This window comes from Chenopodium quinoa, unplaced genomic scaffold, assembly GCF_001683475.1.
Source record: "Chenopodium quinoa cultivar QQ74 unplaced genomic scaffold, ASM168347v1, whole genome shotgun sequence".
NCBI lineage: Eukaryota > Viridiplantae > Streptophyta > Magnoliopsida > Caryophyllales > Amaranthaceae > Chenopodium > Chenopodium quinoa.
Genome location: NW_018742564.1, coordinates 669,103 through 741,191, shown reverse-complemented (window position 1 = coordinate 741,191; position 72,089 = coordinate 669,103). Strand labels below are relative to the sequence as shown.

Genomic DNA, 72,089 nt, shown 5'->3' with positions numbered 1-72,089 from the left:
TGAGCACGTACCCATCTTAGTATCCTTCTCAGCTGCAAGAAAGAATTGAAACCCAAATCAAATTATAATGATTAAACTTATGAGGAACTGAGAAGCTGATACGATATGAGCAGATAGTTCAGGATCCCACTCTTCTAGAGCTTTAAAAAATACATCTAAATTTTTTATAACCATAATAAATTGACCTCATTACAAATAGGATCAAGGACTAAGCTGGTTGGGTCTCCCACTAAAAACTGCAAACCATGCTAGGATCAGGAAAATGAGGCAAGACTTATAGCAGGTTTCATTATTGCAATGCTAATATATCTCTTAGTAATCAAGACTTCATATAACTGTAAGTGGGTGACAGAAAATAAATACTCTGTACAGCCCCATAATGCATGACCTAGTAGCTTCAGGCAAACATCTGCAACTGCGCTTAACTATTATCCTATGTGTCATCACACTAAAACTCTTTGTATGTCTAACATTTGTAATAAATTTTCTTCTAGAATGTAACTTCTAATTAATTGCACATTAAACTACAATTTAATCAGTAAGAAATAATCACATACTAATAGTTGTTGATTCCTTGAATGCTAAATTGCTAATTTCTAGATTCAATACCAGTTAAACAATTTTACAAGTAATATTTACAAGTTTACTACTACATCTCTTTTTCTATTCCCATATATTTTATTTTATTTTTTAAATTTTATTTTAAACTTAAGATAATGTTTTCAAAATATTATTTAAATTTAAGATAATTTTTTTATTTTATATTTAAACAAAATCCGGGGCATCGCCCAAACTACGAACTAGCTCTCTTAATTGATCAAAGATTTGAAACATATTATAATATGACCCAATAAATTTAACATACTGATTGAGTACTTCTGACAGGATTAGTTTTGGATCTCTAACTAACTTTAGAATTTTTATTTGAAACTTATTTAATGGGCCTTTCGGTATATGATTGAATTCTATTAGGTATGCTGGTAATCTATTTTTATGTGTGAAACACATGATCCATGTCACTTACTAAGTTATGATGACACGTAAAGAGATGGCACGTATGTATTGCTTTATTTAATTATATACTTCAATTTGTAGTTCGTATATATAAAATCTATATATATAGATATAGATATGACACGAATATATACTAGAATTTGTGAATTATGATTCCATCCCAAAGTAATTGTATTCTGTTACGTTGAATGACTAATTCAAAGTTAGTTGCTATTATTTAGCTAAGTTTAGTGTTAGCAGTAACTTAGGATGCTATTTTAGTGGTTGTTAGTGGGTTAGTAAGTTTATGAAGTAAAATTAGGAAGTGGGATTATGCTCCCTAATTTTTAGTTTGTTTTTGTTAGTATGCTACACTATTTAAATTGATGTACTGTGATTCTTTTAATTCAAGTTAATCAAATCATCTTTTGCTTTCTACTATATTATAATGCTTCAACATTGTGGTATTAGAGCATAATCAGGTTTCGATTCACTTCAATTAAAAAAAAAGGAAAGTTAAAGTGATAAAGCAAGAGTGAGAAAGTCCCCTGCTCCACCATGAGAAACCCAAAACCTCAAACACAAAACCCACAAAATTGAGTGAGCAAAAATGGCAAGAAAGGGCACAAATCCATCCTCTCAACCTTTAATTCCCATCTTCAAAGGGGAAAAATATTATTTATGGAGTCTTAAAATGAAGACCATGTTTAAATCCCAAGAGCTATGGGATTGAGTGCAGAATGGGTATGATGAACCAAACCCAGCACCGGCCATTCCTGATGCACAATTGAAGAAGAACCGCAAGAAGGATGCAAAGGCATTGTTCTTCATTCAATCAACACTAGATGATGACATCTTTCCCCGAATTACAGCAGCCACAAGTGCACATGAAGCATGGGAGACACTCAAACAAGAGTATTTGGGTGATCCGAGAGTAATTAAGGTACGATTGCAAACTCTTCGTAGTGATTTTGCCGAATTGGCCATGGGTGAGAAGGAGAATGTCCAAAAGTATCTGTCTAGAGTGACTGAAATTATCAGTCAAATGAGATCATATGGTGAAAAAATTAGCAATGAGACCATCGTGAGTAAGGTGTTGAGAAGTTTGAATGATGATTGGAATATCAAGCTTCCAAGGATTTATCAAGCTTTACCTTTGATGAATCGATGGGTTCTCTGTTAGCTCATGAGAGTAGAATAAAGAAAAGTGCTACCAAGGTGGAGGAAAAAGCATTTCAAGTGAAAGGAGAGTCTTCCTTTAAGTGGAAGAGTGAAAATTCGGGAAACCATGGCAGAGGTAGAGGAGGTTTCCGTGGAGGTTGAGGCCAAGGTCGAGGAGGCTATCATGGTAATGGTAGAGGCAGAGGTCATTTTAACGATTCTCGTCAACATAAGACTCAAATCCAATGCCACTATTGCAAGAAACAGGGTCACAAAGAGGTTGATTGTTGGACCAAACAGAAAAATGAGCAACCTCAAGCAAATTTCTCTGAGAAGGCATAAGATGAGAGCGTTGTTTATAGCCCATTCTCACATCTCTTCAAGCAACCATGATGTGTGGTTTCTGGACAGTGGATGCTCAAACCACATGTTCGGGGCAAGGTCGTTGTTTAAAGAACTCGATGAGTCAAAAACAAGAGACGTTCGTCTAGGAGACAACAAACAAATGCAAGTGGCAGGAAGAGGTATCATCGCCATCAAAATAGTGCAAGGTGATGTAAAACTCCTGTATGATGTGCAATTTGTGCCTAATTTAGCTCATAATCTATTGAGTATTGGTCAATTGATGAGTAGTGGCTATAAAATTGTGTTTGATGAAGGTGTTTGTGTTGTGATTGTTAAGAAGTCAGGCCATAGTATAGCAAATGTTCATATGACTTAGAATAGAATGGTTCCGCTTGATATTTCAAATGATGTTATGACCAATGTATTGATTGCTAAATTAACAAATGAATCTAAGTTATGGCATTTACATTATGGACATTTGAATGATCGTAGTCTGAAACTTTTGAGTGAGAAAGAAATGGTAGTAGGCTTACCAATAATAGGTGAGCTCAGTTTTTGTGAAGGTTGTGTTTATGGGAAGCATAGCCTCTTTTCCTACTGGGAAGGCATGGAGAGCATCCAAATGTCTTGAACTTGTGCATGCTGATTTGTGTGGGCCTATGAAATCTGAGTCACTAGGTGGAAGTCGGTATTCTTGTTGTTAACTGATGATTATTCTCGCATGAGTTGGGTTTATTTCTTAAAATTCAAATATGAGGCATTTGAGAATTTTAAGAAATTCAAGGCATTAGTGGAAAACCAAAGTGGCAGACACATAATTGCTCTCCGAACTAATAGAGGGGGTGAGTTTGTGTCTGATCAGTTTAATGCTTTCTGTGATGAGCATGGAATTCAAAGAGATCTTACAGCACCATACACACCTGAACAGAACGGGGTGACAGAGCGAAAGAACCGAACACCGGTAGAAATGGCCAGGAGCATGTTGAAGGCAAAAGGGCTTCTGAATAAATTTTAGGGAGAATCTGTGTCTACTGTAGTGTATCTCCTAAGTATATCACCAACAAGGGCGGTTTACAACCGAACACCATTTGAAGCATGGAGAGGTAAGAAACCCGGGGTAAGCCACTTGAGAATTTTTGGTTGTGTAAGCTATTCTTTGGTTAAAAACCGTTCTAAACTTGATGATAAATCTGATAAATGCATCTTTATTGGTTATTGTTCTCAATCCAAAGCATATGGCTTATATAACCTTGTAAGTGGCAAAGTGATAATAAGCAGGAATGTGGTGTTTAAAGAGGAAGCTCGATTCAAGTGGAATGTTGACAAGGATAGCATTGCTGATTATGTTCCGGTAGATGGTGAAGCTGAACAACCAGCTACAAATTCAACCACCTCCTCACCTGCTAGCACTCCACCATCAACTCCAAATAGCAGCACAAGCGAGTCACCTAGCTCTTCTGGCAGCAGTGACAGTCGTGACACTCTAATAAGAAGAAGTAGATCCCTGGCAGAGCTTTATAGTTCCTGTAATTATGCTCTACTGGTCACCAACCCTATTTTATTTGAAGAAGCTGAAGAACAACCTGAATGGAAGCTTGCTATGAGAGAAGAAATGGCAGCTATTGAGAGGAACAATACATGGGAGTTGGTTGATGCTCCGGAAGACAAGAATGTGATAGGGCTGAAGTGGGTGTTCTGAACAAAATATAATGCTGATGGGAGTATTCAAAAGCACAAGGCTAGGTTCGTGGCAAAAGGATACTCCCAACAGCAAGGTGTTGACTTTGACGAGACATTTTCTCCCGTTGCTCGATTTGAGACGATGAGAATAATGTTAGAATTGGCTGCCCAGCTCAAGTTACCTGTGTATCAACTCGATGTGAAGTCTGCGTTTTTGAACGGTTATCTACAAGAAGAGGTGTATGTGGCCCAACCAGAAGGCTTTGTCCTAAATGGCTTTGAAGACAAAGTATACAGATTGAGGAAAACTCTTTATGGATTGAAGCAGGCACCACGAGCATGGTACAGCAGAATTGATTTCTACTTTTGGAACAATGGATTCACAAGAAGTGAAAATGATCCCACTTTATACTTCAAACGTGAAGGTAATAGTGATTTTGCTACTAGTTTGCCTTTACGTAGATGATATGATTTTTATGGGTTCATCCGAGTCTTTAGCTGCAAACTTTAAGTCTAGTATGATGAAGACTTTTGAGATGAAAGATTTGGGGTTGTTGCAATATTTTTTGGGTCTTGAAGTAAAACAAGACTTGGATGGAATTCTTGTATGCCAAAAGAAGTACTCTGCAGATTTGTTACAGAGGTTCAATATGTCAGATTGTGAAATTGCAGTCACACCAATGAATGTCAATGAAAAGTTACAACGTGAAGATGGAACGGAAGTAGCAAATGCAACGCTATTTAGAAGTCTAGTGGGTGGTTTAAATTACTTAACACACACTAGACCCGACATTGCTTTTCCCGTCAGCTTGGTATCCAGATTTTTGCATGATCCTTCCCGACAACATCTTGGTGCAGCCAAAAGAACACTTCGATATGCTGCTGGAACTATAGACTTTGGCATTTGGTACTCAAAAACATCAAGTTTCAAACTTGTGGGCTTCACTGACAGTGATTGGGTAGGTAGTATTGATGATCGTAAGAGCACTTCAGTGAGTGTTTTCAGTCTTGGTTCAGGTGCAGTAACATGGAGTTCAATGAAGCAAGAAACAGTAGCTTTATCTTCTTCTGAAGCTGAATATGCAGCAGCTACTTTAGCAGCACGTCGGGATTTGTGGCTTAGAAAATTACTTTCTGATCTTGGTTATGTGCAAGCAGAAGCTACTGATGTTTTTTGTGACAACAGGTCAGCTATTTCAATGAGCAAAAATCCAGCATTTCAGATGTGCAGCATCACTTTGTTCGACAACTTGTAGCTGATGGGAAAATTATTCTGAAATTTTGTGGCACCAATGAGCAGGTGGCTGACATCTTTACTAAGGCACTTCCTCAAGCTAAGCATGATTTCTTCCGGATGCAACTAGGAGTATGTAACTTTGAATGAAGGGGAAGTGTTGAATGACTAATTCAAAGTTAGTTGCTATTATTTAGCTAAGTTTAGTGTTAGCAGTAACTTAGGATGCTATTTTAGTGGTTGTTAGTGGGTTAGTAAGTTTATGCAGTAAAATTAGGAAGTGGGATTATGCTCCCTATTTTTTAGTTTGTTTTTGTTAGTATGCTACACTATTTAAATTGATGTATTGTGTTTCTTTTAATTCAAGTTAATCAAATCATCTTTTGCTTTCTACTATATTATATTGCTTCAACATGTTTTGAGTTTAATTTATTTTAAAAGGCTCCATCTCAGACAAGTTGAAGTTAGACCTTCGCTGGGTAGCAATAGGAGCATCCTTAGTCGGTTTGATTCTACTTTCCGGTGGTTGTTTTTGCTGCGCTTGGCTGTCAAGAAGAAATAATGAACAACCACCTGTTACGAGTACTGATCACGCCGTCTCCCATGGATTATGAAGGATGAGCCGGTGAGCCCCTATACAACCCACTGCAAGTATATGATTCAGCCAACTCAATCTTATTAATTTTAGCTTAATTTTTATGCATTACTTATTTGTCATTCCTGTTGTAATATCGAACATTTTATCAGATTTCTTACTCAAGGACCAGTTTACGTTCTTTGTGATGAATTCCTTATATGCACTCAGGTATACATGTATGTACATTCTTGTGCTGAGTATGTGAGCAGGAAAATGTGAGACCATTTATGAACATTTTAAAGAAGATTTACCATCTTTATTTTTATTATTGAGGGTTAATTCTCCACTTTTTATTTTGGATTTTGTATGTAACTAGATGATCTAATCAATTAAAAAGTTGGCTAATAATAGTGCAATATACAGTAAAAAGATTTTATATATATTAGGAATTCTAATAAAGGTTATAATAACACAATTTATACAGACATATACATAGAAGAGGAATTCGAAAGTGGGGATCAAAAGTGAGAATTGGTGATTGGAAATTTATTAGATTATTGTGATTGTTTTGATTTGCGATCAGAATAAAGAAAAATGTTAAATGTAGCTCTTAAGCTTAGAATAATTTTTTTTTAATGCGGAGTATAAATTTAATCCTTAAGCAACATGACTATGATTTATGTCCACTTTATGTGAGGCTTTTGTCTTGATATTGTTCCATTAGATAGAGATTAAAGACCCAATGCAAGAAGATAATAGATTGACCTAAAAGGCCCAAAGTATAACAATAAAAACTGTACACTGGACTGTAGGCATATTCTGCTGAGATGAACAATGACAGAAATTTGGCCCATCCCTTTAATGGATTAGCAAAATTATGGCCCATTTCTTTGAGAGAAACAATTACAAAAATACCCAATAATAAAATATCCAATAATCGGATGAAAAACTATAAAATTATAAGAGCACTAGTAATGGTGATCATTTTTTTTGCTCATGGGCATTTTTGATGAGCAAAAAAAATGATCACCAACCACAATGGTGAGAAAATGGTGAAATCCAAAAAAAAGCCCATGAGCAAAACCAAAAAAGCTTAAAACTTGAGCATTTTTATTGATGAATAGTAATCGGTGTGGGCCCCACAACTGGCAGACCCACTTAAAAAAATTTCGGTGATCAATAATCAAAACCACGCGTTTTGATGAAGCAGCCTCAAAGGCGCGCCTCAAAACGCATCGTTTTGAGGTTGCAGATTTAAAAAAAAAATAAAATCAATGCATCTGACGTGTGACAGTCCGCTGGCGAATGAGTCGACGACACATGGCATGCGCAGGATCCCAGCCAATCAGAAAATTATAGCCGTTTGCAACGGTTATATATTTGTAATCTATTTTCTGAAAAATATATTTTGTAAAAAAAAAAAAACAAAAATTACCAATGGTCATAAAATTAAATTCTCTATAAATAAACATGCATTTTGATATATTTTCATATAATTTCATAAACACTTTAAATCCTCCACATTTTAATTTTCTTAAAAGTATTTTAAATTTGTAGAAGAATATTATTGTTGCAATTCACCCATATTCAGGTAAATTTTTTTTTTTTTAATTTTTAAAATCAGTTATATAATATAATTAGTATATATGTGATTTTTTGAAAAAAAATAAAATTGTAGGCCATGTAATTATATTGCAATATGTAATTAAACAAAGTTGTGTATATTTTCTCCATAAATTTCTAAATTTGTAGTTATTAAAGTGTTGCAATTATTGGTTAATTTTTTTTGCTATATATAAATGTAGTTACGTAATAAAATTAGTATATATGTGATTTTATGAAAAAAAAAATTATAGGCCACGAAATTATATTGCATTATGTAATTAAACAAAGTTGTGTATATTTTCTCCATAAATTACTAAATTTGTAGTTATTAAAGTGTTGCAATTATTGGTTAATTTTTTTTATATATATAAATGTAGTTATGTAATAAAATTAGTATATATGTGATTTTTTGAAAAAAAATCAATATTATAGGTCACGAAAGTATATTGCATTATGTAATTAAACAAAGTTGTGTATATTTTCTCAATAAATTACTAAATTTATAGTTATTAAAGTGTTGCAATTATTGGCTAATTATTATTTTTAATATGTACGTGTAGTTATGTATTAAAATAAGTATATATGTAATTATTTTTTTTTCAATTATTTCATATAACGTACTTAATTTAACGACAAATTTTAACGATTAAAAGGATACCAATAAAAAAAACAAATTAACCAAATTTAAACTAGTTTTTTTTTTTGGAGTAATATTGTTAAAATATAAATGAAATAAATAAATAAAGAAGTGTTGTGTAGGAGAGAGAAAGCAATGGTGGGGTATTGAAAAAGTAAGAGAGAGAGAGTGGTGGGTGAGCATTTTTTTTTGCTCACCATTGGGAGAGAAATTATGAAAAAAATTTGCCCATGAGCAAAACAGATTTGTTGAGAGAGAAAGTGGGTAGAGAGAGAGTGGGTGAGCATTTTTTTTGCTCACCATTGAGAGTGGTCTAAATACTACCTTGTTGCAAATAATAAGAACCGAGGTAATACATGGGTTTAGATAGGGGTTCCATAGTTGATTTAGCCTTCACTGAATTGGGTTAAGGCCTAATTTTTTTTATAAAATCACTTAAGTTGATGTCTTAATCTGATCATTATTGCTCTGTATAAATGTTGTTAAATTATTAATGACATTCTTTACATTCTCAACATTTTTTTTTAAAAAAAAACTTTACAGTTATGAATGGTCAAAATTCTATGATATGTTTTTTTCTTCTTTAAAGTCAAAATGATATATGTATCAAAAGATATGGAAAGAAATTAAATGACTCTATCTGTGTTTAGGCCGGATAGAGCTTTGAGATGAAACTCGTGTAGTTGCTAAGAACATCTGATTTATTATGAATTTTTCTAGTCTAATAATTGTCAAAATAATAAGAAATAAGTTTCATAAATAACGTGAGTAAAACATTTTGTTATTCCTGGCATTGGCCACCTCGAGCTACACATAGTATGAGTATGTACTAATGCTAATTTTTGGCAGTGATCCCAATCAATAAAGACAAAAGACACAAAGGAAACAAACTAAGATACATAATTGAACTTTAGACTTGTTGGAGTATACAGTTGGAGTATCACCTTAATTGAGTTTGTTAGTCTTAATACGTAGCAGAATTAGTTAAGGGCTAAAGTAGTTTGGCAAGATTAGTATAAATACATCCTTGTAATTAGAAGTACTGTAGCATTACTTTCATTTTTGGTAATAACATCAAATATCTCTCTCTCTCTCTCTCTTCTCCCATCTCATATAATTTCTTCTTCTCCACCTTCAAGCTAAGCCATTTTCATGGCTTAGTACCACTTCTTCCCACCATAAACGCCCAATTTAACAAGACTAAACAAGGAAGACATAGACATACACTGTGAAAGATATGGAACTATGAATATATGCACTCTTAGATTGAGTCTTAATAGACATCCCAACCTCATTCGATTTTAATACAATGATATGACAACCACACACTATTTTTCCTATAATTTTCATGACTATGTTATATGCATGCTGCTTTATTTGTGTCCCATTTCTTTTATGCATACCTTAGTCTTACGTTAGCTCCTATATTACCTAATAAAACAACAAAATAAACCTACACGGTAGGAAAAACAAATATTATTCCGTCCACCTCTTTAAAGCTGTCCCATTTCTTATTTTGAATCGTCCTTAAAAGATTGTCTCATTTTTGTTTCAACTAATATAATCCTCATTCCTCACAAATAAATTCACTCAGCTCTACCAACTCAATACTCTCTTAATAAAGTAAGATAAAAGGGACTAAAGACAATCTTATAAGAACGGAGAAATTATATTATACTTCTATATCCTTACATATATGACCAAGCTAAGATTACGTACCGTGTATGTATATATTTTATCGGATTATCGTTATGATCACCTTGAAGTAGTATAAAGGGACAAGTACATATCCTGTTGAAAGAATCCTTAATTTTAAGGATGATGTCCTACAAATTTTAACCAAGGAATCTTTCGCAATTACTCAAATGAGCTAGAATAAAAGCATTTTTGGTAGTTTCCAAGTTGATGCAATGTCTCTAAATTTAAGGACAAGTCAAGTTTCACCGCAATTCTTGCTGACTCTTTGGTTTATTAGTTTGGCTTTTGAATTCTACAAAGATTTTCTGCTTTTAATTTGTTTCCTAGGGATTGCCTAATAAAAATTTTATTCTATGATTTTCTTATCATAAAATTGAATTCTATGCATGTGCTTCTTGTCAATCATCATCGACAACGTTATGGGTTAAATAATATTCTGATTCAAATGGATTAACATTTTCTATAAAATTAAATGGTGTCAATATTTTTATTAACTTATCTATACTTAATTATTATAAAATGGGTTAGTTTGTTCAATGAGAATTCATATATGCACTTAGTCTGCGCTTTTCTTTGTAATGGGAGTGTTAAAGAATATTTAATACGTAGTATATAGGTAACAAATTAAAGATACGTATAATGAACATCATATCATTTAATTTTATTTTTACTACAACTTACGTATGTAATAGGATGTCACTGTACATAGCCATGTAAAGTTTAATCAAGCGTCACGTTGGAAATTATTCGGATTATTGTTCATAAACGGACAAAGTTTGGTGCATTCAACAATATAAGATCAAGTTTAGTTGTATTAATAATTAATATAATGCTACAATTCGATAAAATCACATTCTTTTAAATAATTATAAATTTACAAGACATTAAGATTACACATAAGTTTCATAATCGTACGTAGGATCAGATAATAAGATTCTAATTGGAATTTAAACAACCCATGATTCATACGTGTATAGTCACGCGTGCATGTTCATCTACATGGAACAATGTTGTTCAAGTGATGAGTGAATATGTCATGGAAACATCAAACATAGTACTTATACTTCTAATTTTGTTGTCGCAACCTTCAAAAGTAGAGACGAAAATTAGCTCATAACTTGAAGATCACTGAAAGAAAGTCCAAATAATAGACAATACGTAGACCGTGTATGGGATTTAAACCAGAGTGATTGAAAATTTAGAGCATCAAAGTATACCCATGATCAATTGCATGGGATCCTATATTAACCCATAAAGGACACACTTCTTCTTCCCATGAACTGAGATAAGAACTACAAACAACATGTTGAATATTCATTTTCAAGTACATACGAATTAGTTTTCTCATCAATCCTGTCACTATGTGGCTTTGTTGTGTAGTACTCCTGCCGTCCTATTAGGTTTGCCCTATTTTTCAGTTTTTCTTGTACCAATGAAATTGTCCCATACTCTTTTCTGAATAGCGAGATACTGAATAAAGTTAGGAGAATGACAAATTCACAACCCTATAGTTGTTTCTCTTGAACAAACTCTTTACAAAATGATAAAACACATTTAGGGCAATTTTAGTGGAATTAAGGGAGTACCTGCTATGTAGCAAGATTGTTTCCAACTCTACCTTCAATAAATTGTTACCGCCCGGATAAAATATTTTAATACAAGTACATTGATAGGAATGGGAAATAACAATTTAGAGTGGTACGATCTTAATACAATCACTTTTTGCAACATAGCATGCATTTACAAAGTTAAATCAAATGGTTTTATTAATATATCTTGTACCACTCCTCCCAACATTTATAATTGTACTTGTATTTTTTTTTTTCTCTTTATTCCATAAAATATATGATTTTAATTAATACATAAGAGTAAGAACTAACAAGGAAACATGCATTGATATGATCATTATTGAAAATATTGATTGCATACTAGTATTTCGTGCCCAATTCTAATTTCGCAAACGTAAATGCAACAACTTGATATCGATTACACATACCTAAGTATCAATAATCATAATCAATTAAGCAAACATTTTAACAACATTATTGAAGCAAATTTAAATTAAAAAAAAATGCAAAAATATGACAATAAGAGTACTTTATAAGATCCTTTTTAGGAAAAACCTGTCTTGTACCATACTTCATGATACATAAGACTATTCATAAAGGACAATGCTAGTACATGTAATACTCACTTAATGTAAGTAGTAGAAAATTCAGTGTACTAAGGTGCATATAGTTTGTTAATAATTGAATGGACCTTTATTGTATTGAATGATTGGTCTATTCAATCTTGTTGTACTCGGTTAAATTACCCATCTTTAGATGATTATAGGAATGAAATTTGAAGTGGGGGCCGATATTTAGACTGTAGTTTAGGTTGAATGTTCAAACCTTTGTCCTTTATCAGTTTTTTTTGTAAGGATCGGCCATTGAAAATGAGCAAATTCACATTAATTAGCTAGCATTGAACTAATGTCTCAAACACGAAGAATTATTGCTACGTCAACACTCCTCCCAATTACGCCGACTTCCCCTCTACAGACTTCCGTTCACCCAGCAACGTCCTCCTCTGATATATTGTTGGGTTTTGTCTCGTCTCCTCGTCCTAGGTTTAGAAGGAAATATGCCACTCTGCAAAATAGGTCTCCTGAGTTTTTTTTTCTAACTCTTTGTTTTGCAGGTTAAGCGGCTTTAAAAGAATAGTATCATGTCTCACCGGGTATACTTGGTTTCCTAATCGTAAGAAGTTGTATGGTCAGACCCCCAATGTTCTATCGTGTAAGCTTGCTTTCTTTACTTAGTTTAGGTTGTAATCATGCTTTTCATTTATAGAACTCTTTGTCAAAAAAAAAATAAAAAAAAAAAATAAATTGGTGTTGAACTTGTTAGAAATTGCAAACTAGGTTAGCAAACTTCTTAATGAGCGTACATAACTCATATAGTAGTGTGAGAAGTTCAACCTCTTATATAGTTATATGTACAATTTATCACAGTTATATAATCAAACCCAAAATTAAGCTCAAACAAGACGACATATAACTAACCTAATCATACTTAATGTTTTAAACAAACCAAAATACACACACATTCAAATATAAAATCGAACACCTTAATATAACTGAAGAGAACAATCCTTTGGTATAGAATTTTGCCTTAGTAACTTAGACTTACATAGTAGATCCATATACTGTATTTACCTCAATGGCTTGGTGTATAAAAATAAGTATATCATAATTAGTTTATTGATTGCATAACATTCTCATGATTTTTTCATAATTTGCATAACATATAGTACAATAATTTTTCCTATAAAATAAAGGGAAAACAAGACCAAATCCTACGGAATTTGAAAAAAAAACAAAAATCCATCATATGACAAACTCAATCTCCAAACACCACAATGTTATAAAATAAACAAGTAGCTAGAGTTATTATGTAAAGATTCTTGCATCCTCATGTCTCAACATTTACCGAGTAAAAGTTAATTAATTAATTATAACAATTAATTAACAATAAATCAATGTATATAGTATGTAATTAATATCTCTCTCTACGACCATTAGCCGACAGTGGGGTCCAATTTATGCCATTAGTAGAGCCGACAACACTTGCCGCTCTTTCTCTCTTTTCTCTAATTTTTCACTTAAACTCACATAAAATTTTATCTCTTTCTATTTTTAGAAACCTTAACCTTTCTTCTCTCCCTTTTCTTCTTCTATATATTACATCTCCACTCATATTCTTCTCCCTAACTTATAACCACTTTTATTTTCTTCATCTTTATTTCATTCTAACTATTCATTAATTATTAACTCTCTCTTAATTATATTCTTATTCATCATATTTACTTGCTAATCTTATTTATTTATAGCATATATATGGATTTTGAGCTCAAAACTTCACTTCACCAAAACACTTGTACTTCATCATCTAATGATCTTCCTCACTTGATCAACCTCAACCTCGTCCTTGACCAATCGATATCATCGTCTATGTCATCATCTTTACCCACGAGCCCGGCTAGTGAGGCTAGGGTGTTCTCTTGTACTTATTGTAAGAGAAAGTTTTATAGCTCCCAAGCTTTAGGGGGTCATCAAAATGCTCATAAGCTTGAGCGTACTTTAGCCAAGAAGAGTAAGCTACTTAACTCTCAACTTGTTAATGATCATAAGGCTAATAACTTCGATTCAAGTCGTATGGCGGCTATGGATACACATCAACTCCATGCTTATGCTCATAGGCAATATAGGGAGCAAAGGTTTGAGTACAATTTTGGAAGTGCTCAAATGGTTGAATATGGGAGAAGGGACATTAACTATGGTTCTACCAAAGAGGATATTGATTTGTCCTTGAGGCTTTAATTAAGTACTTATAATTGATGTTATTGTTGTATATAATAATGATTATTATTTTTTAATCATAATTATTAAGGTGTATTTTGATTTGTACTATTATAGAGATGTAATGTTTTAGCATTATGATCATCAAGATCATTGTTTTCCATTAATTTAAAGAACAAATAGAAGAAGATTTGTCACTGCACCCTTGTTTAACTTTTTATATACAATATTAAATGTGCACGTTTTGGTTTAGTGGTAAGGTTTAGTTCTAGTGACATAGTTACATGCATTATTATCAAGTATCGCTGAGGTCGCTCCTAGCTGACTTAGGAGTTAGGAGATCATTGATCTAAATTCCCTTTTTTTTTTTTTTCTTTTTTTTCTTTTTCTTTATTTTTATTTTTTTTTTAAATAATCATATATTGGTGTTTGTTAGAATATAAGAAAAGGAAATTTTAATCTAAGCTAGTTCTCTTATTAAGAATGCTAATATAAAAGATTTGACAACACTTGACAAACAAAATATATATCAAATATATACAATAATAGTCTAATACAAAAGTAAAGTAACACGATTTACTAATCGAAGATGATACACATAATTTCATGATTTTCTTACCCAAATTAAATTTAAAATTGGTCTAGGCCATTTCCTTCAATTCAATTCAAATAAAAAAGTTTATATAGGCCAGACTCAATACAAAAGTAATACAATATACTCCGTAGTTTAATTTGATGGTGTTGGTTGAATGTGTAAATCTTCCTTCCTTGGAGTGATGTCCATTAATGATTGTACACAAAGTTACAATAATAATTGAACTAATTAACTATGTTAGAAAACAATACATATTATGAATAATATCTATACGAAATAAATATATTGCGACAATATTCGGTGTATATTTTCTATCAGACAGGATAGTGATAGGTTCTAACCTCAACCACATTTATTATTGTTAAGTGGTGATAGATAAGTTATGGAGTACATATAATATATATGACTAGCTTAGTTTATTTATCGTAAAAGATGACAAATTAAATCAAGGAAAACTACTCATTGAATCATTAGGGTCTTGTATTGGTTATTAATGGAAATTTAAGTGGGGCCAACTTGAATGTTTTACAATTCGATCATAAGCTATTGGGAATAATAATGTCCTCATTAAAAAGTTGTTTTGAGGTCTTGAGGGTTGGGCACTACTTAGTAACCCTAAATTATTTGTCACTTCAAAAGAACTAGAAAGTTACATGTTAATGAATAGGCTACATGTAACTTGACTATTCTATAAAAGTTTTTTATGTCAACAATGGTGTACGTGTACTTTTGTTATTTGTAATTGGTGAAGTACATGAAAGTTTACACCCTGAGACATAGTATTCATGCAATAACTTTTATATTACCTCTCAATTCACTTTAATAGTTATCATCAAACTTCAAAAGAATTCACCTGACCTATTCTCTTGTTTTGTGATTTTCAATTATATATCCCATATTTTTATAGAATCAAATTTTTATTGATTTGAAATATTGATAATTTGAGATTTTAGTTATTGAAATAATGCATTGACATGTATGAAATGAGAAGTATTGCAAGTAAAAATATAAGAAAGAAAATTTATTTACTGAAGCAAGACCTATCTTTCAAAAATAACCAAGTGTTTAATATGCGCTAATATTTTGAAAGGTGTCATAGCTTTCCAGTAAACATTAAAGTGCATATTCACTCTTGTCCCTTCGTAATACTAAGAATATCCCATCATGTACAAAACTTGAAGCTTAAAAGTGCTTAATTAGACATAATTAGTAGTTTAAAAAGGAACAAAAAGAAGAGACAATCACATATCAATTCAATTGTCATATTAACAATGAAATAAATGGTTTATATATATAATTATTAACATAGAGTGAATAAAATCAAATCCTTAAAATGTTGAATTTTAATGAATACATGAAAAAATAAGGTGAGACAAGAGCTATTGAACAACCTATCCAGGACTTTGTGTATTCATCATTGCATAAAAAAAGGGGTTAGATAGGCTAATTTAGGTTTATAGAATTTATAGAATAAAGCATTGCCAATATTATAGCCTTTAAAGATTATGGTCCAAAATATTATGAAAACGCCAAATTTTCTGTTACTAAATCTATGTATATCAAGGAGGCAAGCCCAAAGTCGATCAATAAGTTGGATCGGAAGTAGTAAACTCGCATGATTTATAGAGTTATAGGTTTGTGGTAAAGTAAAGCATATAAGGTTGAACCGTTAAGGAAGCAAACATGAACTTTCAAAGGCACTAAAACAAGAGCCTATAAACCTTTAATGCAAATCTATCATCTCAAAAAGGGAAAGTGAGATTTCAATTAGACATGCTCACATAGTCACATGCATTGTTATAGGGAATTTAATTGAGCAGTAGATTGGTTAGCAAACTATGGAATTAATTCGGATTAAAAAAATTTGAGGTTGTCGATCCCGGTGGCATGTCAAAGAATGGCACCACGAAATAATATGTATATTGGTTCATCTTTGTTAGGTTTTTTTTTCTAGCTAGTTTAGTTTTCCTGTTTCATTTCTTTTCTTGTGGTTGTTTTTAAATCTTTTGGGCTTACGGCTTACCTCTCTTGCACCAAAAATTAAATAGAAAACTCTTTATAATAAATGCTTAGTGGTTCATAATATTAAAAGGGTAAATGTGTCATTTAATTTCATATTAATTTAATTTCATGAGACTGCACGACATGAAATTAGCTTGACGCGACATGCCAGTGGGTCATGGGCATTGGATGGACATCATTTTAAATTTGGGACAAACAAACATGTTAAGCTGCTACGTAGCCAATTCTTATTTTACTCCTTATGTTATAGAATAACTAATGCATTATTTAAAATTGAAACACATGACAATATATAACTAAACATTAGTAAAAACTATTAAAAAAAGTTAAAATTATAACATTTACAACGCTAATCTGTGTGGCTGGTCAAATCGTGTGATCGGCTGACACACACCAAACACTGACTGGGTAATCCTTTGATCAAGTAACCCCTGACTAAGTAACCCCTGACCGAGTAACCTCTGACAGATCGAGTAACCCTAACCAAGTAACTCCTGATTAAGTAACTCATGACCAACCGAGTAACCCCCAAACATATAACCCCGACCACATGGTGTGGCCAGCCACGTATGAAACTTTGTGTAAAATTTAACATTAAATAAATGAAATATAGTAAAAATTGATACATAAATAGTGAAAATAGTCAAAGAGTGTTAATTACTAAAACAAATAGAGTAGTAGTTGACAAAAAATCTAAAAATTACTAACATATTTGCTTACGTCATGACACATGGATTGTGTATGGGCTTAGAAAATCTTCAAGACTCCACTTTTCCTTGGCCAATCCAGGCACAAGTGCACAACTTGCTGGCTCAACATGTGCTATTGCCCGGCCTGGCCTGGCCTGGCCCGGTGCATTCCTAGCTCTATACTTTGGTCTATAAACAATTAGCTTCTCATGATAAATCATTTAAGTTTGATCGTTTTAAACTTATAAATATCAAACGTGTAAATTTAAACAATTAAGTCAATTTTATCAGGATATACCACTAGTATTCGTAAAAAAAAAAAATAAAAAAAAAAAAAAAATAAAAAAAATTTGATGTTAGTTAGCTTTTACAATTAATTGCTTACATGTTTAAGTTGAGATGATGTATAAACGCTTTGAGATAAGGGAATATCGTGATCTGATGTATAATGGCCCAAGCGAAGATAACTTGGGCCAAACTTGTTAAATTAATATTGCTAATTATATCACTAATAAATAAAGTCGGTTTTGCAGTCAGGCCACGAGATAGCGACACTTGACATTTTACTTTTTCGTCAAGTGTTGCGCCATGTATGAGATAAATATGTATTATTCTGACACGTGTGATGGTAAGTAAGCAATTATTGGATAGATTTTTTAAGATAAAATTATTGTATAGAGTTTTATTATCGACAAAATTCTATATTTTATATATACAAAATTAATCATAACTTTTAATAAATGTTCAGTAACTCAATTCTATTTCCATAATCAAATTCGTTTTAAAAAGTTCTTTAAAATAAGATTCATTTATAATATATTTAATCACAAACTTTTATACGTAGCTGGCCAAAGCGCGTCACCAACTATTACAAGAGTTACTTCGTTAGTGCCATAAGGGTTACTTGGTCAGTGTTAGAGTGGTTACTCAATCAGTTTTATAGTGGTTACTCAATCAGTGTTATAGATAGGGGTTACTTAGTTAGTGTTAGAGGTTACTCAATTAGTATTACAAGAGTTACTTGGTCAATTTTATAGGGGTTACTTTGTCCGGCCAGATGGTGTGGCTAGCCGCATACAAAATACATTGTTATTTAATTTGTTTTTTAAAAAAATATTAGAGAATTAGTAAAAATAAGTTTTAATCAGAAAAAATAAATTTAGTTTGGTAAAAATACTTTCAGTTCAGTAAAAATAATTTAAGTTCAATAAAAATAATTTCAAGTCATAGATATTTACTTACAAACAAAACTACAAAAAGTACACTATCATATAAATATAAGCCATATGATATTGTATGTCTAAATATCCTACATTATCAGAACGAATTATTGATCGTATTTAACATTCAAGTAAAAATATTATCTTAACATTTTATCAACCACCTAGGCATCGCCCGAGCATAAAACTAGCCTTCAAAGAGTTCAGCTGTGCAACACACCTAGCTTTCAAATAGTTCCAACACATCACATCATATCATATCACTAATAAATAAAGTCGGTCTCGCAGCCAAGTCTCGAGACAGCGACACTTGGCATTCCAGTTTTTCGCCACGTGTCGAGCCACGTACGTGACAAATAGATATTATTGTGATTAGATTATATGTCACATTAAATTAGATTAGATATATTTGTTTAGAAAAAAAATGTATACGTAAAATAATTTATAATTCTTTTGAAAAATTTTATATTTTTTATTGACAATAGAATTTTACTTATAGCAACACACCATATATTATAATAAATATGAACATCCAATTAACAATAAAGTTTTAATCCTATACGAATAACCACGTAAATTTAATTATAAACATGGGCATATATCATTAATTTTTTTTTAGTCTGCCATTGATTTACCATTAAAACTTTTGAATAAGGCATTCTTCATATTCGGTTGTAATATTTTTGTGTATGTTTGTGATTTTGTTAATGAAATTAAAGAAGTAAAAAACTACTACAATAGGACACAACAGAAACTATACAATACAAGAGAATCTTGAAGTGAATTCGGATCAATGTTAGCAAGGTCTTAACACTTTACGAGTTTTACAAACCCATTTACCAGCCATACATTATTACAAATGGTCCAATTAGGCCGGTAATATAATCGGTTGATTTTACGTGTTAAAAAAATAATTACTTTTAACTTTTTTATTTTATTAATTTTTTACCCACGCACTCTTCTTTTCACGAAATTATACTCCCTCTATTATTTTAGCGCCCCATTGAAATTTAGCATATATGTCGACATAGAACTTTGATAACAATATCTTAATTATATATTTTTTTGTGTGTATAATTTACAAACATTGGTCGTAGTAGACCAAGTGAATAAAGTGCAACTTACAAAAACAGAAAATAATAACAAACATGAAAAAAAGAATAATAGGTAGTGTTTCTACTCTCTTTTTGTATCTAACATTAAAAAATTATAAATACAAATAATAATAATTATTATTGTTATTATTATAATTATAATTATAATAATAGAAAACATGCCCACAAATAAGTACACTCTTTAAAATGGGTATTCGAGGTAACGCCCGCGACAAGTACTAGTTTATATTAAAGGAAGAACAACATTACTAGAAATTAGCTAATATATCTTAATATTGATCAATATATGACCTATGTATGTTTATCAACAACTATTGTTGATGATATATGGACCTTTAACAACATCACATAAATTTGAAATTAAACGACTTGACAATTTTCATTGTTTTACACTGGCTTCACATTTCTCACACACACAAAACTTCACATTATTTCAACCTTAAGTGAGGTAGTAAATGCATGTTCGTATGATAATGTAAAAAAAAAAAAAAAAGAGTGATTGCAATGCTTGTTTTTATATCAAGACGTTTTAATTAGTAGATGAGGACATATCATAACGTAAAATTGTACCATCTTTCATTAAAAAAGAAGTATTCATATTTCATATCAATATTATCATGTGAGAGAGTATAATGCGTTATGTCTAAATTTATGATGGACATTACTTGATATGACTTAAACCATGACTTTAAATTGAAAGCAACATGCATATTTGGTTTGGTGCCTAAATTTCATAGATCAAGCAAGTCTACTTGTCTGATTGTCACTATGTCACTTTAATTAGGTTTCCGAATGAGTTAAAATGCTTAATTATTACAACTTGTACGATGACTAGCTACGAAAAGATTAATAATTGGGACCTCTTTAGCTCATGTCGTTGTACTTACCATTATGTCTTCTATACTTGACTTTTTTGATTTGAAATTTTATGTAATGTAATTGTGCAATTCTACTGGTTTAATTTATTGATTATTCTTGAAACATCAAAGGTTATATTAGGAGGAGAGTTGTTTGTGTAATGGGAGCAACCCTATCATAGATTCCAAGGTTTAATTTTGGTGTCCATTGAAAGGAGTAACTATATCCCACTACCTAGTATGGATAGTTTGGAGCCCATACCACAGTAAAAAAAAATAAAAAAAAAATTGTAAAATTTTAATTGATGAAGATGGTCGAAGGACGGCGAAGGACTTTCAAGGTCTTCCAACATATACGAGTTCTCTACCGGAGACCAGACTTACGAATTCAGTCATAAAAAGCGATGAGTTTTATGCTTGGAATTGTCAGAGTTCGAAATTTTTTAGATATGAGGGGATTGTAGTTGACGACGTTAATTTTTTGTCGGTGCTCAGCTATTATGGACTTGTATGATGTTATTATTGTTTGTATACGTTAATCTTGATTTGTATATTGTTTTTGGTGGATTATATACTAATACCTCAATTTTTTCTAGTTGACACGTTTTGACTTTAACACTATTCATTCACTCCTCTTTGACCGTGTTTTGTGCTTTATACGTAATGAAAATATAGTCATGTGGGATCTTGTTAGATTCGTCCTGATATATATTTTCAAAATATCAACTTTTTATAATTTTTGTCTATCTGTAATTAAAGATATTAATGGTTGTGCATTGGCAAACGTGACTAAAGAAACGTGTCAACAAAAAAGAAACGCAGGAAGTATTATCCAATAAATTATTTCTGGTGAATTTTAAATATTTGTCGTCATTGATTTGTGTACTGTTATAATTGATTTGTATACTGTTATTATTGAGTTAAACATTGTAACTGTAGAGTTATATATTATTATTAAAAAACCGATAGTGGTGGTGGTATGGACGGTGCGGTAATTCCACCGACACAATGTACTTGATGAAGACGAAGGTGAAGACGAAGATTATGACGGTGTCGCATTTCATAAGCTTACCTTTCGAAAAAAATATACGTAGTATATAGAAAGGGTTTTTGAGAAGTTTTTTGATGACTCGATAAGAACTCAGGTGGAGAAAGAGGAAAAGAAGAAAGACTATTTTTTTTACAACATAGTAACTTCTAAATAAAGCAATGCACGAAATTACATTTTTACCCTCGGTATGGGTCCAACGAGCCCATACCTGGTAGTTTCCTGGTACTCCCTCTGTCCCGTGAATTTTGCCCCATCCAACTTTTCTGCTTTATTAAAAAATGTCAAGGGAATGGAATTGGATGTGGTCTCTAAGAAATTTAGTGGAATTAATTAAGGAAATGTAGAGAGATAAAGTACACGTGGGGGGATTAATAAAAAGTGAAAGTTGGATCCCACCAACTCATGTTACTGTACAAATTTCCAAATATTTCAAATTTTTGCATAGTACATTTTTCAATTACTCCAAAATTTTGGAGGGAATATTTTCCCTCTTTTACCAAAAGCATGGCAGTATATATATCACCCTTATTTCTTTTGCTCCTTCTATTTTTCACCAATTGAGAACACATTAAAGAAGAGAGTATAATAAAATTTAAAGGAAAAAAAAGGATCATTAAATAGGGGAGGGGGAAGGAGAGGGGAATTACTCTCAGTTCGAGTAATCAAGGCTACCTTTTATTGATGCCAAATTTCGACATGGAAACGACTGATTTTCTTAGCTTCATTGGCAACAACTCAAGTGACAACTATATTCAGGCAAACATCTCGGGCAACAACTCAGGCAACATCTCAGGAAATAACTCAGACAACATCTCAGGCAACAAATGAACAACATGAACTCAGGAAAGACATGAAAGATGTCGAAAGGAAGGTGTGCATAGAGAGCCTCCTACATGCAGCAACAAACCTCAAGCTACCATCAGGGACAATTACTAAACTTTCCCACATTCATGGTGTTTGTAGGTGGACATTACAAAGGATATGGAAGCATGTGAAGCTGAGTGTACGGTTGAAACAAAGCATCAAAATCAGCAAGAACCAAAAAGGTAAGGCTGGCAGAAAACCAATTCAATTGAATGTTGAACAATTGATGGCAGTCCCTTTGAAAAAAAGGGGGAACATTAGGTCAGTAGCTTCAGCAATGAAAATAAATAAGTCAATAATTGGGAGGTTTGTAAAAAAAGGCAAAATCTTGAGGCATAGTAATGCAATTAAACCGACACTCACAGCTGTGAATAAGATACAAAGGTTACAATGGTGCATGCAACAAGTAATTTCAAGCACAATTAATACCATCCCTCGATTTGGAGATATGTATAACATGGTACACATTGATGAGAAATGGTTTTTTATGTCAAAAAACTCACAAACATTTTATTTGGCACCAAATGAAGTACATCCTTACCGGAATTGTAAGTCCAAAAGGTAAGATACCAAAGTCATGTTTGAGGTAACATTGTCAAGAGCAGTTCATGGACCAGATGGTGAATGTATGTTTGATGGAAAGTTAGGATTTTTCCCACTGACAGAAGTTATTCCAGCAAAGCGATCTAGCATACATAGAGTGGCCGACACTTTGGAGACAAAACCAATCAAGAATATTACACAATCAGTTATAAGAAAGTTATTTATTGAGCAATTGCTTCCCTCAATCAAGGAAAATTGGCCAATTGATGCGTGTGGAACCATTTGGGTTCAGTAAGATAATGCTACACCACATTTGCAACTACATGACATTGAATTCAGAAACGCAGCAAACACAGATGGTTTCAACATACATCTTATAGCACAACCCCCAAACAGTCCGGACTTAAATGTTCTTGACTTAGGGTTCTTTAATGCTATTCAAGCAATTCAACATCAACAAGCCCCTAGAAACGTAGACGAGCTAGTAAGTGTTGTCAAGTATGCTTATGAAATTTTTGAGCCTCGTAAAGTAAATCATGTGTTTCTAAGCCTACAATATTGCATGCTTAAGATAATGATGGTGCATGGTTCAAATAATTTTATACAACCAAATCATGCAAAGGAAAGGATGGAAAGTGCAGGCAATTTGCCAACTTACATAGAAGTGCCAATTCAGTTGCTAAAAGAAAGTATGACATCTTTGCTGCAACAACACATGATTTTACATGGATTAACAACAACTATTCAGCACACACAGATGAAAGGGCAGAGGCGGAAACAGATCATATTCCAAGGGAAAGTTATATCTCAATCGTGGAGGAAACGTCTATGCAAGGTGATGAATTGGAAGGTATGATGCAGGACATGCGCATTTCCAGCACGTGATACATATCATATAGCTCAGGTAGTGGCATGTTATTTCATAAGATAAAGAATACAAATTATGAAAACATATCAAGAATTTTTTGTTGTACAAATTAGTAGTAAAGTGTCAGATTAGTCAACGGTTGGTAGATGGTTAAAATATGTAGCATACAATGCTTATGATCATTACTACTTGATCATTAGAATTTTGCCCCATTTTGTCTAGTGTGGATAGGGGTTGGATGTACTTTTGTGAATTTAAAAAAGTTGCAATTATGCAATTTATTAATTAGCCTTAGTTGACAAGGAGCATTATAAATGTATTTTGTAATTATAAATGAACCCACTAATCAAAGTTGACTACTTTTAATATTAGTTCAATGTATGTATGTTCACAACAGTGGAAGAAGAACTCACAATACAAAACTCAGATATGTTTTTATTCATAGTAGTGTAATCATCATGGGGGGTGGCAACAACATTGCAACACATTGCCTCATCAAACATCTATAGGATGGAGTGGCACAAAGGAAATACGTTTAACTTCTAGCATCCCATTGCCTCAGCAAACATCCTATAAGATGGAGTGGCAAAAAAAACGTGTTTTAGTCATTGCTTTAAATCCCTCATATTATAGCTTAATCATGCCTCGTCAAACATCAAAACAGATGAAGTGGCATCACATAAGCTGCACCCCCCTCCCCTCATAGTAGATTCTGCACATACTCATCATAGTTTTTTTTTTTCAAATTATTAATTATACTTAATGAACAATATAGAAAAATAAAATTGTAGCATCTGGAACCTTCTCATTGTCAAATGTAGTGTCTCTAAATTATACAACATCGATTTATACGACAAAATGAACCACCTCAATTTAATTATATAATAAAACTAGGATCATTACTCCTTTTAAATTAGAAATAACATACACATTACATATAATAGTCCACCTTACAATAACCATACACTAACAAATAAACACATATACCAAGTTCACAGCATTAAAACAAACAGAGTACAACCACATAAATACATACTACTCCACCGTGATAAGTAACTTAATAGCCAAAAAATTCATAAAATCTTAGGATAATTAAAAGATTTAGACTAAGAAGACACAAATAATAGCTTATTAGGATTTTTTCGGGTGAGAAATATAGAGGACATAGAATTCAAAGCATTTCACCTCCAATTTCAGGTTTTTGGCCGGTCAAGTTATTCTCTGGCCCTTGGGTCTCAACACCATCACCATTGACCTCTACAGCAGAAGTATCAAAGTCGATAGCCCTTTCTAAACCCCTAGATCTATTCACCCCCAGCCTTCTAGAAGGGATAGAATTTCTACCCCCTTTGGTAAAGCTTGGTGGTTGGGCAGACTGCATGCACAATGGTGTCTCCGGCACCTGAAGCAGGGCTGGAGGTGGCGACCTAGTCACAGTGGCTGCAGGGGTGTTGGGGATAAACTCCTCTTCGTCATCAATGGAGTTGTTTAAGGTAGGGGTATGATTTAAAAAAAGATTTTGCATCAAGAATTCATAATCCTCGTCATTTAATTCCGAATCAAAGCCACCCTTACCATTGAAGCTCATTTCTAATTAGATCTAGAACTTAAACACCACAAAATAATCGAAGTTTGTGTTGAAATTAATTATAGTAAAAGAATTGCCCCAAAAATCTTCGTAAGAATTGTTGATGGAAAAATCAAAATGAAAATTCAAACCTTTGCTAAAAATGAAAAACAAAATAAAAACCCAGAAGAAGTACCAAGCCGGATCTCAGTGTTCCTAAATCGTAGATTTAGGTTTTGAGGGATTTCAATTTTATAAAAAGATTGACTACAACAAGATATCTCAGGAGATGGGAGTGAAATTAATAGGAGAGGAAGTATCCAGAAAACAAAATAAATGGAGAGGAGAGAGAAGAAGGCTGGGTTGTACTGTATGAAGAAGAGAGATGATGATGGAAGAGAGAGAAGCCATGCGCAATTAAGGAGAGAGAATGGGTGTTAGTGGGTAAAAGGAGATTAGGGAAGTAAAATAAAGGCTGATGTAGTGGGCTTAACAAGTATTAGGACCAGTTAAGAAGATGGGACCATGGCCCAAAATAGATTGGTGCAAAAAATAAGGGACTACCACTTTTGGCAAATGGGGCAAAAATAAAGGGACGGAGGGAGTAGTTGTCTATCACAACTTGACTCAATACTCAACTCATCGCTCTTCGATAATGGCGCTCGCTTCTCACATCCTCTCCAAATCTAAGCAGGTCTATTTTCTCTCTCTTTTTAATCAAATTCCAAAATCTATGCTACATTTTGATCTGCATTTCTAATTTGTTCCTTACGATTTGCTCATGATCTTTTGATCATTGACTTATAAAAATGTTTTTTCGATTTAGGCTTTAGCATTTTTTCGAACTTTACATTTCTTAAATTTGTATCGGTATTCCAAGAAATAGGTTGTAATTGAACAAATTCTGGTTTTTTTATGAAACAGTTGGTAGAATAAGATGTTGCTGATTTTTTTTTATCTTAGGGTTTTGGTTTTGAATTAGTAAATAAATTAGATTGGTGGCAATGTGTTGTCGGATTTTGATTTTTTGTAATTGTGGAGAAACGTACAAGTATATGATTTTGATTTTGTTGGAGCTCTTAATTATTGAACATTTTAATGTTCTCATTGGTAATATGTTTCAGAAAGAACTTGAAAACAATGCTATAAAATCATTTGTTAGTCGTAAAGTGTTGGTTCTAGTTGCAGCGATGTTTTTCTAATTGCTTATAGTTTTTAGGGTACGGGAGTTGTAGACATATTTCGTTGCTTGGTTTGGGACTATGTTACTCGAACTCTTCATTTCACCTCACGTACCCGTGTCGAATCCTCGACACTCTAACATGGATATGACACCCAGATACTTCATTTTTAGTTCAAAATCATGGAGTTTTTTCACAAAATAGCCGAGTCGGACGCTTGGACACGTACCCGTATGGACATGGGTACTCGAATCCAAGTAACATAGGTCTGGGATTTATACGTAAGTTTGGCTGCATTTTGGGGCTATGATTTACTTGTCGAGTATTAGCTTGAATAGGGCTATTGTGCTTTGAATCTTGTAGTTTATTTGTAGTACTGCAGGCTTTCCAATAAAAATCCCTAATTCCCTAGTATTTCTGTTCACTTAACTTATGGTATGTTGATGTGATTTCTATAGTTGTATACTATTCAGACTATTTTACCAAAGCACAATGTGATTCTTGCTCGTTACTATGCCAAAGAAGTTGCTCCCGCTCCCAAGGCTCTAAAAGCTTCTAGAACTGTCTGGAATCTTCTGGAACCATCACTTCCATCTTCTTCTTCCTCTTTACCGCGTTCTTTCTACACTGCTTCTCTTTGCAATCCTAGAACTTTTTCTACCAATTTTGTCGACGAATCTCAAGTTCCTGCTCCCATCAATTATAGGTACTTACTCTCAATTTTTTCTCAATATGTTGTAGTTTTTAGAATTTAGGGATTTTAGGACCAATTTAGTTAATTAGTTAGGGTTTTTTTGGGGCCAAATTTAGTTAATTAGTTTGGAACTGTGGAGAATTGAATTGGGGATTGTTTTTGGATTTTAAGTGGATTAGGAAGTTGCTGATTTAGAATTTTGATTTGGTTTGGTTTGAATTTGAAACCCTTTTTTATTGTTGGGATTGAAAGTATGCATCTTTTTGTTTGTATAATTGTTGTGTTGCTGTTTGAAGGTTTGTTTTTTAGAGATTATATACTTGCTTTTATTGTCGAAGAATATTTGTTTAATTTGATTATGAATAAGCAGCTTAAGAACAATGCAAATTCCTTATTGCTAGTCACTGATGTTGTTTGTGGTACTAGTGTATATCGATGCGATCGTGATAGTAATTGATTTGAAAGTAGTTTTGTGCTTCAGGAAGACGATTTTCATCGGCTAGCAGATTCCACCATACATCATCTACTCGAGAAACTCGAGGTAATTATATGTCAATTGGTATTAGCTGAAGTCTTCCTACTATGCCAATTGTCATTTAAGATATTAAGTGCATTGCAATGGTTGTATGACAAGTGGGAGTGTAAGTTGAATAGGGAGTAGAATGTGAGGGGCGGTCTTTATTATGTTGTTGACATCATTGCTTTATTATTGTCTAGAGTAAGATGAGCAATAGGGGTAAAAATTAAAAAATAATTACTTTTTTAGTATGCAGTGCTCAAGAGTGTATGAGTTTGCCGAATCTTTGACACTTATCACACTTCTTCACCATTTCCATGGCGTCTGCCTTAAGAGTGGGCCACAAGTAGCCTTGCCGCCTGGCCCTTTCTGCTAGAGCTCTGCCGCCTATGTGTGAGGCACAAAAGCCCGAATGTAGATCTTCCAGAATTTCCTACCCCTTCTCTAGGGTGATGCATTTCAAGAGAGGCTGAAAAAGCCCTTCTTGAAAAGTTCTCCTTTACGGATCTCAAAGTTGGTCGCACGCTTTTTCATTGCAGCCATTTCGAGATATATATCCGGCAGTGTGCCGTCTAGCAGATATGCCTGGATGCCGTCCATCCAGGTCGAACTCCGGTCAAGAACTCTAATAGGATCTTCCTCAATACTCTGCTTTTCCATTACCTTCCAAAAGACTGACCGAGGCGTATCACAGGAGGCGGATAAGGCCAGCTTAGAAAGAGCATCCGCCTGATTGTTCTCTGACCTGGGAACTTAACTTAAATGGAATTTGTCGAGTGTCCCAGCTTCTGTCCTGACTGCCTGCAAGTATTTGATCATAGCCGGATGGGTGGCCTCATAGTCACCATGGTATTGGCTAACAACCAATTGAGAATCAGAGTAGGCGTCAATTTTTCTTGCCCCTGCCGCCTTGCACATGCGGATGCCGGCTAATAGGGCTTCATATTCTGCCTTAATATTTGAGGCCTGAAACTTGAACCGTAGTGCATATTCATATTTGTCCCCCTCAGGAGATTTACGTATTATCCCTGCACCACAGCCGTTCATAGTAGAACTCCTGTCTACATACACCTTCCAAACCTGATCAAGATTCTCCAGTTCAACCGGCCTTGTCATTTCAACGATGAAGTCGGCAAACGCCTGACCCTTCACTGCCTTCCTTGGTCCGAAAGAGATTTCAAGACTTTGCATTTCAATAGCCCATTTGAGCATTCGGCCGAATGACTCTAAAGTTGTCATTGGCCGCTTGAGGGGTTGGTCTGTATAGACTACCACCGGATGTGCCAAGAAGTAAGGTTTCAATTTCTTGAATGCCATGAACAAGGCGAGACCGATTTTTTCAATCATAGAGTACTGGAGCTCTAAATTTCAAAGAATATGATTGATGAAATAGACCGGGAGCTAATTGTCATTTCTCTCAGTAAGGAGAACAGCACTGAGAGAATGATCTGAGACGGCTAGTACATGTAAAGCGTCTCCTTGGGCAAAGGGCTGACAAAGCCTTGGCAAGGAATGCAAATGCTCTTTCAATTTTTGGAAGGCCGCCTCAGCATCATCCCCCCATTCAAACATAGTCTTCTTCCTGATTGCTTGGAAGAAATAGAGGCACTTGTCGCCTCACCGGCTGAGGAATCTCCCCAATGCCGCCAGAAAATCGGTTAATTTATGAACTTCCTTTATAGTGCGAGGTGACTTCATGTTAATAACCGTCTGCATCTTCTCTGGGTTGGCCTCTATCCCCCTTTGATCAATTAAAAATCCAAACTTCCCAGACTCAACACCAAAGACACACTTCTTGGGATTAAGCATGACCTTGTGCCGCCTGAGTGTGATGAAGGTTTCTCAGAGATCAGTAAGGTGATCCATCTGTAGCTTGGATTTGACTATCATGTCATCAATGTATGCCTCTACATTCCTTCCAATCTGATTAATGAAGACCGAGTTAATCATATGTTGGAAGGTAGTAGGCACATTCTTCAAGCCAAACGGCATCACAGTATAGCAGAATAACCCCCGATTAGTGACGAATGTCGTCTTCTCTTGATCTTTCTTCCACAGGGGTATCTGATGAAAGTCGGAATAGGCATCCATAAAACTCATCAAAGCATGTCCGGCTGTAGAATCAGCCAGACTGTCGATCTTTGGAAACGGGTAACTGTCCTTCGGACATGCCTTGTTTAGATCAGTGTAATCAACACACATGCGCTAGGTACCATTCGGCTTCTTTACAAGCACAACATTCGCAACCCAATCTGGGAAGTGACATTGCCAAATGAACCCGACGTCTAATAGCTTCTGATCTTGACCTCGACGGCTGCTGCCTGAGATCTCTCCTTGCGATGATTTCTTTTCTTTTGCCTAACAGGATTTTTTTTTGGATCCACTGCAAGTTTGTGGACAGCGAGATCTAGGCTGATGTATGGCATCTCTTCCACTTCAAAGGCAAAAATTTCCTTGAATTATTTCAGCAGATGGTGCAAGTCTGCACCGAGTTTTGCAAAAGCAACCGTCCCAACCTTTACAGTACGCTCTGGGCGTGTGTCATCCAAAATGATGTCCATATGTTCTCCAGCCGGTTGGGGACGGAGGTCATCTAACCGTTCCCCGGTCAGTGATTGCTATTGCTTCTCTTTTTTGATAGCCGCCAGTTGGTCGGCTTTTCTTTTCTTACCGACTGCTGGTAGGGTAGGCTCTTGCTCCTTAACATCGTCAAGGTCTATTGGCTCCTCACCCTAGCCGGTTGCTGCCGTCGTGGGCTTGACGTCTGAGAAGTAGCACTCTCTAGCCGTCTTCTGGTCCCCCCTCAGGGAGCCAACAAAACCGTCATCTCTCTCAAATTTCAGCAGCATGAGGGATGGAATGATAACGGCCTTAGATTCGTTCAGAGTCGGACGATCCTGTTCCTTGTTGTCTTTAGAACGGATGCACCTTGTAATGAGGGATCCATCTGCGACCGTATATGTTTCGACCTCTGGTTCCGTATCATGGTCTAAATAGACCTCAGCCGTAGGCTGCTTATTCTCAAGAGGCGGTACAGTCTCTTGAGAAACCATCTTAGAGGTACTCTCCCCACAGACGACGCCAAATGTTTCGGGGTTTTTTTGTCCCTCGGGAGAGTTACGTCATCAAGACTAATTTCCCGCCGGTTGTACCTGCAAAACAACGGAGACTCCGGTTGGGTGGAGTTCTGCCTCCGACGATCAAGTTAGAACGTGTACGAAGAAAGTAAAAAGGTGCGGAAAAGTAAAAGTAGATCTTCTCGAATTTCGAGATCAGGTGATTTCTCTGATAAGAGAGAATTGATTGTGTAATAAATGGACGTGTCCCCAAAATGGGGGTAATCTCCCTATTTATAGGGTTGTTGGTAAATGTGCCCCATACCTAGGTCATTCTAACCTAGATTTGGGGGGCTGCACCGTTTTGCTGCTTTTCTCGGGAATTGGGCCCTGAAGGCCGTCTTTTTCCCCCGCTGATTGGGAGAGCCACATGTCAGCTAAGGATTGGTTCATTTTGAACCTCTCCTAAGGTGACACGTGTCACCCTCTGATTGGGCCACGTGGCCTGGGTATTTTTACCCAAAACATGGCTAGCCACACGGTGTGGTCACATTAGTTTATAAGAGTAATCTTCATTTATATGTATGAGTAACCTCATTTTTTCATAAGAGTAACCACATGTTATTGTCATAAAAGTAACCTAAATTCATTATATGAGTAAAATCAAGTAATTTAGAAATAAGTAACTCCATTTGTTCATTCGAGTAACTCCTGTTCTTTTGTTTTAAAAAATAAAAAATAATTCCACTTATTTAATAGAGTAACCCTTTTTTCTCATTTAAGTAACCTATATATACATTAAGATAACTCCATTTGCTCATCACCGTGACCCCTATTACTTAATTAATTACCTTATATGTGATTATGTGAAGTGGCCACACCATGTAGCTAGCCACATATAAGAATTTGTATACTTGTTTTAAGCAAGTTATTATATATCCTTTTTTTTCTTTGTAAAATTAAATAATTAATATATATGACGAAAACTATATTCGAGTATTAAACGTTCGTTTGAAACATTATTGTCGATCTAGAGTGAAATCCTATTGAGGTGTAACTCAATCAAATGTTCGTTTAAGCTAATAATTAGAGTCTCATTCAACATTATTGGTTTTATACTCTATTACGTCCCTTTACATATATAAAAGGCTCTTGATACATATTAGGGAAAATACTTAATAAAAAGTTTAAGATGAGGATTAGAGCCCCGTACATAAAAGGCTCTTAACACATATTAGGGAACCTATTTAATAAAATTCCCTATATATAATTGATTTAATACTTATGGGCATTATATGTAGATCATAAGTTAGTTTATGACCTCCTCTAATTCGATTTCTACTTCGATCCATGATATGATCGAGTGTGATGACCTTTTTTTTTTTTTTTTTTGGGGTACTACTACGAGGAGTTCCCACTGCCTTTGGCGAGTGGACTAATTTCCAGCGGGAGTTTGCATGGGTACCTCAAAGGGCAGCATCCCTCCTAGCTGGGGTTTTTTTCTACCCTAGGCTCGATCTCGAGACCTTGGTTAAGGATGTGATGACCTTTGGAGGTTAAATGACTAACATGAATAAGAAATGTGCTCGACTCAATCTCAAGCAAATTCATGATCTTCTCAACTTCAAATTTGGTAAATATAGCTACATCCTTTGGTACATGTACCTATATTTTAGGTGAAAATAAAGAAACACATGTTCTCGCTAAATCATTGTAATTAAATTTGAATATTTATTATCTTTATTTTCAATTTATTATGCAAAATGATTTACACATGGAGCTTTCCGAATAAAGAGGGAATAAGAAAAAAAAAAATAAAACATGAACACAGTACATTAGTACATTACACATGTTACTCATTAATCAATTTATTTTCTTCTTGGATTACTATCATTAGGTATAACTATAAGATATGTTTGACAAGTGAGACCAAAGAACACCCCCATTGTCAATGAAATCACATCTAGATCAAGAAATTAATTACCAACTAATAACTATTTAGTTAGTGACTGATTCATACAATTTGTAATTAGAATTTAGACCATCCAGATGAGCAGCCACAAAATCAAATTATCCTTAAATTCCGAGCTATGGTCAATTTGTACTAAATTACCAAATATAATGGTGACAATATAATAAATAAGGATGGAAAATTTCAATTTTAAGTCCTTTTTTTTAAATCAATTTTAAGGTTAACGACTTAACCCTTGTGAAACAAAATAAAGAAGAGTCATTCTCAAAAAAAAAAAAAAATTTAAAAAATAAAGAAGATTCAAATATCATTTACAAAGGAAGCGAAAATGATATACGAAGCATCAAATTTAAGGGCTAAAATTTTAAAGTATTAAATATTAATCACTAATAATTGATTTAATCATTAATCCTTAATCCTTAAATTAATATTATTCTAGAAATTATATTTTATGTTTAAAGTTAGCCCCAAAATTGCATATTATAGTGAATTAAACACAGCAGCTCACTAGTTATAAACTACCATCATCAACGCAAAACCCATAAATATTTATCACAAAATTGGGCTATATTATTGGGTGTAAAAAAAAAATAAGTACATTGAAAAAAACGTGTGCACTATGTAAAGTGGCATGAATTCTTGTTCACTCACTTCCATTTTACTAGGTACATCATTTCCTCAAATTAATTACACCCTTAATCGATATTAAGGTTTTGTGCTACAATTACATTTATCATCTACCCTGATCAATACTTTCTCCAATTTCTCAAACTAGTTTAACTTTGACTTTATACTATATTACTATTTATATACCTCTTTTTGGTTCAAATAGAAAAATACAACCCAATATAAACAGATACTATCAATTTCACCCCGTAACAGGACTGCAGGACATGCACTTGGGCAGCTAGACCCTCCAGCTAGGTTGACGAAGCGAAGCGAGTATTTTTTTTAAATTTTTTTATTTTATTTTATTGTAAAGAGGATGGCTTTGACTAAATCTCAACCCTCACGGTTTATTTAATTTAGTATTTTCAAGCTAAACACTTAGGAGTAAGAGGGATGGTAAGGGAATCCTTACCTCCAAACACTCTTACTTGACAAGATTCGAACCTCTAGATTTAAGGTAAGAAGTACACCAAGTAAGTCAAGTCATGCTTTCATTATGAGGCGTAGCAACTACTTGTAGCTAGCAAATTTAGTTCAATAGTGTCAAGGTGAATAAACCAAAAATGAGGAAACATGGAAAGGGAAATCCAAATGAAAAAGATTAATGAGTAGGAAATTAAAGATGAAAAATAATTCAATTCATTTATCATTATACATAAGACAAATTTGATTTAACGAGCATTAATAGAGATAACATCACATTTCTCCATCATAGTAATGCTATCAATACTAGACCTAAAAACCAAACTCTTAACTCTAAATCACATAGATTAGTGCTACATTAAACATATTTGGTATGTTCTCATACCTTAGGAAACTTCAAATAATATCAACTTGGACCGATTGTAGGAGCTCCATAATAGGGCTATATGGGGAGTTTCCCCATGTAACAAATATGCTCAAGCACACAACATGACGATGTGTGGTTTCATTCTTCGTGTTCCTATGTGCATGACAACACGTCTTGCCACTTTCTGTACTCCTAGGTGCATGGTATAATCGATCTTCCAACTAAGTAGACAAAAAAAGATGAATTTGGTGAGCGTTTCTAATTATGGCTTGGCTTAGCTTGAAACTTAATTTAAGCCTTGATCTTATCTCATGCATATATACCATTAGCGTAGATTTTGTCAGGCCAAGCGAATCAGTAGAGTACGTAAAGGTTACGGAAATTTAGCTGTCGTAGTTCATAATAATATATGGGGCCTTTAAGATATAAATTTCTTGGGTTTTCTGAATCAAATTGACAAGTTAGTAAAGTAGCAAAACTTCTATTTGGTTTTTCATTATTTTTTTGGTTGTATTAAATTCTTAACATGCATAACGTATATAGCCAACATGTCTACAAATCCTATAATGTACAGAGTATCTATTATCGTGTGTCCGAACCTAACAAGAGATAAATCGAGGGCGGACAAAACAAATTTTTTTAAAAGCAAGTAGTGTCAAAATTCTATACTAGTACGGAGTATTCGACAATCCAATCCACATGATAGAACTACAAGCACGTTTTTGAAGTGTTAGAAGTGATTGGGTTTTGTACGGGTCTTATTGCTTGCTTCTATTGATTGGATTTGATTAAATCTCCTACTTTCGGCTGCATTTGTTTGGTATACAGTTATTGTACGTTTGTGCAAAGTTTCCGTACTTTTACTTTGCTTAAAAAGTTTAAACTTTTAAATATACTGTATTAAATATAGGAAAATTCCATTATAGTGTAAAATTTGAATTGAGTTGTTAATAATTTTGTAGATGTATCGTGAACTTTTAAAGATAGTTTGCATAAGGAACCAACTCGAACGCAACAGTTCCACTTTTGATACATCGTCTCTAATTAGTCACGACTTTTTTTTTACCAGATTTCAACTCTCACGGATAAGATAAGGGATCCTCACCCTCAAAATGTTTTTAGTGGCAATTGAACCCCAAGATACAATCTTTCCCGCTAGACCAAGCTTAGCTTGGTGAAAAATTCCGCATCAAGAGACATCTTTCCATATAGCCATGGCCCTATACACCTAATAAGTTGCCTCAATGTAAGGCCAAATTCATATCAATTAGGATAACTTCTCAACGCTGTATCATAGTTCAGGATGATTACATATACTTTGTACTATAATTCAACACAAATTTGCTTCGGAGAAAAGAAAATGCAAGACTACGTAGAGAATTAGTCCTTCATTAGAATTTTCTCCCTATAGTACAAGTACATCATAGATGGAAACAGTACCATCAGCACTTCTGCATTACCTATAAAATCCCAAACTCGCGATAGACAAAAGTTACGACGAAGGAGGTTCAAGTTAAAATACAAGGTTACAAGAATTACAAATCACTGTACAGGAGGAAACTGTACAAAAGACGTATCTGTCTGCTAGATCTCAATAATAAACAGCAAAGTCAGGCCTGATTTAGCAGCTACTTGCGATAAATGCTATAATACTATTATACCTAGCAGAATATGCACCAAGGGAACTAGTTGACGGTACCTTTCCTGTTGCAACTTTAGCCAACAAACACACTTGATCATGAGCTCAGTCATCCAACTCCACAAGCTGAGCACGCCTCTCAGCTGCTTTCTTCCGGATAAAGAAGCCCCACCTCATAGCCGCCTTGATCTTCAACCAACCAACAACAGCTTTGCCTGAACGACTACGATCCTCCTCAAAACTATTGTAGGTAGATGGTGTAGGCATGAAAGACGGGTAAGATGAAAAGGCTTCATCAGGCATATTTACATGGCCTCCCAAGCTGAACAGTCTCAGCAGCTGTTGCATATCATCGCTCTCAAGTAATTCGTGACTTCTGTTACGAATGTCATCCTCTGAAATTTGGTTTTGTGACCAATCATCATATGGGTTGATATTGGACGGTTGAGATGGTTGTACAACTTGAAATTCAGATGCAGAAGGTTGGGAAGGACCCAAGGCCAATCCTGCCCTGCTATCATTCCCAGTAATATGGGTTTGTTCTGAAATGCCACCGATCAGACCATGCTGAGAGAATGAGTTGTTCTCGAACTGATTATGTGAATTGGAATTTATCAGCTGTGACTGATTAGGAAATCTGTTTACCATATTATCATTATATCCTGCAACTACACGCAGAATCCAATAAGTATTAGGTTGTTAAGGCCATATGACAAAAAATGGATAAACAATCACATAATCCGTATGAGCATGAAGAAACAATGAAATCATGTCAAAAAAAAATCAGCTTTTTAAATAACAGCCCCCCTCTCCTCCTCCTCCTCTCTTTCCCTTTAAGAACCCAAAGTGCAAAACAATGAATTGATTAATGGGGTGTTTTAAAACCTTGCAATATAATGTTCTTTTCTCTATTTTGCTTTGGAAGGCCATTCATGGTTATGACTTATGAGCTTATGAATGGTTTTCTTTAATTTACTGTCCCAATTTTTTTCTTCCGCTGGGGAAAAGGAAGCCCCCAAATCATTTATGGACTAAGGCTTTGTTGTTGTTGTTGTGGGGAAAAGGAGGCGGGGGGTAGAAAGAGGGTTAATGAGTTGTCAGCCTCTACCATATCCATGTGTATTTAGGATAGTTGCAGCCTCAGCCTTGGCCACCAGCCACAAATGTTGCCAATCTATCCTCCAAATAACAGTTTATCAGCCAAACTGATGTCCAAAGCCAAGCAAGAATGAAGGTCTTAGATAGATTATGGTCATCATCGTTTAAGGCAAAGATACTGGGACATTTTTTACTAGTTACTCCACTTGTTCCTACAGTGCTATATGACTTAACTCGCTTAGAAAACAAAGGCCTTATTTGGAGGCCAAAAAGAAAAACTCTTGCCAGTTTGGTATTTTACTTTGTTGAAAAAAGGCAAGCGACGACATCTTGGCCTATTTTCTCACCAGGATGCATTTTATCAAGCACATGTTCACAATCAGGGAGTTTTGTTGGTTTATTAAGAGTGGATTGGAAGGGCAGGAAAAGACTCAAGATCTATGAGCCAAGTTTCCTCTTAAGCTATCCCAAAGTTTCAAAAGTACAGGTCCTTTGGGCCCAATAATCACCAATTAAAAAAAAAAATTTAAAAAAAGATAAAAATACCATCCTGCATTTTAGGAGGTAACTTAGAGATTTTTTTTTCTTTTTCTTTTTTAAGTTAAGAGAGGATGGGGAAGAGAAATTCAACAAAGCAACAGGGATAGGCACATAGCCTAAAAGACAAATCTATCAAGCAACCAACATAACCAAAAAAAAAATTCTTTGCAACTTTTCTTCTTGGTTTAGATTCCAAAAGTTAAATCTAACTGAAAGCTTACCTGGAGCCACTACATTATTCTCCAACATTGCCTGCTCAGAAGAAATAGCAACAGGCAACCGAGGTAGAGCCAACTGACTATCGACAGGATTTGAATAACTGATTGTATTCATCGATAGTTCATTTTGAGATGAGCGAGTCCTCCTAGTTTGTTTGGAATTCAAAAGTGCCTTTCCATCGTACTCTATGACTTGATGCCAATTGTCATATGCTTTCTTCACTAGGGCATCAACATATACCTGAAAAAGGTATCAAAAGTCATATTTACGAATTGCATCCAAAGTGATCACAATTAAATTTTTAAGGTTTTCCCTTAGGCCAAAGTCAATTAAGGGGTAGGGGGCATCGTAGGTAAATCATCCTGCAAAGTTACAACCTATTCTTACTAAGGAACAACAACAGACAACTTTATACCGAAAAAGGGGACACAAATTCACAGCACATCAATACTTTAAATCAAAAGTCTAAGAATGAAATTCAATTCCTTCTATGCTTGCTTTTTTTCCTCTGGTTTAAGCGATCACAGTTCGCAGCAGAATACAAGACAAGAGTAGCCCCTAAGCGAGTCTCAAACAAAAGTTAGAGAGCCCATGGAGGAGGTAGCCTAAGGGCCCACATTACAAATCACTGTTTCAACCCCTACTTGAGGTTGAAATCCTCATCCTCAAGGTTTTAAGGGAGCAGGAATTCTACCACACAAGCTCACATCCTCTCACTTTTGATTTAAAGCAGGTAAATGAACTGTTAGGTATGGACAAATGTGGTTAGGACAAAGCAGCAGAAAGAAAACAGCAGTACACAAGTCAGGCATGCCAAAATAAACATTGAGAGTTTTCAACAGGAAAGCCAATTTCAATCATTTTTCAAGAAATACATGAAGCTGAGGTTATTTCATGACACGAAGAACAAAAGGGACTTAGTATCTCCACCAAAAACAAGAACAAAACTGAAAGCAGCATGACTAACCTTTTGACTGTCTGAGAGAGTATCAGCAGAACAAAATTGGTCTCCAGCAATTAGACCACTCAGCTCATATATATTATTGAATGCCACACCGACATTTCTTGCATCATCAGAATAATAAACATACAACTTTCCGCTCAGAACACAAGTCTTTGCATGCTCCATTAGAGCATCCCACATCCTATTAGACATGCCACTTCCAAGGGTCTACAAGAAGAACAATGATGTATCAGTAAATATATTAGCAACACATAAAGAAGACTCGGGACTAAAATCCCAATTGATAAAAAGTCTAGTCATACTGAAGGTTAGGTTAAATAGACTTGGCTCACTAAGAAATTCAAACAAGGTCCAGCTCAGGTCAAGCTTGAAGATTCACTAGTTCAATAACATGGAAGAAGAACAAATGGGAAATTCACGAATAGCAAGAAATATCACAAGGATGCACTAACAGTTCTCAATTTTTGAGGATCTCTGACTGCAAGGCGGAGAAAATCCTCCACAAAATAAATCCCAGCAGAATTCAGCCTCTTGTGGAAAGATCCATCTTTCCCAATCTTCTCCAATCTCCAAACCTCATCATTAAGGGCTGGAGGATAGTGCTTCTTATATACTGGACCCAAAGAAAAAGGAGAGAGTAAATTGTAAGACTCAATCAGCAATAGTCAAAAGCAACCAAAAGGAAGCCACAACCAATGCACTTACATTCCCCTCTGTGATCCTTGACAGTAAAGGCTTCTGTTTTTGCCTCACGTATACGCATGCCCTCACAATGTCCTGTGGAAACCTTGAGGCCCAGCCTGAACTTCCTGCTCCTTATCCAGCTTGAATTATCTGTGAATGTAAGTTCTCCAAGTGTTCCTACACCTTCTTTGAGATTGACATGCAACTCCCCATGTAAAAGTGGTCTCTTTCCATCACGTTCCTTTACAACATGGCTTTCAAACTCTTCTTGAGACCAATCTTCATCATCTTCATTATTAAAATCACCTTCAAGCACAACTACTTCAAGCTTTGTGGACGATTCAGGCCCAGAGGTCACCACATGACCTGTGTTGGCATCAATTAATACAACATGGATTGCAGCACCCTGCTCTCCTTCAACTTTGCCTCCTGTGAACAGAGGAAGTGATAGTTTGGATCGGAAATGCAGCTGCAAGTTCCTGCCATCTGACCCTCCAATTCGTTTTGGCGACGCCCTACATTGAGTACAAGAAAAAAACTTACTCCATGCAAACACCAATATAGCACCATATGTTAAAGATATAATCAATTTAGTGTCATAATTCATATCCTTTTCCGTGCCAAAATTTATTACAGAAAAGGAGACAAAATAGAAGACATGGACAAGCTTCATCCAACTATCCAAGATAAAGTTAGTAGTTTTTATAAGCAAACTGAAGATAGCAAAACTCTTGAATATGATGTCGCAAAGCTTCTCTTAGATGTAACAACTGAATCTATTATGACTACTTGAATCTTTGTCAGATGAATGAGGCAGGTTAAAATTATGAACATGAAATGGTTCAAAATGAAGATTCTCATTCAACAAAATATTACTAATATCAGATATGGCTTACCTCCCAGAGATTTTGGCAGGAGCTATCCTAGCCAGGGCACGCTCAACTTCTTCACTGACCTGATTAATCCAAATATGAGAAGCCACTCAGCTAATGAGAAAGAGTATCTTGCAAAAGAGCTATAGGAAATCTGATAGAAAAAAATAATGCAAACAAGAACAACCCTTAAAGGCAAACATTGAAGGATTAACCCTTTCTTCAATTTTTTATGGGCCAGGAGTAAGCACAGAATTTATCCTTAATTTTTTTTTTTCTTTTTTCTAAATCCCAAAACAAGTACCAATGATCAGCATTTGAAAAAAAACAAATTTGAGCATGCTAAGCAGCCACTTAAAGGTCTGAAAGACGTATGTCAGTGCGTGTGTGAGAGGAGCGAGTGACTAACTGCAATAATCAACATCATTCAGAATATCCATGTATAACTCCCTTACTATATATTACCTGGGACGTTTATCAATTTTTCATCTAAAGGAAACTCATGACCAAAACACAGAGAAATGTAGGACAGGTAACACACCACCCAAGTTGAAAAGGATAAGTTTAAAGTCAAAGTTCAGGAACATAAATGTCAGCTGAGAAGTCATTTATCTTACAACTCTACGAAGTATAGGTTCCAATGACGAGCAAAGCCTCTGCAAGCTGTCCACCTTCAAAGCTTCAACAATCACACTGCAAGAAATGCATACGATTCAAGAAGTGGACCCAAGCCAAATTTGAGACAATAATCAAAATTCAGAAAATGGCTCCACCACCACAAGATGACTCAAACATTTGAAGGAGAATTTAATTTGAGAAAGTGGTTGCAGTAGCTGAATATTTGTCAGATATTACAATTTATAAATTTGGTATAATTAGATCAGTAAAATTCACATTTATTGTGAATTCATAATGAGTTATTGTTGAACTGAATGCTAAGAACCTAATTAGACATGTAAGTGTCTCGTCCAATTTTTTTTTTAAAAATATAGCTTTAGAGACTCATTCCTCTTCTCTAGATCGCCATAGGCTTCACAACATACTTCCTCTGTTCATTTTTAGTTGCAGCAGTTTGACCAAAAAGCTCTCACTTTTAGTCAAACTATAGCATCTAAAAGTGAACAAAGGAAGTAGTAGTTTGAAATAAGTACAACGCACAATAGTTCACATCTCCTAAAGAGTCATGTACAATTTTATAAAAAGGAAGGGGGGGGGCGTTGGGAAAATAATGCTCAACTAGTGCCTTCAACATAGACTCCTGCGAGATTATTTAAATGCTTACAATTTTCAAAAACCAAAAATTGAGGGAAGTGACAAATCAGCAAGTTTACAATCAAACTCAAAAGAAAAGAAAGAATTCAATAGTCAAATTGGCCTTATAACATACCAATTTTGATTACACAAAAACAATATAGCATACACACTAGTACATTTAATGGATTCTTTTTTAATACCGAAGAGAAACTTTGGCTTTGCTTTTTAAAGTTTATAACACAAGTAGACTTATAGTAAGGAGATATTAGCTTACATTCTGCTACCAGTAAGAAATTTCTATATCGCCGTTTACTGGGGCTTCCATTCAAAGCTTATAACACTTATCCTTCCTCCCCGCCTTAGACGGGTAGAAATAGAAAGAGGGGGTACAATTGGTAATACTTTGATTATGTCGAAGTGAAAGCCCCGGGGATTAATGAACATAAATCTGTGCACGAGCCTATGCAAACCGGGAACATATCTTCAGGTTTCGGCAACCAGGCTACAGTCATAAAACTCTTAACAGATAATGTTCCAAATACAATACATGTATCCACTTAAGATTACTTTTTTTTACTTAATTAATGTAAGAACGCCCTAATGTATAATTTATACAGCTCTACAAGCCTACAATCAATTCTCTAGCATGTCGAAATATTTCGTACTAACCGGATATAAACAGTTTTAAACACAACTTCCATCAGAAGCCATACAAATTATGAGAAAGGGAGCTTCCCAAGAACCTTCTGTGTATACATAGGAAACAGATAATCCAAACACACCACTTTATTCCAAAAAACTTTATACTTCTATAAATATCTCACATCAAACAAAAATTGAACAACTCCCCACATTTGCATCCTCTTTCTACTTAACTCCCCATCATCAATAACCAACACAATACTTCTTATTATGAAGCAAAAACAACAACCAATTTTGTCCAAAATACAAACTTTTTTAGCACAAAAGTATAATTACTGATTCATACCAAAATCAGATGCTCAACCACCACTTCAAACAGGCAATTACCACACCCCACCCTTCAATTGCAAACATTAAATATCAATCCATTATCACATCAGAACAGAAAATCATCAATCATACATGCCTAAAGACCTACCTAGCTAAAGCCGGCCGCTTTCGCTCCGGTTGATCATCATCACCGCCACCAGCGCCGCCGCCGCCGCTAGTCTCCAAACTCCGCTTTCCCCTCATACTATTGGATCTCTCCATAGACCTCGTCTGTCTCTGCATTTGACCCAACCAATTTGTCACAGCACCTTAGATTCACAGATCTGTACTACCAAATCAGACAAAAATTTCAGTTCAATTTTGCTTAAATTAACAATAACCCATATAATTTCCACTCAAAATCACAAACCCATATGCAAGAAGACACCAAATTCACAATAAAAACCTACCCAATTCACATTTCACCCAGAAAAATTACCTAGATGCAAAAACCCACCAAATTCTTAACAAAAAAACAAGCCAAAAAGTACCCAAAAACAAGAAATTTATAAATTTTTAATAATTAAATTAAAAAATTAACATTTTACCAGAAAATTGATTACTTCAGAAGTAACCAACAGGTGAGATTAAAGAGACAAACACTGATGATTATGCTGCTGAAGCACACCAAAAATAAGAAGGAGAGAGAAAGAGAGAGAAAATAGAGTTAATGGATTTTGTTTAGAGATGACTTTGACTGTAGAGGTGAGCTGAATCAGTTCTTTTTTTTTGTAGATTTTTTTTTTTTCCGGCTGCTGAATGCTTGTAACAGTACAAATTGAGCTGAGTATAATATTAATATCTGATCATAGAAAAATAATATAAATGACAATAATTCAATAAATAAAATAAATATCTGCTTTTTCTTTATTGGTCACTGGAGAGTATTGTCGTTGAATCTTTGCCGTTGATGTTTAACGATCTTGTCATCTTTTCTTTTCCCACTTTTGGATTGAATTAGGTAAGCCTTAGTCTAGTAACTAAAAACCTACGACAATATGATTAGGAAATTTGAACCACGTACAACATTAAGATCACTAACTATCTATGCTTTTGATATTGGTTAGAAAAACCGTTTATGTTTTGACGACATCATAAGGGGATGATAAAATAAGTTAATCCAAAAAAATAATTTTCAAAAATATAAATTTCGTGTGAATAAATTAGAAAAAATGTAGTCGAATTACAATGAATTAGATTGGATGTGATAATTGACGCTCGAAATTATTAACTGATACACAGTTGGAGAGAGAGTTGAGAACTAAAGATCTGTTTTGAAATCGGCAATGATGATGTTTCTCACAAAATTTTTAATTGTTTTTCTAGGTATCATTGATGACACAAAAGTTGTCATCTTTAAAACAAATACGTTTGATATCAAGAAATCAAGCCTTTTTAAAGTTTTTGAAAGAGTTAATACTTCAAAATGACGACAACACTATTAGAATTAAGCAAAAACTTGTGTATCAATTTCATAACTCATCAAAAACTACAAGAATCATTTATTTGGACTAAAGAAAATTGTCAAAAACAGTATAATATTCATGAATTGTCAAGATATCTAATACTTCAACTGTATACAATACACAAATGTATAATGAATGAACAATACATGACAATTCTTCATATTATATACGTCAAAATTAAAATAATTGCTTGCGTTTGTTTGATTCAAATTATTTGGCCTTTACATACATGAACATGATGAAATTATTTTAATTTGATTAACTTATTTGAGCTTATTTTATCCGAAATTGTTTGCAAAATTGTCTTTATATATTTAAATTTATTTTGTTAAATTAAACTAAATTTGAATTATCTTAGCTTATTTTATTAGAAATAAGCCAAAAAAGATAAAAATGTTGAGACCTCGCACAAATTCATCCTTTGCAAAAATTTCTCTTTATCTAATGCCAATCAAAAGTTGAACAATTGTTCAAAACTTTTCATTACTACCCAAACCAAGAAGATTGGCAACATAAACTTGGAACATTCACATAAAATCGTCTTTTGGTAGGTTTATTGATCCGTTGAATAACTCAGATCTTTGGTAGTTCTTGACTTCTTGATACAAAGCAAATATTACATCAAATAATCCTCAAAGCAAGTACTCTTGCTCGAATATATTTTATAATTAACTCTATGGGATAAAGGCAACATACTATTGTGAAGTATGATTACCCAAGATGTAAAATCAGCCAAGAAAACCATAGTAATTGAACAGTAGATAAACCAAGAGTCAAGAGCTCAGATAAAATACTACTGTAAAATTGATTAGGGGAGGTCCTGCGGAAAAATAGCTCGACGCCAGGAACATTAAATAGTTGATGTGCAACAATCTCTGCCATCTATTATCTCTTACAAAATAACTCTAGCAAAAGTTTTCAGCTAAATGATGCATTAATCAGAAAGCTTATAAACCTGAAGACGAGTTACTCTTGTGAAACTCATCAATTCTATGGTATAATTTCACAAGCAATTGACTACAGGTAGTAGGAGAAGAGTAAGGTCCACACATTAGATAGATAACATTCCCCAGCGGCCTCGCGTATATGCCATCTTCACGAAGCTTTTGAAGAATAGATGTAGCTATAGTCGATGCATACCTATAAAGCAAGAATGTTTTGATCTTATTAGAAATACTTGAGGATGAAAAATTTATGAACTACTACGAAAAGAATCAAATGAAATAGTTCAATGATATTACCCAGCATTAGAACCATGAGTTTGGAGCTCCACTGCAAAAACTGTTCCCAGCACCATCAATCTTTTGATTTGTGGATGCATTGAAATCTTGTTAACAAGTTCTGCATCCCATATCTAACAAGCATATGTCCATGTAAAACACGTAAGAAAGAAAAAAAAAAAAAAAGATACTGGCTTGAGTTAAGCATAACAATATATACGAATATAATTGATTTGAAGAGCTATATGAGTTAAAACCAAGAAACTCAAACTATACTATTTTGTTAAACAAAGTTGATAAATTTTTCAGGATTTGCAAAGTGTTTATTTAAGACACTGATGACGTTAACCTTTGCAGGAAATAAAGTAAGTTTGATATAATATATCTAGTATATTAGTATAAATGATTGAATTTTTATTAATTTACAAGGTTGCTTCACATAGGCAGAATTTTAAAAATACACTTGAACAGACAAACACAAAATTAAAATTTGCAAAGCTACTCTTCCGATCCAAGAAAAGTTGCTCACCTCTTTGAGTGCTCTTCCATCAGGTGTCAAGTTTGGATTTTTCTTTTCATCTTTGTAATTCTTAATAGATTTAGCAGCAGCTGTACATCCCATAGCATGCGCAGAATACGAGTGACCATGCAAAAGCGCTTTCAGCTGAAAAAAGATATGCGAGCATTTATTTATCAAAACAGAAAATCATGGTTCAAAATTCACCCACAAAAAAGAAATAGAAAAGAAACTAGTAAGTTTACATGACTCGGATATTTATATCAGTACAGTAAATCTTAAAATTTTGATTTTATGTTTGGCCACATTTTTAATTAACTTGAAAAGTATGCCCTAAATATTGACAATTTGCAAGCAAAGGAGATATTATCATAGAAAACAAAGGAGAAAGTTATTACAGCAAGGGAATAATAGGGAAATTCTATTCTATCGTTGTGGACATACCCAGTACCCCCACCCAGTAATTTTATCAAAAATTGGAGGGAAAGTAAACGTTTGTTATACTTTATTTTTTGTTATTGTGCTTTCATATTAGGCGAACTCTACAAAAGCTTTACAGTTACTACAATCTCATGATCTCATCAATAGCATGTGTAATCATTTTTGAACTTCATCATTTCCTTTGCATAAAAACTTAAAAATTTTGTCCAAAAAAAAGAAGTATATAACAATAATAGAATACTCACATGCAGATATTTAAGCCAACTTACCTTTGAGTCGCTCATAAATGTATCGAAAACAGCTTCTGTTGCTAATGTAACTGCTAAAGGTATAATACCACCAGTCAGCAGCTTGGCATAGCAGGCTATATCAGGTGTACAATGAAGTAGCTCTGCTGCAGACTACACAAATAATTCAGGTCAAACATATTTCAGATAATAATTAAAAGAAAGGAGGGGATGAATAGCAGCAATAAAGTGCCAGCCAACCTCTACTCCCAAGCGCCAAAACCCTGTGAAAACTTCATCAAAAATGACTGGAATTTTTCGCTTTTGACACTCTCTAACAAGGATGCGTTGAAAAAGTGGATCAATCATATACATACCTCCAGCACCATGTATAACTGCAAAAGAGTTAATAGCCTCATCATTAGATATTCATTTAGCATGGCAAAAGCAGTATGAAGCTCTAGGATGAGTAAGATCAGATTAACCATAACAAGACCAATAAAATCCCTGAAGACAAGTATCATCAAATGCGCTTACGCTTCTTTACCGAAACAGGGGTGCAAAATTTTGGAACAGAAATATCTATACAACATAACAGATTTTATGTAAAGACATCAACAAATCCATTTAGAAAGTAAGAATCCCTTTGACATTCTCTTCTTGGAAGCACAAGCTAGATTTAGAAGCAGGACTCTTAAATACAACCTGAATAACTATTTAAGATCCTTTTCCTAATAATCTTAGAGGCTATCAACAACTAGAGCTTAAGGAATCTTCCAACTCCTTATGTGTCCAGAACATAAATATAATATGCACCAAAGTAATTCAATGTATTAGGGTCATAATTTTGAAATTATTACCTGATTCCAAGTGCTGGTTCAAATATTTAGTATTTCTTTGGAGTCAAAGTGTTAGAAAGATCATGAATTACCCACCAATTGAAGTTACTCGCTAAATCAATCACGATTATAAACTGACAATTTATCTTGGGCAACCCCAGTACCCTACCCTCCTTGAAGTTAAAGTGTTAAACTAAACGCAAAGCCACAAGGTGATTACTATCCATCCTTCCACCGTATACTCTCAACTTAATTATAATACTTTAACAGGCATTATTGGTCAGGTATTTTCATTTCTTAACTTAATATGTACTAGTCTACCCATCATCAATTCCATCCTGAAGTGTTTGACATCAGGTACAATACTCATGCCACTCTAGCCTCAAGCTAAAATCAAGGCAGTGCAGGTAAGAGGTGAGAGATGTCCCTACAATTATAGAGGCTGTTTCTTGACTTAAATGGCATTAAGTGGCCAGCAGCTTTAATGATTTTAAGAAGCACAGGACAAAATATTGATGGTGTCTTTCGGTGACAAGTGTTCCCGATAATCTTTTTAGTTGCATTTTTACTCAAGTTTCTAATGTTATTTCATCACAGAAGAAAGAAAACAGCACAATAGCATTGTGGCCATATGAAGTTTTAAAGCACACATTAGGCACAATATAAGAAAGTAGAGGAATTCAAGTTAAACTTTACTAGCACCAAGCAATCAAGTGTCGATCATTCGAAAAATCTAGAGCCAGTTAATATAAAAAAGTGGCCATTTACACTATGTTTGGATAGGAATATTTGGAGGTAAAGGGAGGAAAGGGAAAGTGAGGGATACAATTTCCCTTAATTGGATCAGACATAGGGAAAGGGAAGGGAAAGGAAATGGAGGGATCCAATTTCCTTCCCCATTTAATAATAAACCAAATCCCTCCATTGTTGGAGAGATTTGGAAGGAAAATGGAAGGTCACTCTGTCCCTCCCTTTCTCTTCCTCTTTTTCCTTCCCCTCCCTTTCGCTTCACTTTTGATTTCCATATCCAAACATAGTATAAATATTTTTTTTCTCCAATGCACCACCTAGGGGCTAGGGCAGTTCAAAATTAAAGTGTATTAAGTCATATAATCAAGCTAAGTTGTACAAACTAGATGTCATCACACAAGCCTTTAGAAAAACAGCAGCAGCTTAGAGGAAAAACAAAATAAGAAGGCACAGTTAAAATACAGCAAAGATAAACTACTAAAAATAAAATATGTAGTCCAGTATAATCTTGCCTGGTTCAATTATTAGAGCTGCTATCCATTTGTTCTGTTCACTGCTAGAGAATGTTGATAATTGCTTTGATAGATAAGATGCATAACTTTTAGAAACATCAGATGTATCCCTGCTCTTTGAGAAAAGTTCATCCCGTGATTCAAAAACTGCACAAATTGTTGTGTGTAAGATACCAATATAAAGCAATAAGAGAAAATAAACCAGAAATGCCCTAAACTTACTCAAATCATCCTGCTGATGTCCTTCTGAAAGTTCATCAGGTAACTGAATATTCCATTTTCCACATTGCATGTACAAAGTTGGTGGATCCACAAAAAGGCCTCTGCCTATGTACCTACAGAAACCAAACAACAATTACATTACTAAATAACAGCTGGCATTGGAGCAGGAGAGGGGGGGACCCTTTTGGGAAGCTGGCACTGGGGAAAGCTCTAATGCAGTTTGTTAGCAATTCTACATGAGCCCTAGTTGGGATTTAACCCCTTGGCCTCACAAGCTTCTAGCACTAATAAAAAAAAGCAACTATACATTTACCGAAGAAGGTGGGGAGGCTAACATGACTGAAGGCATTCAGCATCCACCAAATTAACACTTTCGTGTTTTATAGACAACAGATTGGTTAGGAGTAGACAATTTGCAGGGTTGTAGCACAATCCCTTGCTGGGGGGAAATTCTCAATATAATGACAGTCAAAATATAAAAAAGTGTTCGAGAGCAAGAGCACATAGCTTGTTTAACTAATTTATAAATGGACATAGGGTTACCAGCGGCGGTCGAATGTACTTTTCTCAGAAAGACAAAATTTAAGATGGCAGATAGAAAGACCCAGGTCAAGACCACCCTTCAACAATTTTAATTAAATTTCCTTTTTTGATGAAGTTTGATTTCCTAGAGCTCTCTTCCACTACGTATATCTCTTTTAGGCTCTTACCTATATATTAGAAAAGCCTGTTCTGCTCAAGTTACCTTAAGTATCCAGAAAAATATTGAAAGACAGAAAATAAAGAGACCCAGACGGCCAGGCCAAACCTTACGCCCTTTCACCAATTTTGGTCAACTCTTTGCGAGGCCGGATTTTCGAGTTGCAGTAACAGCTTTTTCACATAGAATGGCTGCATACAATATCCTAAGCAATGTTACCCAAATCGCCCAAGATGCTCGTGATGTATGGACTGCTTGATTAATTAAATTAAGATTTCAAATTGATAAATGGACTGCTTGGCCCCTCTTAAAAAAGTGGGACATGTGAAATTTTATTGACTTCCTGTAAACTGTGAGGCTGTGAGCGTGTGACAAGTTACAAGCAAGCTGAACAGACAGAAACGTCTTTTTAAAAGAGGACATATAAGCCACAAAAGATTGATTTTTACCAGGAATATAATGCAGGAAAAGCACAAACACAAATATATAGAAGGAATCAGGAATAATCAGAAATTGGAAACAATTATTTACATAGAAAAGAACCAAATAAAATACATGCAACTAGATGTACTCTTAAATTCTTAATTCCATTCAGCATACCATGGTTGCTGGAGAAAGCCTGTGAAGGATGATGGTGCCTGTGCTTCCATTGCACCCAGAGTATCACCATGATATGATCCATTAAGAGCCAATACCTGCTTCACATAAATTGGAAAGAGCAAAAATAAATAACCACTGATTTAATCACCAAAACAAAAGAAAGAAAAGCTAAAGGTCAAACTTCGAGAAACTATTTATCAACAATTTAAAATAATTCATAAATATTCATGTTGGAGTTGAGCACATGTACCTAAAGAAAAAATATAGAATATAATGGTATAGCATTTTCTTCTTGAATATGGAGTATAAAACAAAAATGTATGATCATGAGCTCCACTGAAAAAGAATCCTTTGTTTATTTGATCCATTCAGGAACTACTTAAAAACATGCTTCATAATATGGCTAAAACAAATTACCGTCGGATGACTGCAACTTTTACTGATCTAGACATACAATAAGTAGAACTGACAGATGTTTGTTGAAAAATACAAAGGCATGTTAAAAAAAACTATCCTCTTCCACCCTTCAGTTTCACCTCAGTGTCTCCTCAGTTTTCTCTTTAGTAAACTTTTCCACTTGGATGTAATTGAAGAGCAGAATAAACATAAACAAATTTCAATCAACAATAAGCAAACATCTTTAAGTTGATAAGAAACAAACGAAATAGAACCCACCCTAAACTCTATGGATTTCTCAGAATTCTGGTCAGAAATATCCACAACTGCTTCATTATCATGCAAGAATTTGCGAAATGCCATCTTAAGGGCAACTTCAGTTGCTGTTGATCCATTATCTGAAAAGAACGTCCGAGAGGCCCAACCTGTAAAGAGCTAATTCAGATAAAGTAACTGGTAAAACTGACATGAACAGAATAAGACACATGGCATCTCAGCTCGGTGTGGAATCTTTTTAAGTAAACACATATATTTGAACAGGAACAAACAGCAGAAGAGTAAAGCTAGCTGTGGAAAAAATGAATCACACTGAGGACACATTGGCATTGCCATGCAAAATTATATATATAAACCAGGATCACCTTTTCCAACTCCTTCCAGCAAAAGCTCTGCACATTCCAACGCTGGTTCATAAACATTCTCAGGAAACATCACATGCCCATATCTTGCAGCAGCGTAACCCATATCTCTAGCCAATTCAATCTAAAACAACCTAGATTAATAAACAACATTAAAGAACTTCCATAAAAACAACAACAAAAAAAAAGGTACTACATCATATCATGCATCTTAAATTTATTTTTAGTTTGCACATTGACTACATTTATACTTGACATACACCAACTTATACTCCAGCAGTCCAACTTCTAGTTGTCTTCCATTCAAGGGTGCCTAAAATATGACATTTCATTTCAATCATAATCTCTTGAAATTTAGCTACTTATGCTTTTATTGGAAGTACATTTCAGAGATGTAACTATATTTTTTAACTTGTTACCAAAATATTGGGGACAAAAAATTTAAGATTCAGGAAATCAATAAAATAAAATAACCAGAAAATAAGGAGAAAGGGGGCATTGATTGCTAGATTTTACATTTTGTCCAATCATGCATCATTCATGATGCTCTATATGTACATCAAGTTGGAGAGGATGACTCTAATAAGTAAAAAAAAACCCCTCATTACTCAAATTTTGGTAGTGCTTCTATATAGGTATTATAGTACTAATATATTCAGGATCCTTCCAGTACACGGTTTAAAGCTGTGCTTATTTCAACTTTAAACAAAATCTGCTCCAGTCTAGTTTAGTTAGAAATCAAAAGTGCCTTGAGGTAATAGGATTTCCTTGAAGCATGATCTGGAAGGATCAACACTGATGATATTCAGAAGTGGCCACAAATCACACAAGGTAATTTCTTCATGGGTGTTTGGAAAAGGAAAAGAAGTTAGTTTGATGATGTGTTTTAGAAGACAATATCATGACAAGCCTAACTTTTGTATTGAGCGGTTTGCCTGAGTTCCATACAGATATTTAACAGTTAGTTATATACAAATATGTACCAAGACTCAAATAGTAAATTCAGCATAACTGTACTATTTTATAAAAGATACTCCTATCCTGCTTCAAAGGCATCCAGTCTCCCAGGTTGCTACATGTATTTACTCTTTTATCCAAAAAAGAAAAAAATAAAAAATAAATTTTAAAAAAAAAAAAAACATACAAAGAACAAGGAAGAGTATAGCTATTAAAGAATTAAGTCATAAAGCAATATTTACAAGTAATAATCACTAATCAGTCTTTACTCTCAAATGGAAAAAAACAGAAGAAAAAAATTGCTTAATCAAAGAGCAGAAAACTATAACCTGTAAGGCGGCACTAGGTCCTTGAGTCCACCAACTAGCACAAGCATCAAACTGTTGAGTCATGACATTGCCATTGTCAGCCTGAAATTACAAAAGATGAAAATGTTACTTGAAGTAGGAAAAAAACTAACAGCACCTACGCCAACCACATGTCAAAAGGGGAATGAGTTGCCAATAATTTATATTAAGATGAGTTAACGTTAATATAAATCGGAGACTATACATATCAATATAGCCCACTTTAACTACTTGTTGAGTCGTTGGTGAATATTAAAGAGTTGGGATTTATAGCTTAAGGACCATAAACAAGATAAACATATATCCACCTTGTGAACTGCAAAGTTTTCACCACAACGGGAATCTATTACAGTGACTTTTTCTTTAGGTACAAACTGATGCTGCGTAAATGGCCACCATAGGATGTCTCCTGCCATCTTTCGCAAGTCATGCAATCGCTTTACTCTCTCAGAAAATGCTGACAGCATTATTTGCTTCAGGGAAGCAAATACATCATGGGATTCATCAAACCATTCCATCAGGTCATCTGATAGATCTTGTGGAACAGGTGGCAATACAAGAACTGGCAAGCTAAGATAAATTCACACCATTAACAGAGAACTAGCTCAACAGTTATGGAAGAAAGCATGAATACGTCAACACAAGTCAAAGACTTATTAACCTTCCCGAGCATCAATTAGATATGCATTAAAACGAAATCCTTAATTATTATGTCTAGAAATGAAATTAACATATCTAGAAATCATATGATATAAAAAGGAGTAATTCAAAGATATTGAAAAAAAAATAAGCACTCTCCTCCCTCTTCCATTGTGCATCCATGAGAAAAAAGACTTAAAATAGAGAGAGACCCTACAGGCTCGTCAAAAATCCACACAATAGCTATACCGATGGCCAAAAAGTGGTTCAGTTTGCAGTAGATTAACTAAGATATAAATAAAGTGTCCTCACATATTACCTGTTCTGTAAATAAGACAGCAAGGAGCCATCATTTGCAAGGCCATGATTTTCAAGTACTACAGCTACCACGTCATAGCCTCGAAGCTTTAAAGTTTCATATGCAGAAATTGTCCCAGAAATACCACCTAGCCTTCCATCTCCGACAAGAACAGCAGGTGTACGAAAAGGCCTGCAGATAAGCAAAAATGCTAAATCAATAGAGAAGCTAATTGACAAAAATGATCAGATTCACAAGATATAAGAAACTCCTCAGTTATTCCTTCATCTAAACTTCAAGGAGAGAGAGTGAAAGATATAAAATGGAACCAGAGATTGCTGCACATTTAACAATTGAAACAACTTGGCCTATTGTTTATGAATAAGCATAAAAATACTGCTTCATCTTTATAACAGTATCACATAAACAAACTATATAAATCATCTTGAACGAACAGCTAACGACAAACGTTTCATCTTAAACTAGCATTTCCATAGGAATGGACATTGATTTTTCTTACAAATTCATTCTCATTACCACCATTTAATACTACAATATCAAACAACCATAATAGTTTGACATTACCCTAAAATTCTAGCTCATCAAAGCCTAGTTCCAAAATGATTGGGGGTCAGCTAACATGAAAGGAAATTCTTGCACAAAACATCACATAAAAATCAAAACTATAGGATAAACATTAATGTACCTGTAAAGATCACATTGAAGAGTACCAGAAGGTCCAGGACTAGCAACACCACCAGCAGTTTCAATCAAACTCCAACACTCACTCTTCTCCTCACCCTCTACTCCCATCCACAAGCATTTCTCCACCATTTCCAACACCTCTTCATCCTCCACACCCCCACCTTCTCTCTCCACCGCCAAATGCGGCGAAACCGCCTCGTTCCACGCACACAAAGTCCTACAAATCAGCCTCTTTTCCCTAAACCCCATCTCACCACCCACCTCCCTCTCTTCATAATCCCCGTTAACCTCCTTCGCAGCGGCACCCGACACCTTAACAAGATGATTCGACGCAACAAGAGAGAATTCAGCGCGACGACGAAGGAAGAGATCACAAACCCTATTGAAAACGAAGCGCGAATCGGAATCGGAGGGAAACCCAGTTTGAACAGGCTTAATGTAGTGAAATTGAGATGGGTTTTGGGATTCGAGGACAGAAGAAGCGATTCCTGCGGAAATTAGGGTTTTGCCGAGGTTGGTGTTGGCAGCCCAGATTGTGTAGATTGGGTGAGAGAGAGGGAAGGAGGAGATGAAGCGACAATGGAGGCGGAGTGGAGTTGAGGAGAGAGAAAGTGAGGTTTTGAGGAGAATTGAGAGTGTTTTCATGGCGGAAAGAGGAGAGAGAAAATGGGAGAATTGGGTGGAAGTGAAGAGTGAAGAGTGAAACGGCTAGCTAGAAAAGATAGAATTTTTTGGTGGAAAAAGATTTGGTCTGGTGGTCCGTATTAAACTGCGTAATTGGGTGGAGTATTGAATTGGTAGTTGAATGGGTAGTTGGATACTTGAATGGGTTATGGCTTGAGGCGATGGGGCTGAGATAACGAGGAGTGCTATGACCTTTTTTTTAGATCGGAAAGGTACATGGTTTTAATGGTAAAGGTCTTACGAACAAATGGCAACGCTCATTGTGCGTAGGGTATATCTGGTTGTATATAATTATAATTACAATTGCACATTAAGCTACATGTTATTAGTTCTCTCATGGCTGATTTGAGGGCTGCAATGCTTCACGTATATGGTGGAAAATCCTCTTTGAAAGCATGCTTTTTTTATATTTAAAAATTCGATGCATACGCAAACACATACATTCTACTTGAACACGAGAACGTTGTTGAAATCCAGTCAATCTACTAGCTTAATGAATTCGCTCTCCATCTATCTTTTTCTATGTTGGTAGCCTCTTACTAATCAAACATGTGATGATCAATAGGCCAATTCAATTTGGGATTGTAGCACGTTTTTCTAAAGCACTACTCGTAATTTGCTGGCAACATATCAAACCAGCCATCCCATGATCCATCCACCAACTAAAAATAGTAATCCTTTTCTACTACCAGTGTTGTACTGAAGTCATAAAATTTGTAGGCTATGAGCTTCATTCAAGGTTATCAACTGTCCAAGCTTTAATTGATCTGGTCGCATGGATTCCATGATAGCATTTTTAAAGTGATGAATGAGAATTGGATGGTAACCTTATTAACATAATGACATTAGGCTTTTTTGAGAGAAAAATATGGGCTAATACGAAGTATAAGTTTACCACCATTTTTTTCTTACAAAATAGCCTACTAAGGTTATCAATCTTATCATCCAATTCACATTTATCACTTTAACAAGAGAAAGGGTTTTGATATAGCTAGGGAAGTTGGGGTTTGGATTCAATTAATTGGATTAGTGAGTGTGACCATTACTTCTAAAATACACCCTTGGTATGAACCACGCCCTTTCAACATATTATTAATCTTGAATGGACTCATGAGTGTGACGTATTATATATAGGGCTGGCAATCCCTGACTCGACCCGATATCCCGACCTAAAGTTACTGAGAGAAACCCGTACCCAATCTGACCCGAACCCGAATTCGACCCGATTTGACCTAAATTTCATATTTCATAATAATATTTAGTTTTACACTATTTTTTATAGTTTCTAAGCACAACTCGAAATCGACTCAAAATCTGACCCGAACCCGACCTGCTGACCCGAATTGTCACCCCTAATTATATATCAATATTTACATGGGTACATAGTGCAACTTTGGTCTTTGGTGCTCCATCTACTGCTCTAGCCCACCCAGGCCATACGACATAAGCTATCATACCATAAATTTTAAATGGATTCATGAGTGTGACTGTCAATGCAGATAATTTCAATGACGAACACATTAACATATTAGTAAAAATCTATTATACAGATAAAAGACCAAGAGCATGAGTACTTGCAATTAAATTTGTACCTTTATTTTAACCTAAATTAAACCTCGAGTCCAGTTGCGTGATTTGCAAACCAATGTTCTTTGAACAAGAAGAATAAGAAAAATTATATTTAGGATATCTGGAAGTGTTCAACGTTATTATTGAAATAAACTTTAAATTTAATATTTTGTTTTGTGACTCATTTTATAAAAACTTGTCCTTAAGCTTGTTCATGTTCAAGTAGGGTGTGTGGCGGCTCCTAACGTTTGAAAAATAAAATAAAGTCTACATCAAACGTTCTCATGAAATTTTGAACCTTTTAGAATCATCAAAAATTCAAAAGTCATTTTTACCTTGAGATCAAGCAGCTCAAAATTCAAAATCCAAAAACAACAATACCATTTGTTTCATACGAAGTAATTAATGTAAGTGGATATCAACTATCTTATATAAAATCAAAATTCTAGTGACTGACAGTCCCAACATCCAAAACTCATAATCAAATCTCATCTATATTATTTGTACACTGTCATTCAGGTCTTTCTACACCAATAGCAATAATAATAAATAATTACTTCATAACTACTCAAAAACATTTGTCAAAGTTTAATCCTTTATAAAATAACAATTTTATTAAAAATTCATTACAGTTAATACTTTCACAATATACAAGATCAAAGTGACGATCCAACATCGATCACTTGTTTATCCAAGGCCTCCTACAATTTCCATGAATCATTACAAAGCTCACAAAGACCTATACCTAAATCTTACACTTTCTATAACCTCTAATTACAAGAAAATAATAATAATTATAATAACTTAATAAATTATTAAAATTAATAATCAAGCATAATCTTGGCTGTACAACATAGTTGTACTATTCTCAGGCTGAAGAACAACACTTGAAGCATCCCACCATCCATTGATCCCGTCGAATTCGTGACCGGCCAACTTATCACCACCAAGAAGCTCATTAAGCTCGGCTTGAAAGCTTAAAACTCTTTGCATACCTGTTGAATATCCCTCAGTTTTCGAAACACTAGTATTATTCATACCAACAAAACTACCAATGCTAGTCTTGTTATTTTTGTTGTCGTTATTGTTATTAGCAAGATTCGAGCTTCCTGATGATGCAGACCCATTTAAGCTAGAGTTTTCCAACTCTTCAACTTGCTCCTTACTAATCATACCATTATTAACATTGTCATCGTCGTCGTTGGTGTTGTTGTAATTGTTGGCTTGTAAGTGTACAAGACTTGGAGTTTGTTGTAAGAAATCAACGTTACTATAATTATTAGGGTATTGGATCATTTGAGGGTTTAGAGATTGGAGGTTATTTTGAATAAGTTTTTCTTGAATAAGAGGGTGTAACTTAGGCCATATTGCAGGGCTATTGAAGAGAGAAAGAGGGTTATTTTGAATCCCTCCTTGTTGGTTTTGAAGTTGCATATGGAGCTGAAGTCGCTCCAGGGCCGAGCTGCTTAACGAGGGCAGCTCGTCTCTGGAGCCGTTTTGTTGTTGTTGTTGCTTTCTCCTTCCAAGGAGCTTCTTCTTAAGCCTAGTGTTCCAATAATTTTTTATATCGTTGTCTGTTCGTCCTGGTAGCTGTGCTGCTATTATTGACCACCTAAAAAAAAAATCGACATTAGATTTCATATATTTTAAAAAATTGGGCAAACTAATAATTTTTTTTATGACCGTGAAAAAGTAAATGAGACAAATATTAAGGAACAAAGGGAGTATGTAGTATTACCTGCTGCCGATGCTAATGTAGAGACTGAGAATGATGTTGTCTTCCTCCTCGGTAAAACCACCATGTTTGATATTAGGCCTTAAGTAGTTCAACCACCTTAGTCTACAGCTTTTTCCACATCTCTTAAGCCCTATAATTAAAAAAGAACAATTCAATACATAAATGACAAGAACCAAAGTCAAAAAACACCAACTTTTGAGATAATTTTCCTAGCTAAAATGTGTTATTATTATTATTATTATTATTATTATTAATACGTCGTAACAAAGATAATTAAGACGCGATTAAGTATAGATACATACCGATCTTTTGAGGAAGCGCGATCCAATTACCACCGGTGCCATATTTCTCAATGTAAGCCTTAAGCTTAACATCCTCTTCAGGAGACCATGGACCTTTCTTCACATTAGCTTTGTCACAACATGGAGCTCTTCCCATCTTTTTCTTTCTTTCTTCAAATTTTTCGACTTTTTCGATCTTCTTTGATTCTTCTTCACTCTCTCTAACTTTCTCTCTCTTGAATGGTTGTTGTTGGTTTTTGCTGATGCTTGTTGTTGTTGTTGATGAAAAAATGGAGGAAGAGAAGACCTTGTTTTATAGGTTGAAAAATGTGACTAATTATTAGGAACATAAAAAGTCTTAAGCATATCTCACCTTCTCCTTTATTTTCACTTCTTTTTTTTTTTCAATCTTCAAACATTGCATTAAAATAATCTATATAATTATTTTTTCTTCTAGGGTTTGTATGTATTAATTTATTAATTAATTAATTAAACTTTGAAATTTGGATTAGTTAACGTAATAATAGACTAAAATAAGATGACGTACAACTCCTCACTCCTTTAATTAATCATAAAAGTAATAACAATAATTAATTAAATTAAGTATTATAAGTTTTTTTTGTTACATAGTAGTAATCATATAATATAAAAATGCATGCATGGCTTTTTAAGCTTTTGAGTTGTTTATTAGTAGGTAGTAAGAGAAAAATGTAACCTATTAAGTTTGTCGTTAAGTAAGATTGAAAATGTTCCTAAATCTTTTTTGAAATCAATTAGTAGCTGCCTTGTACTGTCTGCTGTATTCATGCTTGCATTCATTGGATGAGTTTAATTAAAAGGATAGAAGGAATAATCCATATTCACAACAGCTCCAAAGTATAATTAAACCATTTACAAGAATCCAATCCAAGTGATTAAAAATTGCTTAATTTGGGACGCAATTTTTGATATGCTTGTGTTTGTGGGATCGAAGCTCTATTGGTTATGTTTTTGTTCAATCTGTTAAACGTATAACGAGGCGATCATGTACAATTACAAGTCATATATATGGTATTCGATCTTCTTTTTTTTCAATTGAGTTATTGATTCATTCATGGAAATTTTGTATATATCACTATATACCAATATACCATGAGAGAATTGAAAATTGACATGCGTAAAATGTATGTGTAGAAAGCACATTCATATTTATGTAATTTTTACTATACGAAATTGAAAATTTGTTACTGTTATAAGGATGTAAGTGAAGAAATTAAAGATTAATGCAAACAGCAAGAACATACAAATTTATGTGGTTCACTTGCAGCTAATTTAATGTGTTGATTACGTCTAATTTTTAATTTATATAATGATCAATTTTTATTATGGCCGAAATTGATTTGATATGTTGAAGATAACATTATGGCCTATGCCTTATTTTTATTGACCAATGTGGCAAGCCTTAAATTGTAGCCATATGCAATATTAATACTATTAATCATAAAACTCTCTATAATCACCAACTTATTGGTCTTACATGTTGACTTTTAATTAATTTTTGTTACATCATATTGCTTTTAATCCTAGCCCGTACAATTATATGCATATCATTATTTTACATTCACCTTTTTCCCCTTAATTCGTTTTGCAAAGTCAAAAGTAGTTTAAATTAAATTGAATGAGATAGATGGATTACTGAATAAGTGAATTTATCACGACATAGTACAAAGTTGAAAGATGGTATCTTGGACTAACCTTTCCTTTGAAAAATGTTAAAAGACTCTTTAATTGATAATATCGAAACTTATTTCTAAAAATGGATCGGAAAGAAAATAAAGAATTTACTTCTCGATCATTAACATAGTTGACTCATATATATACTCTTTATGCATCACAAAGTACGTGTTTTGTAGAATGTCTTTTAATTACTATGACAACGATGATATGAAATTAGTACCCGTAAGATATTTTCATGTTATTTACTCTAAATCATTACAATTTTTCATGGTTACGTATTAGACTTATACATTGATTAGAGATCAATTTAAGGTGTGAGACTTCCAAATTCTCAATCATTTCATCTCAATTCTATAAAATAATAATAAAAAAGCTCTTTTTATTATGAATATAATGGAGTACAAGTAAAAGATATATTGGCAAAACCATACGAAAAGTAACATGGTAAATCCAAATTTAAGGAACGTAACTACATAAGTACCGTTAGCTAAGTTAGAAAGACTATTAAACTATCTTCAAAAACTTTTTGAGCATAGGTAGGATTTTACATGTAAAAGCATAGAATGATACTCCATCAAAACTTATTATAATTATATGCGCAATTGTGCACTACATTTCTCAGCTCCCTCGACAAAATTTTGAAATACAAATGTGCACTTCGTCAGTTCTTCTATTAAACAATACTAGCTTCATCATTTCCCTTTATCTACATACTCGATCTTAGTTTTCTCTTTTGTTATTAGTTGTACGCAGTTTGTCTGGAATTAAAAGTCGCATATATACTTAAATACTATTTTACATTGATCGGAAACTTCATCATACAATTTTACAAAGGTATGATAGTTTATGATAGGATTTTTTAATTAGTTACTTCTTACATTATTGATGGGAGAGCTTAAGATATTGATAACACGATTAATAGTAAAAAAACAAAGGGGTATTTCAGTTTGATACGGAGTAATAATGTAGAATCACTCCGTGAAAAGTATCATTGATTCTAAACTAGGGGCTTAGATTGTACAACGAGATTGATCCTTTGTTCGATCATTGTTCTAATTAGGGGTGCTCATAAATCGGTCCGAACCTAAAAAATGGACGGGATCGACCCCGGACCGGACCAGACCGAATTAATCGGTCCGGTTTTCGGGTCTAGAAATTTTTTTCGGTCCGGTCCGGTCTAAAACCCTATAAAGACCGGTCTTGGACCGGACTGATTTTTTGCTTAAAATTATGTGTGAAACCTTAAATAATGGTTAAGATTATCCTTAATAAGCTTAAAAACTTTAATTTTATGAGCTTTTTTGTACTAAACATGCAAAACAATACGTTAAAATTTAGTTTTTCCTTTACTTTTTTCGACTTTTCCATAAAATTATTAAAAAATTAGATTTTTTTTAAAAAAAATTCTTAAATCGGTCCAAAGTGGTCCGGTCCGATTCTTTCGGTCCAAGTTCGGTCCCAGCTTAATCGGTCCGATCTTGGACCAATGAACAGCCCGAGTTCTAATACAATATTACTTTCCCTTTTTTTCATCGAAAAAATTATATATTTTGATAATCTCAATTTTGGTCAATTTACTTTAGATAATCTCAACTTTCGTTTATTCTGGACGGAATAATCTCAACTTTCACCTGCTTTTTCTTAATTTGCAAAAATAAACTTTAATTTGGTCAGGTGCACATTGATAAACTTGCCAGGCCAAATGAATATGAAACAACTAAAAATAATCAGAACAAGTAATTGTAGATATATCGTTGGAAATTTGATTTGCTAACCCTCTGAAAATTTGTTTTACTCATTAGGCCTTGTTTTCTTTACCATTTTCAAATAATATTCACTAAAAATTATTAAAGTTTAGTAAAATTAATTTTAATTTAGTTTAGTTTTAATAAGTTATTTTTGTTAAAAATAACTTAAGTTCAGTTCAGTTAAAATTTCATAAGTTGATATTTCTCTATGATACAAAATTAAAAGATCTGTATTTTTTAGGTAGGCAACATGTTTATCTGGTTGTAAAAGAAAGAAAAAAAAATTGTTTATCTGAGGAAGGAATGAAGGGATAAATTTTGTGAAATTCCCTTAATAAAAAAACAAGCATACCCTACAATAATGTTCTTTTCTTTTGAGCTAGTGATGAAATTTAGCTTATGTTGTTCTTCATTTTCTTACGAAGTGTCATTATTGTCCAATTATTTTAATTAGCCCCATTAATATGGCCAAATAAAAGGGAGAAAGATATGAAAAACTAAATAAATAAATTGAATGCCAAGTTGTATAATCCTACTTTACTAAAAAAAAAAAAAAAAAAATTCCGAAAAAAGCTAGTGAATATTTTAGTTCTAGCAGAAAATAACAAAGGAAAAACCCCAAAATTTTCAAACTTATTTGCACCACTCATTGACCTTAATTTAAATTAATTTAATACACTAATTTGGACTAATGTTTCTTGGCTAATTAATTATTACTACTATATTAATTACTTAAGGTCAAGAACATATCCCTACATGAAAATATACAAAATAGAAGCTAACAAATTTTCAAAAGCACTCACTCCCACAAATTAACATTTTATTATGTTTTGGTTTTGTTTTATTAATCTTCAAATTGACTCGGATCTTTAGGAAGAATTAAACATGCATCTGTTTGTCTTTTTTCTAATTCCTAGAATCTATGTTATTGAGGCTTCTAATTACATCATCATCAAAGACCAAACTTATTAGGTTCTTCTTTATTTTTATTAAATTAATTTAGGAGGCAGCTGGTAGAGGTTGTCTTGATAACAAGATAAGCTTGAAATTATAGTATTAATTTGAATAGTTTTATTAGTATAGTCCAATGTATATATATTATGTTGAAAAAATAGCCATATAGGAGCTAGGCTTGGGATACCTTATACATTTAAGGGAGTTTTGGGATTTGAGCTTCAGGGATTATGAAACAAGCTAGGGTGATGAGTTACCTTGGACAATCTTAATTAGCTCGGGAATGTTTCTTAGACAGTGAAGTCGAAACACACATATTTTCAAGAAAGATAAAGCAAAGAGAACGGGTCTAGAATTTGTACTTGTAATGCATATGCCTACGTTACTATTCATACATTTATTGTTAGAACAAAGTTATGTTGTTTGTTCTAGTGCGATAAGAGATGGTAAAAATGTCATGACGACTATGCTTGTGAATTATGACTTCTAATGAGAACATGTACATCTTCCTCCACTTATATTGAAGAATGGGTTAATATTATTCAAAACAGCAAAATATGAGTGTACATAAATTATAGATAGATGAACTCTACAAAGTAGACATACATACATAATTACATATAACAATTCACTTGTTCGCATAAAGTCATAATAAAAACAGTCAATTGGTGTAGAAGCCTTGTTCAATTCAACAATGTAAATATGTTAGTACATTGATCAACGAAATTACAATAATGCATATATGTACTTGCATGATGCATAGAATAATACATCGTGTTGCAAAAAGAATTTTACGTGACACACAAAATTAGAAATTTCAAAGAAAATTGTTGTTGATCTGAACAAGGCTTATACACCATACCGATGACTAATTTTATCTTACGCTAACATATATACATATACTACTTTCATTTCATAATATATATTACATTTCTTCTCTATATTATATTATCTCACATGCACAATTTTGACAGTTAAAATCTTTAATTTTGTATAAGTAAAAATTAATTTTAAAAAATTTAGACAAATATAACAAAATTTTACATAACAATATTTTTTCTTATATATGGTCAAAGATTTCTTACTTTGATTGTATGAGTATGAAACAGAGGTAGTACATACATGGTGTAGAATAGAACTATAGAGGTGATAGAACCTATTATATAAACGATTTGAGATATCAAAAATTTTGACCCTTATCATGCTGATTTCATGTTAAATTTTAAATTTCAAATAAAACACAACGTAAACTTCAATTTGTATATCATAATCTTATCATTGACCTTAGCTTACTACTGAAAGAGCATTTGTCAAAAGAGTTCAAAATTTAATTTGTTGACATATATACAAAAATTAACTTAAAACCCCTTTTATCCGTTGGTGATAAGCTATTATATCCCTAATCTAGTGATAATTTATCACGATATTAATTAAGTTTAATACCATTGACTTAATTTGATGGTGATAAGATCATATTAATTAAGTCAAAAAGATCATCTTTCATCACGGAAGTTGACATAGATGCTGTATAAGCTGAATAAAAACACCAAGTACAGTCCATATTTCCTCAAGCAGTCATTTATGATGACCTAATCTCTTTATAAATATCTTGGCTCCTTAATATATATTATACTTCTTAGCTAGCTTATATATATATATATATATATATATATATATATATATATATATATATATATATATATATATATATATATAAAATTAAATTTTTGTAAAAGGAGAGATATATTGAGACACCTTAAAAAGGAAAATAATGAAAGTAAAAAGAGACCAAGGTAGTATGAGAATTTGTTATAATTTTTTATTTAAAAGTAAGTAATCGTTAAACTAATGAACTTATATGAATTTATTTTCCCAATTTTCAAATCTATTGAAAAAACTGTGCAACATCATTACAAATAGTACATATATATATGCACACACACATATATACTAGCTAGAGAAAGTTATAGTTAGAATTCACGTACAATATATACTTAGCTAGTAGAAGCGAAACATCTATATATATTCTATTATACACAAATATACCTTCCCAACTACAATTTTGAAGAAAATTATAGCTCATTTTTATTGAATAAGAAAAATATAAACTTTGCCTTGGTATGCCTATTTCTAGCTAGATATACAATGGTGTATGTAAGAATTTACACTTATTATTAGAAACTTCAGTAGTCACATTTTTCAATTCTAGCTAGTAAATGAGTGAATTAAGACTCAAAGGGATTGATGCTGACTATGGTACAATTATAACATTCCCTTAAAAATGGATTCTATTTGTATATAATTAGGGTGCATTATATTCACTTATTTGAACTTACTCTACTTAAATTTATTTAAATTTGATAGAGTATATAAATCAATCCTAGGCGATTATCAGCTTAAGCTTTTGGCTGAATTGATCTTTTAACATGGTATCAAGAGCCAACGTGACAAGAAGATCATGGGTTCAAATCTCATCCACCTTTCCTTTCAAGTGGAATATATCGCGCTAGGTATAAGGAAACCCAAGCTGCATCCACATTTCAAGCCCAATGGGCTCTCATGTGAGGGGGGCGTGATAGAGTATATAAATCGATCTTGTGCTTCAACCATCAGTTTAACCTTTTGGTTGAATTAGTCCTTTAGCAAATCAAATTCGAGAGAAATTATTTCATAGCAAATTAAATTTCGCCAAAGAATATGGGAGAGCTAGGCTTGTCAACATACCCAAAAGAGTCAAAATCAATACTACATACATACTAGTTCAAGCCAATTTTCTTTACCTCCCTAGGATTCCCTCTCATTCCACAACAAACTCCTCTAGAACTATACAAGACACAATACCTTATGAAACAAGCCAAACAATTTGACTTAGGTCTAATAAAATACATAAGGTCCAAGTATTAGGTTAATCATCATCAAATTTATAAATCAAAAGGTACCACGGATAATTATAGACGATGACTTTTTTTTAAACAAACATGGTTTTTCTTGGCCATGATAATGACCTACAATATAATACCTATTAAAACAAGGATTTTAATTAAAAGAATCATAATCATGCAATTTAAACATTTCAAAACTTCAACGTAAAAAATTGGAATCATGCAATTCAGCAAAAAGTCAACCCGAGTTTAAACAAGAAATCAACAATATATAACTTAATTAGTCAGATTACAAAATCAAACTATTCACCTGCAACAGGGAATATATATATGGGACCATTTGATTGATTTATATTCACCCTAACAGCTCCATATAACTAAGCTTGCACCGGCCAATATGGCGTTTTCCTCTTCTTCCTCTAATTATTTTGCAATTCAATAGTGTTACTATATGCATGCCCTTTGTATACATGTATATCATACTTCCGCCGTTTCTTCTTTAAATTATGTCTCAATGTGGTGTGCTGTTAGGAGGAAGTAGAAGATGTGTATATATATCAATGTTCGTATACTATGTAATTATTGATGTTTCATGACTCATGTATGATATAGGAGTTATGACAATAAGAATAACAAGTAGAATTGAACAAAAATTGAACATCATTTTACCACAAAATTAAATCAGATAGAACAAACAAAAAATCATCATGATCGACTCAGAAAAAAAAAATGTGAGAACTACACGCATTCAAATGTTGATAATACACATTGATATCATTCCCTTTGAGAAGAGGAAGAAGAAAATAATATCCCCATGCCCCCTAAGTATCATGTAACTTTAAGCATGATATAAAAGGGTGTTATATATACAAGTATGTACTCCATACAAGATCAATTAATAATGCCATCCAAACTAGCCTCCTTTCTTTCTCTACTCTCTTCTAAACTTTAGCCTCCATTGTAAATTTTAAAAGGGCTTCCATCAGATTTCACCGGTGGAAAGCCCCAATCGTTGTTTCTTTTAAGTTTTTTTAATTCTTAATTTATAATAATGTATCCCTCGAAAGAAAGGGTTTATCTCCTTCGAAAGACAAGGTTTTCGATCTCCTTCGAAAGAAAAGGTTTTTCGAACTCATTCGAAAGACAAGGTGTTATTTACGTTTGATAGGGTCTCAAGTTTTACGAGGCTACGATTGATTGTTGCTCGAATTCGGGTTACAAAATCATCACAGGAAATTTCTTCCTCACAAAATATTAAAGCGTCAACGGGTCCACTCAAAAAGTTGTATGAGACAATGAATCGAAAATATGTCGAATTGTTATATCTATGTATTTGGATTCTTAGCACTTCTATGATTAATTCTTATTTGATTTTGTTAAATTTGTTTTCATTATCGTTATTTATCAATTGTAGATGTCGTATGACTTAAATTAATGAAATTTAGTGTCCTTTTGTACTTCTTTAAAAAAAAAATAGTAATGCCATCCAGACATCCAAATGGACGGAGGAAGGGGTGTTATGTTGTAACTCATGATGATGGTAAAGGTTGCTGGGTGAAGAGGAGTTTATTTGGTGGTTTAGCGGTGAGATAATGGTAGAAGGAATTTGAGCAAGCATATAGCTAGTTACGTACTTGTATAATAGATGATGAGATTGAAATAACAAATAACACAAAAGAAAATCAAGGTGTTTGGGTCCAATTTACCCTAATTAGGCTAGTCCACAAATGATTCAATTACAAATACCAAAGAAGGTTTAACTCTCCTAAAGCATGCCAAGTCAGTAAAAGGATCAGTTAACATGGCAAGCCCATTTGACTTCAAGGCCTAATCTATCTATTTGAGCAAGGTATAAAAGCCTTGACTTCCCTCTTTTTACATTCATTCACTTCAAGCCTCAAGGAATTAATTCTCTTGCATAGCCTTCTCTCTCTAGAAACATTGTACTGACTTCGACATCGGAGGGGCCTTCCTCGGCACAACCCCTGAGGCCAGTTTACGTGTGTTTGCTGTGTAGGAAACCCTCGTCCCAGTCATCACTTGGGCCGAGTCCAGTCTTCAGCCCCACAAGAAAGGTCCAGACGAAAGACCCATTGTTTTCACCCGAAACAATTTGGCGCCGTCTGTGGGATTGACATTCAAAAACAAGCCAAAAATCCATCATCTTAGTAACATGACTAAGAGCGGAAAGAGCACCAAAAAGAATGGCCCTTCTTCCTCGAAGAAAGGCCCAATTCCATCTTCACCCTCAAAGAAGGGTCCACTTTCTTCATCATCTTCCGAAGCTACCTCGTCAGGGAATGCTGCCTCGGACAGATCACCTCACAACACAGTTCAGCCGTCAAGTTCGCGTCGGCCGAGCCAGTCAATCGCTAGGGGTCCAACTCCTAGCCGCCATTCCCAGTCCCGTCCAAGGGGAACACCTCAAAAGGGTCCCTCTACGGAGGTAATGGCAAGGGCCCTCGCTACCTTCACGGACTTCATGAAGGCTCAAAGCAACCGAGCAGCTCCCACCTCCTGCTCCTTCGATGCACACTGGCACTTATGAATAGCCGAGAATCCTGAGAAGGAGAATCGATGAAGGAGAGGGAGAATGTGTTCTATCCCACAGGGAACTCGAAGAAGATTGGGAGGAGGACACCTGGAGAACTGAACGGGAAAGGAAAAGAAACCCCCAGTTCTTCGAGGAGTCCGAAGCCCGAAGCTTCAAAAGCAGCAATACCGCTTCCACGCGGCTAGAGCCTGCTCGCCGAAACGTCCACGAGCGTATTAGCCCAAAAGCTAGCCGTTTTCATGCTGCGAAACGGACTGCAAACTGGCCAATTCCTTAACTTCATGGTCATGCACACCCCGCAGACCTTGGAGGAAGCCCTCGACCCTTCGATTAAATACATCCGAGCTGAGGAATAATGGAACAAGACCAAGTTCCCAATCTCAAACTAGGACTGGTAAGGCAAAAGGACAACCAAAGGCTAGAGCCAGAGGAAATGGAAGGCAAAAGCCTTAGAATCATCCTCAACAGCTGAGTCGAAGAAAGAAAAAACCCCATTCGTAGGGAAATACGAATCATACGCTCCTCTTGCTCTTCCGCATGCTAAAATCTATAGCATAACGAAGAATGAAGAGAAGTGGAAAAAGCCGAGGCCACTTCCATCGTGGCATCAAAACAAAAATAAAGACCGATGGTGTGAGTTCCATGAGTCTCCTGGACATCACACTGAGGACTATATCCAGCTAAGAGATCAGATCGAGGATATGGTCCGAAAGGGGTATCTGAAAAATATCTCGCGAACCGCTGTGAAGAGAAGAAAGCTGAGCAAGACTCTCGGCAATAGCTGGATTTTAGCCGGAAGAGGGACAAGACGCATGATAAGGAGAATCCTGACATCCTTGTCATCTCCGAGGGGACGAGCTCGCATAATGCTCGAAAGTGCCACTTGAGGGGTTTGACCCATCAAGTCTACCACGCCTCTATCCGAGGTCCACAGTGTCCGGTGCAGAACATTACGTTCACAGTCGAAGACTGCCAGGGGGTGGCATACCCCCATGATGACCCGCTGGTAATCATCACGTAGATAACAAACACTACTAGAAATAGGCTTATTTTCGAGGGAATGCTTCCGACATAATTTGATTCCCTCGTAAAATTCAAAATTTCCGAGGGAAATTGACTTTGTAGGAATAATCCGTCGGAAAAATGCCTTACCGACGGAATTTTCCCTCGAAAAATTTCCGACGGATTTTAGATCCCTCGGAATTTGTCAGTTACGACGGAATATTCCCTCAGAGATTGTTCCGACAGAAATTATTCCCTCGGAAATCACACGTTCCGCCGGAAAAATCCGTCAGAACCTGTGATTTCCGAGGGATTACTTTCCGTTGGAAAGAGAGGAAAATTAAAAAAAACACATTTCTGAATCTGTACAGAACAGAGAAGAAAAAAAACGAGAGGAAGAGAGAGAAGGCGATTCACAGGAAGAGGAAGAGGAAGAGAGAGAAAGGGATAAGGAGAAAGAGGAAGAGAGAGAAAGGGGCACCCCAGACATAGGAAGAGAGAGGAAGAGGAAGAGAGAGAAAGGGAGAAGGAGGAAGAGGAAGAGAGAGAAAGGGAGAAGAAGAAAGAGGAAGAGAGAGAAAGGGGCACGCCCCCCAGCCGCCGCCGCCACCACGCCCTCCTCCGCTGTTGCACCGCCGCCGGTAAGTGTCTTTCAATTTTTATTTTTTATTTTATTTTATTTTTTCCTGAAAACCTTAACCACCACCTTTCACCTAGGGTGTACGGGAGTTTTCACCTAGGGCATAACTCGCCGGCGGGTCTGCAACCACCACGCCTTGCCGCCGCCGCCAGCAGGTAGTTTCCGTTTGCTTTCTCTGTTTAATTTTTTTTTTTTTTTTTGTTTTTTTTTTAAGTTAAGTACACATATGTTATTATTATTTTTTATACAAAATGCAAGCATAAACTTAAAAGCTTAAATCATAAATGTAGTTTATGCTTTTGTTTGGTGTTAATTTTTTGTTTGAAATTTGAATATTTGTAGGTTTTGTGTATTGAATTGTTTATTTGGAAATTACAAACTCAGATCTACAGGTTAGACATTATTTTAAAGCTAAATTTATAAATTTAGTTTATACTTGGCATGTTAAATCCTAATGGTGTGTAGATATATGTTAGTTTATTATTGTTTTTAGTTATTGTATTTACAATTTGTTATATTTATATTTGAAATGAATGTGTTTGTGTTATAATATGTTAGATTAGTTTAGTTAATTTAAGTATAGTTTTTAATTACTTTATTATAACACGTTACTTTAGTTTGGTATAGTTTAGGGTAATATGTTAGTTTAGTTTAGTTGTATTATAATAGGTTAGTTTAGTTTGGTTTAGTTTAATATAATAATGTATGTTGGTTTAGTTTAGTTTAGCTTAATATGATGTATATTAGCTTACTTTATTTTAATATAATGTTGTTTAGTTTTGTTTAATTTATTATAATGTAGGTTGGTTTGGTTTAGTTTAATATGATGTATGTTACATTACTTTAGTTTAATATAATGTAGCTTAGTTTAGTTTAATTTATATAATGTATCTTATTTTGGTTTAATATAATGATATTTTAGTGTAGGTTGGTTTTGTTTGATTGGTTTATTTGAATATTATGATATTATGATATGTTAGTTTTCTTTAGATAAATTATGATATATTTGTTAGTTTAATGTAATGTAAGTTAGTTTATATATATATATATATATATATATATATATATATATATATATATATATAAATCATTTGCATAATCATATGCCTAGATACCCGTTCAAGGCATACACATTAGGAGTATGCCTTGAATAGTCCCCGGTTGGGACTGTCCTTGTACGCTTATTCTCACTTAAGTGGTGAATGTAAGCTTTGTTTTTTATTCTAGGGAAAATCCTGCCTTTTCATGCATTTCTCTACCGTGTTCTCTGGGTACATATGTAGGTGTGTTTAATCGCCTACATTGTGTACTTGGAGAACTGTAGGGAAATGGTGGCGGATTTTCCATAGAATTGAAAACCTGAGTTACATTCACTAGTGAGAAAAAACGTACAAGGATGGGTTAGGTTGGAGTGATAAGGACCCTTTGGAAGCATTTCAAATATCATTTGCATTTCCATAACGCTTTGGTGGATAATGACTGCGAAATACGGTTTATGACTAATGTGATTGTACATATACGTGAGCTGTGTAGAAGTTGTAATCATGAAACGAAGAGAACGTAGCTGGATTTATGAAAGGATGATTGGGCAAAGTATTAATCCAGAGTTCGTGGAAGGGGTTGATGAATTCATTCAGTACGTCACAGATCATCCCGAGAGTAGTAACCCGAATGAAGTTAGGTGTCCATGTGTTAAATGTAAGAATAAACGCCTTTGGGATGCAGATACGGTTAAAATACATCTGTATCGCAAGGGTTTCATACCAAACTACTATGTGTGGATGTGTCAGGGGGAAGGGTATCCGGGAATTCCTGAACGGCGACCCAATGAATATCGTGACATGGTTTTCAACACTTTTGGTCATAGTGAAGATCAGGGGCACTCAGATCAGGCTAGTGTTTCATCAGAGGAGGAGCCTAATGCAACTGCTAAGCATTTTCTGGATTTGTTGAAGGCTTCTAAAAGTCCATTATACGAAGGGAGTTCTTTGTCTGTGTTAGAGATGGCCGCTAGAATCACTAGT

At 34.3% G+C, this 72,089-nt stretch overlaps 6 protein-coding genes across 9 annotated transcripts in view; 3 read left to right on the top strand and 3 right to left on the bottom strand.

Annotated features, from left to right (window-relative positions):
* Nucleotides 1–4,655: 4,655 nt before the first annotated feature.
* On the top strand, nucleotides 4,656–5,435 carry LOC110720601 (uncharacterized mitochondrial protein AtMg00810-like). The gene has a single exon (XM_021899642.1). It carries the CDS (start codon nucleotides 4,656–4,658, stop codon nucleotides 5,433–5,435), a length of 780 nt encoding a protein of 259 aa, XP_021755334.1.
* Nucleotides 5,436–13,497: 8,062 nt separating this feature from the next.
* LOC110720646 (zinc finger protein 2-like) lies at nucleotides 13,498–14,524 on the top strand. Its single transcript, XM_021899701.1, has one exon. It carries the CDS (start codon nucleotides 13,811–13,813, stop codon nucleotides 14,291–14,293), a length of 483 nt encoding a protein of 160 aa, XP_021755393.1. The 5' UTR covers nucleotides 13,498–13,810; the 3' UTR covers nucleotides 14,294–14,524.
* A 21,391-nt stretch (nucleotides 14,525–35,915) lies between these two features.
* LOC110720645 (calmodulin-binding protein 60 B-like) lies at nucleotides 35,916–43,647 on the bottom strand. 4 transcript variants are annotated; one of them, XM_021899699.1, is made up of 9 exons: nucleotides 43,372–43,647; nucleotides 42,933–43,107; nucleotides 41,176–41,251; nucleotides 40,583–40,641; nucleotides 39,708–40,201; nucleotides 39,455–39,615; nucleotides 39,006–39,209; nucleotides 38,041–38,278; nucleotides 35,916–36,843 (listed from the first exon to the last, which is right to left on the bottom strand). In XM_021899699.1, exons 2-9 carry the CDS (start codon nucleotides 43,064–43,066, stop codon nucleotides 36,287–36,289), a joined length of 1,923 nt encoding a protein of 640 aa, XP_021755391.1. In that variant the 5' UTR covers nucleotides 43,067–43,107; nucleotides 43,372–43,647; the 3' UTR covers nucleotides 35,916–36,286. The 4 variants fall into 4 exon arrangements, with proteins under 4 accessions (XP_021755391.1, XP_021755389.1, XP_021755392.1 ...); XM_021899697.1 differs by having other exon boundaries at nucleotides 35,916–36,849; nucleotides 42,933–43,112; nucleotides 43,372–43,646; XM_021899700.1 differs by having other exon boundaries at nucleotides 35,916–36,849; nucleotides 42,933–43,060; nucleotides 43,372–43,646.
* Nucleotides 43,648–45,051: 1,404 nt separating this feature from the next.
* Nucleotides 45,052–55,196, bottom strand: LOC110720644 (bifunctional dethiobiotin synthetase/7,8-diamino-pelargonic acid aminotransferase, mitochondrial-like). Its single transcript, XM_021899695.1, has 14 exons — nucleotides 54,299–55,196; nucleotides 53,614–53,784; nucleotides 52,964–53,225; nucleotides 52,638–52,718; nucleotides 51,355–51,475; nucleotides 50,993–51,138; nucleotides 50,318–50,412; nucleotides 49,018–49,130; nucleotides 48,796–48,942; nucleotides 46,956–47,089; nucleotides 46,737–46,868; nucleotides 46,039–46,173; nucleotides 45,531–45,643; nucleotides 45,052–45,429 (listed from the first exon to the last, which is right to left on the bottom strand). The coding sequence occupies exons 1-14, from the start codon at nucleotides 54,940–54,942 to the stop codon at nucleotides 45,237–45,239; spliced, it is 2,487 nt and encodes an 828-aa protein (XP_021755387.1). The 5' UTR covers nucleotides 54,943–55,196; the 3' UTR covers nucleotides 45,052–45,236.
* A 1,949-nt stretch (nucleotides 55,197–57,145) lies between these two features.
* Nucleotides 57,146–58,974, bottom strand: LOC110720643 (transcription factor MYB36-like). The gene is made up of 3 exons (XM_021899694.1): nucleotides 58,591–58,974; nucleotides 58,289–58,418; nucleotides 57,146–58,162 (listed from the first exon to the last, which is right to left on the bottom strand). The coding sequence occupies exons 1-3, from the start codon at nucleotides 58,724–58,726 to the stop codon at nucleotides 57,379–57,381; spliced, it is 1,050 nt and encodes a 349-aa protein (XP_021755386.1). The 5' UTR covers nucleotides 58,727–58,974; the 3' UTR covers nucleotides 57,146–57,378.
* A 12,635-nt stretch (nucleotides 58,975–71,609) lies between these two features.
* The window catches only part of LOC110720600, a 1,056-nt gene continuing 576 nt past the window's right edge, over nucleotides 71,610–72,089 (top strand). Inside the window, exons 1-2 of the mRNA XM_021899641.1 lie at nucleotides 71,610–71,957; nucleotides 72,021–72,089. The exon at nucleotides 72,021–72,089 is cut by the window's right edge and continues 576 nt beyond it. Of these exons, the coding sequence (XP_021755333.1) occupies nucleotides 71,610–71,957; nucleotides 72,021–72,089 (417 nt within the window). The remainder of the gene's footprint in view (nucleotides 71,958–72,020) is intronic.

Bases quoted from the DNA above. Each gene is read 5' to 3' on its own strand.
- LOC110720601 (XM_021899642.1), top strand. From the start codon at position 4,656: ATGGGTTCATCCGAGTCTTTAGCTGCAAACTTTAAGTCTAGTATGATG.
- LOC110720646 (XM_021899701.1), top strand. From the start codon at position 13,811: ATGGATTTTGAGCTCAAAACTTCACTTCACCAAAACACTTGTACTTCA.
- LOC110720645 (XM_021899697.1), bottom strand. From the start codon at position 43,066: ATGCAGAGACAGACGAGGTCTATGGAGAGATCCAATAGTATGAGGGGA. The intron at 40,642-41,175 runs GTAAGATAAATG...TGGATTAATCAG, and splicing joins AACCTATACTTCGTAGAGTT to GTCAGTGAAGAAGTTGAGCG. The intron at 40,202-40,582 runs GTAAGCCATATC...TACTCAATGTAG, and splicing joins CCTGCCAAAATCTCTGGGAG to GGCGTCGCCAAAACGAATTG.
- LOC110720644 (XM_021899695.1), bottom strand. From the start codon at position 54,942: ATGAAAACACTCTCAATTCTCCTCAAAACCTCACTTTCTCTCTCCTCA. The intron at 49,131-50,317 runs GTATGCTGAATG...TGGTTTCTGTAG, and splicing joins GGCTTTCTCCAGCAACCATG to GTACATAGGCAGAGGCCTTT. The intron at 45,644-46,038 runs GTGAGCAACTTT...TATGCTTGTTAG, and splicing joins ATGGAAGAGCACTCAAAGAG to ATATGGGATGCAGAACTTGT.
- LOC110720643 (XM_021899694.1), bottom strand. From the start codon at position 58,726: ATGGGAAGAGCTCCATGTTGTGACAAAGCTAATGTGAAGAAAGGTCCA. The intron at 58,419-58,590 runs GTATGTATCTAT...TTTTAATTATAG, and splicing joins CGCGCTTCCTCAAAAGATCG to GGCTTAAGAGATGTGGAAAA. The intron at 58,163-58,288 runs GTAATACTACAT...TTTTTTTTTTAG, and splicing joins TACATTAGCATCGGCAGCAG to GTGGTCAATAATAGCAGCAC.